Source organism: Manis pentadactyla, chromosome 14, assembly GCF_030020395.1.
Source record: "Manis pentadactyla isolate mManPen7 chromosome 14, mManPen7.hap1, whole genome shotgun sequence".
Lineage (NCBI taxonomy): Eukaryota > Metazoa > Chordata > Mammalia > Pholidota > Manidae > Manis > Manis pentadactyla.
The window spans coordinates 65,052,875-65,124,963 of record NC_080032.1 but is presented as its reverse complement, the minus strand read 5'-3'; the positions used below and the strand labels follow the sequence as shown (position 1 = coordinate 65,124,963).

The 72,089-nt window shown below is 39.4% G+C and overlaps 2 protein-coding genes across 3 annotated transcripts in view; both read left to right on the top strand.

The window, feature by feature from the left end:
- Positions 1-25,905, top strand: part of LOC118924817 (scavenger receptor cysteine-rich type 1 protein M130) — a 26,244-nt gene extending 339 nt beyond the window's left edge. Inside the window, exons 2-17 of one of the 2 annotated variants that reach the window (XM_036909945.2) lie at positions 920-1,006; positions 2,023-2,343; positions 5,515-5,835; positions 7,496-7,816; positions 8,331-8,651; positions 16,505-16,819; positions 16,918-17,232; positions 17,599-17,691; positions 17,772-18,086; positions 19,373-19,693; positions 20,408-20,716; positions 21,066-21,101; positions 21,294-21,401; positions 22,636-22,731; positions 23,677-23,729; positions 25,699-25,905. In XM_036909945.2, the coding sequence (XP_036765840.2) occupies positions 920-1,006; positions 2,023-2,343; positions 5,515-5,835; positions 7,496-7,816; positions 8,331-8,651; positions 16,505-16,819; positions 16,918-17,232; positions 17,599-17,691; positions 17,772-18,086; positions 19,373-19,693; positions 20,408-20,716; positions 21,066-21,101; positions 21,294-21,401; positions 22,636-22,731; positions 23,677-23,699 (3,302 nt within the window). In that variant the 3' untranslated portion in view covers positions 23,700-23,729; positions 25,699-25,905. Of the gene's footprint in view, positions 1-919; positions 1,007-2,022; positions 2,344-3,694; positions 3,782-5,514; positions 5,836-7,495; positions 7,817-8,330; positions 8,652-16,504; positions 16,820-16,917; positions 17,233-17,598; positions 17,692-17,771; positions 18,087-19,372; positions 19,694-20,407; positions 20,717-21,065; positions 21,102-21,293; positions 21,402-22,635; positions 22,732-23,676; positions 23,730-25,698 lie in introns of those variants that run through there. The other variant, XM_036909946.2, reaches the window with a different exon arrangement.
- Positions 25,906-28,958: 3,053 nt separating this feature from the next.
- LOC130680543 (spliceosome-associated protein CWC15 homolog) lies at positions 28,959-60,797 on the top strand. The gene is made up of 5 exons (XM_057491279.1): positions 28,959-28,990; positions 42,622-43,012; positions 44,538-44,651; positions 48,950-49,068; positions 60,083-60,797. Exons 1-5 carry the CDS (start codon positions 28,959-28,961, stop codon positions 60,210-60,212), a joined length of 786 nt encoding a protein of 261 aa, XP_057347262.1. The 3' UTR covers positions 60,213-60,797.
- The last annotated feature ends 11,292 nt before the right edge of the window (positions 60,798-72,089 follow it).

Genomic DNA, 72,089 nt, shown 5'->3' with positions numbered 1-72,089 from the left:
GATTATTTTTGGCATCAATTTTATAAAACTGCTATGGTAAAATTAAGTAAGGAACTGAAATTAACTGAACTGTATTATGAAAATACTGGCTGCTAGAAAAGATAGAACATGTAGGAATGGATGTTGATGAAAATTGATCAAATACAGGAAATCTAGAATAACAGCCCTGAGTATTGAAATCTACTTCATGATTTGTATGGGTGTGTTAAACTCATTTAGCATTTATCCTTTCTTTCCAAGCTTTCATATTGAAGTCTGTAACAAGCCATATGAAAGCATAAGTCCTTAGTCACAGTTCAGTGACTTATCCCTAAGTGAGTGTTCTTGTGTGTCTACCATAGCATTTTTACTTGTAAATCAGTCTTGGGTTGGAGTAAGTGAGGAGAAATGAGAGAGGTAAGTGGAGATAGCATCTAACATCTGGGTTTTTCAAATATAAGTATTGTCACTTTATTCCAACAATGTGTTGTTCACCTACTATTTAGCAAGCACAGCACCAGGGTACCGGTGAAATGGTGAACGTAATAGATGTAATCCATCCCTGCTTGGAACCCACCGTCTAACAATGTGGATCAGGTAGACTTGGAGATAGAAACAGCAGTGGATGACTATTGCTCAGTGCTGGCAGGACAACTGCTTGCTTCCAAGTTTCACTGATGCTTTTTCAATTTCCCAAGTTTAAGGTCTGCTCTGGCAATTCTTTTTTCCATTTCAACTTCCTTCTTACTCCTTACCACTAGGTTATCTATTTTCAAAGCTGTTTCATTGCAACTAAATGGTCCTGGATATGAATTTTTCCAATGAAGGTTTTCTGTCTCTGTTTGACCTTCTTTGCTAATCTCAAACCTCTGAAACCATCTGCTTTTTCCAGTCTCTTTTTGGGAAGACTATTCTTTAGCCCTCTTTCTTTTTTTCACAGATGTTAGAAGATGTTTTGTCCTCTTAAGTCCCTTCACTATTGCTGTGGTCTCCATCCTCAATGCCTGTTTGATTACCAGCTCTGTTGGTAAGTAATTTGTCAAATTTATTCTTCTGACAATAATCATTGAAAAGCAAATAGTTATCCTAAAGTCTAAATACCAACTAAAAACATGCTCCATGGTTTCAAAGGATCAGATATTAAAAGCACAAAATAAGAACCTAACCACATGACACAAAAAAGTGAACAGAATAGTAGCATAGTTTCCAAAAAATAAAATAATGTTTCACAGGAAAAAAATGCATTTTACCAAAAGATTTCAAATAATGTCTAACTAAAAAATAGGGAGCAATACAAAGGAGGAAAAACCTCAGAATTATTGGGATCAAAGGGAATTTTAGGAACACTTAAATAAATTCAAATGCCAAAATTTATCCAAAAATGTATTGAGGGAGGCCAAATATATATTAATGGGACTACAGGTTCTTATGTTAGCTAAAATAATCAAAAAGCAGTGCCTGAGATATTTAAGAGGGGCAGGAGTAGAGATTATTTTATGGTAGAAGGTAATAGGAAAAATTCCCCATCTCAATTTCTGCTTAAGCAGATAAGTTTCAGTCAGACTTCAACTAGTACTTTAAAAATTCATGGTATTTTATGTGTATGTGTGAAATGGGTGTTAAATTCCTTCTAACTGGTCTTTTTGTCCTCACCATCAGCCTTCTTTCCATTCATCTTAGGATTTTGGAGAAACTTACATAGCTCATCCCTGTAAAATTTTGTAGTATCTTATTTAAATGATAGACTACCCATGGAGATTCTATAAATTGACATTTAAAAGAATATCAGCCATAAAAATAGATATCACATAGTACTGTGTTACTTAGCTTTACTGGTTTTATGCCATTGCTTAATTTGAAACCCATGATATTGGTAGTTGTATTTGCATTCCTATGAAACAGCATTCTCTTACTGTACCATGACTAGGTCCAGGGATGTTTCTCAAATCTGGCTTTGAAAAATAAGTAATCCAAAGAATAATAATTCTCTCTCTACATGCTCTTTGGATCTTGACCAATTGCTGCCTTTACCCATTGTTGCAGGAGGAACAGATAAGGAGCTGAGACTAGCAGCTGGTGAAAACAAGTGTGCTGGAAGAGTGGAGGTGAAGGTCCAGGAGGAGTGGGGAACTGTATGCACGAATGGTTGGGACATGGATGAGGTGGCTGTGATCTGCCGGCAGCTAGGATGTCCAACTGCTATCACAGCCACTGGATGGGCTAATTTCAGTGCAGGCACTGGACGCATTTGGATGGATCATGTTGCTTGTTGGGGGAATGAATCAGCTCTCTGGGACTGCAAACATGAAGGATGGGGAAAACATAACTGCACTCACCAACAGGACGCTGGAGTAACCTGCTCAGGTAAGACTTGCATAAGTCAAAGCCTCTGCATGAAATGCTTTGTGGGAAAAAGTATAGAGGTGGGTTAAAAACCAAACAGAGCCAGTTTTCTGTAAGTAATCCAGTCCATATATAAAATTACCCAATCCTTTGTTAAAAGACCAGAAAACATAGACCAAACTCATATTTTTTAAAAACCAAGAGATTATGAACACTATAATCAATGAAGAAGTGACTAGTTTCAATTTTATATTCAGTAATCCTATAACCTTCTACCTACATAAAAATATCACAATATCTTAACTAATTCCTTGTCCCATTTCCCAGTAACATGATGCATTCATGCATTTACCTACAAATCATGACATTTTTGTCCAGTAATTGATAATTGACTTATTGAATCAAGAAATAAATATTTCTAGCACCAATCCTTTGTTGGAGGAAGACCATTTTGAAAAATATTGCTTTTTCCAGTGTATGATGGTATTTATTTCAATAATATGGTAATTTTCATTTATAAAACATTTCATAAGTTTTATCTCAGTTGGCCTTGCAAAAACTCAGAAAGTTGTGTTGTCACACCTTTCTGCTGCCAAATCCCAGGGTCATATTTTGACCCGATTCAGATGCCTGGGCTTCCCATTCTTCCTTGCTTCTTCCACTGACCTTTATGCAACCCTCTCACCTCCAAGCCTTTCTCTTAAAAGACCATCTCCTCCATCACCGATTTTGGAAAGGACTAATCTCTACCCAGGTATCATTGTGAACTAAAAGAAACACAGGCTGGTATCTAGAAAAACATTGGACTGAATTCTAGCTCAGCTGCTCATTAATGTTATTATTTTAAACCAGATGTTCTATCTTTCTAAACTTCAGTTTCCAAGGATTCAATGAAATAAGGCACATATGTAATAGGTCTTAAAAATGGTTAGTTCTCCATTCATCTACTGATGGACTTTTAGGTTGCTTCCATATCTTAGCTATTGTAAATAGTGCAGCGATAAACATAGGGGTGCATCTGTCTTTTTCAAACTGGATAAAGAAGATGTGGTACATATACACAATGGAATATTATTCAGCCATAAGAAAAAAACAGATCCTACCATTTGCAACAACATGGATGGAGCTAGAGGGTATTATGCTCAGTGAAATAAGCCAGGCGGAGAAAGACAAGTACCAAATGATTTCACTCATCTGTGGAGTATAAGAACAAAGGAAAACTGAGGGAACAAAACAGCAGCAGAAACACAGAACCCAAGAATGGACTAACAGTTACTAAAGGGAAAGGGACTGGGGAGGATGGATGGGAAGGGAGGGACAAGGGTGGGGAAAAAGAAAGGGGGCATTACGGTTAGCATGTATAGTGCATGGGGGGCACGGGGAGGGCTGTGCAACACAGAGTAGACAGGTGGTGATTTTACAGCATCTTGCTACGCTGATGGACAGTGACTGTGAAGGGGTATGTGGGGGGGACTTGGTGAAGGGGGGAGCCTAGTAAACATAATGTTCTTCATGTAATTGTAGATTAATGATACCAAAATAAAATTTAAAAAAATTAATCTTAAAAAAAATGGTTAGTTCTCATGGATCACTGTTTCTCACTATCCTGACAACTCAGTTCTCTTTCTCTTTCCTTGTCTTCCTCCTCCTTCTTGTCTTTTGTTGTTAATCTTTATGAGGGAAAAAATAGGGAATAAAAAAGCAACATCTATGTCAAACATCTATAGCCAGATTAAAAATTTTTTAAATCTTTCCAGGCTCTTACTGTAATAATTGCTGTCTACAGAGTTGACTATTTAAGCTCAGACAGCAGTGTAGTACTTTTAACTCTAGGTTTCCACTTTTATACTTAAGGATGGAGTTAATCAAACTTGTTTTGTTTTTTGAAGTTTATACACCTAAAGCTCCAGCTGGTACAGATTAACAGAAAGGAATGCATAGCCTCTCAAAGACTCGTTCGTTCCCTGAAGTTTCAGAGTCTGCTTCTCTGAGATTTACCCTCCTAATCAATGCCCAATCCTCAGAGCCTGTACCTCTTAGGAGATTTTATTATAATCACATTCCCTGGGCCATGTAGCATAATAGTAAAGAGAACAGACTCCGGCACTAGGCTGCCTTTTATTTTTTTTCACATCCTGGCTGTATTATTTTCTGGGTGTATGATCCTGTGGCAACTATTTACCTCAGTTTTCTTACCTGTGATGTAGGGGCAGTGGTAATAGTACACAATGCTTAATGGTGTAGATACTAAAAATATCATATGCGATATGCCTGGAGCAGCAATGCATATTTTGATTATAAGCTATTATTATTATTATTAATTGTCCATAATGAAAAATATTGTTCAGTGGAGGTTTTTTCTGGAGTCTACAGCTTTTCAAATTGAGTTGTATTTTCAAAAAACAACTGCTAAACATTTTGTTCAGCCACAAACCGTTTTTGTTTTTCAAGTGTGACAAAATTTCATCCTGAATCTCCTTTTCTCAGGTATTTTAGTCCTCATAAAAATCTAAGGAATAGTGTATAGAGAGAATTTCTTTATGAAAAAAAGTTCTTTGCTGTAAATGGTGCCAGATGCTTTGGGGAGGAAAAAAGTTTTGATTTAAATAAGAAATGAGTAAGAAATGAATTATTTTAATTTTTTCTCAATTTTTAATAATTTGCTATGCATGGGGTGCTTTTGCAAGCTATTATGCACGCTTATGCATTTTTATTTTTTATTTTTTCCTATTTTCTAATTTCAAATTCAACTTCAGACAGTTATTCATGCTCCAAACTCTTTGTAAAATGATTAAAATAAAGATTTTAAATGGTCAATGAATGACCAGTTTGTCACTGACTACTTTGTTGTATGGACCAATTTTATTTTTTCTAGTTTTTTAAATGAATACTTTGAGTGAAATCTATTTCTACATAAAAGAGTGTTTATTCTGATTTGGTAATGGAAGAAAACAAGCAAAGCAAAGTAAGTTTTAATCTGTAGAACATTTTCCTTGGTAAGTAAATGTAGATGAAAGTTCCTTGTTAGCTGGTTTTAAAAGATAAAAATTCTGCAACATGTGAATAAGGGTAGCATCCAAAATGAGGAAACATTTTTAAGGACAGCATCACATCTCAAGTGTCCAGAGGAACCTCATTTTCTAAAATCGGAATGCATATGACATCTGAACTCTGGTCTTTTCCCTGCTGTAGATGGATCCAATTTGGAGATGAGGCTAATGAATGGAGGAAGCCGGTGTTCAGGAAGAATAGAGGTCAAATTCCAAGGACAGTGGGGAACAGTGTGTGATGACAACTTCAACATAGATCATGCCTCTGTGGTGTGTAAACAACTTGAATGTGGAAGTGCTGTCAGTTTCTCTGGTTCAGCTAATTTTGGGGAAGGTTCTGGACCAATCTGGTTTGATGATCTTGTGTGCAGTGGAAATGAGTCAGCTCTCTGGAACTGCAAACACGAAGGATGGGGAAGGCATAACTGTGATCATGCTGAGGACACTGGAGTGATTTGCTTAGGTAAGGCTTGCTCTGGCTCTGTTCTGTTCTCCACGAGAGGACAAAGGAAGGGGGTCAGAGTCTTAAAAGTCTGAACTCTTACTGTTACCTGATTTCAGATTCCAGTTCTGGTACCTGTGGAGTTTGTAACCTTACCTGAAATTGACATGAAGAGGTTAGGGGGAAAGGATGAACAGTGAAATTGAGATCCCAAGTCATGATGCTGGAAGGAGGTGTTTAGAGTGTAGTCCAATCCCTACACCCACCCCACACAAAAAAAGAGGAAAACAGAAAAAAGGAAGGAATGGCTTAACTAGCAAATTTTGCTTTCTAGATAAATGTTAAAAGTGAATCGTGCCCCTTATCATTTATCTACCTGCATGTCTCTTTTTCAGCCACATTAACCCAGCCCTTCCCAAACTGTTATTTCAAGTTCACAGAATCAGATGTTTAAAAAATATATTTAAGGGTTTCCTATTAAAACCTCATTTTTGCTAGGGCCGTGGTCTGACCAGGCACTGTGTCTGTGTTGGGTCTTCCATGTCCCATACCTGCTCAGGGGACAGGGACAGTGGCTGTGTGTGGGCAGAGGTGCCACTCTCCTTTTTCACTTGCATTCTTAGTTTGAAGAAGACTTAGTTTGAAGAAGTCTTGAACCCCAGGGAATAGTTAGGAAAATGTAAATAGAGTAAAAAGAAATGTCCCTGTAGTCATCAGATTTTTTTTTCTTTTATTTTTTGGAAGAGAAGGAAACTCAATTCAAACTAATTTTAAATAAGAAACTGCTGACTCAGAAAACTGGGAAATCCAGGCTACAGTTGGCTTCATGCATAGCTGGATTCAAGCACTTAAATCATCCGATTCTGGCTCTTCTTCTATTTCTTGAATTGTCTTTTTTCTTGTTGAACAAGGCATTATCTATAGTCTGAACCACAAAAAAAAAAACAGGACTCCTACAGAAAAGATGGGAAGTGAAAGGGGTTTGGGATAGAAACAACACAGTGTATACCTTCCATTTTCCTTACCCCTCAAAATCTTCGGGGTCCTCAACACATTTCTTCTCAGTGTGTTTTATACATGCTGAGGAATCACGATAAACAGCATTGTGTTAACCAAAACTGAAACTGCCAGAGGAGAAAAGCAATTTATTTATTTTGGGATATTACTCAAAATCAAGTTCTGTTCTCTGAGGAATATTGATCGGAAGAACTGAAAGTGATAATGGGGAGGTCCTTTTTCTCTACTTTGCTTTTAAAACTAAAGAAGTGGTCACAAAGGAACCAAGCATATCATACAGACCAGGTAGTAAGATAGGTAGGTAATACAGCCAGAGGCCAAAGGACGCATTGAGGCAAACTGAAGTGTGTGGGTGTCATCTAAACACATGCAAATATATATTTAGCCAGAAAAAAAAATCCAACAAAATCTATGTGATGGTCAAACAGCCCCTGGACCACCTGTTAAGAACTCTTCTTATAGTACATGTGTTTTATACTGAAAAGTCCTGTGCTGCCTGAGCCACTGCCCCTTCCATCTCTAGTAACACTCGGTGGTAGTACATTCCTGTTTACTCTGTCCCTACCTACCTCTTCCCTTTTTCTTCACCTCGTTTCAGGCACAGCTATTTAGAGTCCCCTTTTCTTGTTGTTTATCACTGACTTGTTTTGTGTCCCTCTTACAGATGGAGCAGATCTGAACCTCAGACTGGTAGATGGCGTCACTAAATGTTCAGGAAGATTAGAAGTGAAATTCCAAGGAGAATGGGGGACAGTGTGTGATGATGGCTGGGATAGTAATGATGCTGCTGTGGCATGTAAGCAACTGGAATGTCCAACTGCCGTCACCGCCATTGGCCGAGTTAATGCCAGTGAGGGAACTGGACACATTTGGCTTGACAGTGTTTCTTGCCATGGACATGAATCTACTCTCTGGCAGTGTAAACACCATGAATGGGGAAAGCATTATTGCAATCATAATGAAGATGCTGGTGTGACATGTTCTGGTAAGTTAAAACAAACAAAAGGTAGAATAGAGAAGGGAGGACCTACCTATGTCCTTTAGGAATAAGAATAGGTGTGAGATGTGAGAGAACCATCTAATCATTTCCTTGTTGGGAATTCTTTTACAGCTGTGCGGAATCATTAACTCATTCTTTATTTGACTAGTTTAGAGGGTTGTTTGACTCTGTTTTCTGTAATAATTATTGAAACTGCTGTTGGGGACCACTCTTCAAATTTAAATCTACCTGGAGCCCTGAGAGATAAAATGTTATAGATCTTCTTTTTCTATCTGACCTGCTCATATTTTTTTACCACGTACTATTTTTTATTAACCTTGAAGCTATAATCCCAATTCTAATCAAACTCATGGTCTATACTGCCTGTTCAAAAAGCCAGAAGATGGATAAGCTCTAATTTCCATTGTCTCAGTATCTGGGAAGGAGCAAAATAAAAAGATATCCTGTGGGAGCTAACTTCCCCAGGTGTCTTTGGCCTGCATATATGTTTCTTTTGCAGATGGATCAGATCTGGAGCTGAGACTTACTGGTGGAGGTAGCCGCTGTGCTGGGACAGCAGAGGTGGAAATTCAGAAACTGGTGGGGAAAGTGTGTGACAGAAACTGGGGACTGAAAGGAGCTGATGTGGTCTGCAGGCAGCTAGGATGTGGGTCTGCACTCAAAACATCCTATCAAAGTTACTCCAAAGTTAAGGCAACAAACACATGGCTGTTTATAAGCAACTGTAATGGAAATGAAACTTCTCTTTGGGACTGCAAGAACTGGCAATGGGGTGGACTTTCCTGTGATCACTATGAAGAAGCCAAAGTTACCTGCTCAGGTAAGACTTGCAATCAACATGTTAAGAAGTCAAATTCCAAGAGCATAAATATGCAGTAATATCCTTGAAACTGATTAGAAACTTTGGCTCCTATGACTGAATCTCTGTCAAGAAACAGAAAATATTCCATTCTGAGAGTTTCAGATAAATTTATAATTCATTTTGTACCATGGACAGTGCTGACAGGTTTGTTATTCACTTAGCTTTTAAGTAATTTTTAAATCATGGAAATGTAAAAGATAAAGGAGGATTAATATTTTTGAGGTAGAATTTAAACATGTCTTTCATGGGAATGTCACCAAATGATTTAAAAAAATAACTATGTTGCATAAAGTGGCAACACCTTAGGTTCCCTCTATGTTACTATGAAGAATTTTCTTCTTTCTGGACATTTTTGCACATTTCACTGCAGCCTCTTTTAAAAGCTCAGAAGTGAGCTGTGAGGTGACTAGGCTTGTGGATTCTCTAGTATTTTATGCTAATTATATTTGTGAGATTAAAACTATTTTTGTTTTCGAATTCAATACAAGTTGTTCTTCCTTCTATTAATTCACTTCAGGTTTCATAAGGTTTGGTTTCTTTTTTTCTCGCAACTTCTTCAGTTGGTTGCTAATTAATTTTGATTCTTTCTTACTTACTAATATAAATAGTTGAGTTTCTAGGTTTTCCTCAGAGGGCACCAGTAGCTATATCATATAACTGATGAATTGATGCTCTGTGAATCTGGGCTATGGATCTTCCTGTGACTGCTATGTGGCCATTGTAATTCGTTCTTTTTGGTATTAAAAAAGTCTCCATATTTTTATGGTTGAATGACTTTGTTCTGAATCACACTTGCCTGATATTAATACCATGACTATTGCTTTATTTTCTATTCTCTTATTTTCAACCCTTATGAATCATTTTGTTCTAGGTGCATTACTTGGCCCTCATCATAGAGTTGGGGTTTCTTTTTAACAGAAGCCTGATTGGATTACTTATTTGAGATGAGAGATATATTTGACTTTAACTTAGTCATATTATGTGTTGTTATGTACATATAATATTTATTGTGATTATGTGTTATGCTACAAACTATTAATTATATTTCAATTTAATTATATTTCACTTTAATTATATTATATATTCACACAAAATATATAATAAATATATTATATATTCACATTATATTTCACTTTAATTAATTATATTTCACTTCATTTTGGGGGACTTTGCGTGTGTTTGGGCATGTGTGAGCATACTTGTGTGCCTGATAACTTCCTTCTAAATTCAGAAAGCCTTGTCTATTTTCCTACTAACTGTATGTTATGTTAGTTAGCATTAGTTCAGTAGCAGCTGAAAGAAAACCAAATAAGAGTGGCTGAAGATAAGGTTTACTTTTTTCTCAGGTAAAATAAGCCAACTAGGTAAGCAGTTTAAGACTGATTTGGAGGCTCTGCAGTCGCCAGAAACACCTAGAATTGTTTTCTGCAGTCATCATCAAGTCCTACTGGATGACAATGCTGAGTTGCTCTACACCTGAGTGAGTTCCTGGTAAATCAGTCTGACAGACCAGGTTCTGACCCCTGAGAAGTTGTCTGCTGCCCATGGTCCTTCGTGGGCCCCATGCCGTTCTGGGGGCAGTTCTCCGTGGGTGTCGCTCTCCACAGTTACATCTGAGCTCAGTTTGGGGAGCATACCTGTCTGGGGGCTGCGCACCTTTCACAGTTCACTTTCTGCTGATACTGGCTTTGGGCCGCTTGGTTGCTTTAAGAGATGAGTAATTCATTGGGCAATACTGGCTGTCTTCAAAGTCAGCAAAATCATTCTCTTCAAATTTAGTGGCCTTCTAGTTGATTTGCTTTAATCCAGTGTCATGTGAAAGTAATCCCTGTCAGGAACATATTTGCATACTTTGATCTATGCTGCCTCTTTCTCAACATTTACTGACTGCTGCCCTGAGGTCATTTGAAACCATGGGTTTCGGAGGAAAAGGAAGACCTAAATCCTCTCTTTCTTGTTAGGTTCCTTTGTATGTGGAGCATCTATTTCATTTTCTTCTATGGCTGCAGTTTTATCACCACCTCAATTTGGAGGAGAGGATACTTGGGGTTGTTTTTTTTTTCAATCCTGCAAGTTCCAAATTACAAGATTCTCAATTAGTTACATATAGTAACTGCAGGCAGAGTGTGCCTCCCTTATATGGTAGGTATTTTTCCTTCCATTTCGTCTTTCAGGCCGGCAACTTCTAGTCTGCATTCTCTCTAATAAGTGCTAAAAGTGGCTAGGAAGAATCATACCTTGACAACATTCTGACTTTTTTTCATTTTTCTCTACTTCTCTCAACATGTTCTCCTATTTTTCACTTTCAGTGAGCACATGACTTTCTTTTCAAGGGAATGTTTGTCCACCTATCTTACCATGGGTACAAGATTCATTAACTTTACAGTCAACATATTTCAGTCATTAGTATATGCTGTCCATCAATTCCATTCAACTACATCCAAAATTTAAGTTTTATTACTAGTGCCTCTCACTTATGGTAACACATTGTGAATTACTTAGGATTCTATTCAGCTGCATATAATAGAAATCCCAAATACTGTAAGTTTGCAACCTAAAGGGGGTCCCTTTCTTTACAGAACTCTATTTTTGTTTGCTATTTGCCATGTGTGCACTTTGCATGCTTTTGTAAACTGTTCTGCTATATTTTGCAGTTTTTGGAAGCTTCCACTTATTTGGGAGCCTAGGTCTTAGCTCTCTCCTTGTTTTGCTAGAAATAGAATTTGTAATTTCGTTTCTTGATTTACTTGATGCTTCAGAAGTTTTCCAGGAAAAAAAACCAGAAACAATATAAATTTGGAGGAAAGTTCAAATGACAAATTCCATAATCTGTTTAAATTCTTAGACTTTCAATGACTCTATAACATCTTACTATACTGATAGACAGTGACTGCAGAAGAGGTGGTGAGGACTTGATGATATGGGTGAATGTTGAAACCACAGTGTTGTTTATGTGAAACCATCAGAAGATTGTGTATCAATGATACTTGAATAAAAAATAAATAAATAAAAATAAATTCTTAGACTTTCATAGAGCAGAAGGCTTTCTGGCTGAAAAGGGCCAGAAAAACTCAGTAAATCAGGGAGACTAGAAAGATAAAGCAGCAATTTATCTCTAATGTGCAGTTTCAACAAACCAGTCAGAAAGAGGGCTAAGAAATTTTGGTCACAAAATTACTTTGAATCCAAGACATTTCATTTCTGATGGTTGTGTGTGCTATAAAGGACATCTGAACTTAAGAAACAATTCATCTGAGTTGTACTGTATTTTACTAAGGTTTGAGAAATAATTTTGAGACTAGCATGATCTGTACTTCTTCAGAGTCTGGGAAGAAATGATGAAAATATATTAGTGCTTCTTTAAGTCATTGCATATTTTACCTATAGCTAAACAAAAGGAAATAGTTCTAATGAATTATTTTGTATTTTTCTTCTCCACTTCTTCATTTCTACAGAAAGAAATTAATACAAAGTCAGTTAGGCCAGGGGAAAGCTTAACGTAAAGGAGCTAAATCCAGGTACAAAAATTCAATTATTGCCTTTTATGTTAAAATGCAGTCAGATGTTTAGCAGGGGAAAAAAAATCTCTTAGTGGGATAAATTTCCAATATTCTAACCATGTACACAGAATAAATGATACAGGAAAGTCAGCTCATGGTATAGATTAATGTGTTACCAGCAAATTCATGAAATAAAGGCTGAGGATGGAGTCTCCAACTCATTTTTTTTTTTGAGGAACAGTATGTTTCCTAGGCTCCCCACTTCACCAATTCCCCCCCACAAACCCATTACAGTCACTGTCCATCAGCATGGAAAGAAGCTGTAGAGTCACTACTTGTCTTCTCTGTGTTGCACAGCCCTCCCTGTGCCTCCCCCGACATTGTACATGCCTAATTCTTTTTCCCCCCCTTATCGCTCCCTGCCCACCCATCCTCCTCAGTCCCTTTCCCTTTGGTAACTGTTAGTCCATTCTTGGGTTCTGTGATTCTGCTGCTGTTTTGTTCCTTCAGTTTTTCTTTGTTCTAATACTCCACATATGAGTGAAATCATTTGGTACTTGTCTTTCTCCACCTGGCTTATTTCACTGAGCATAATACCCTCTAGCTCCATCCATGTTGTTGCAAATGGTAGGATTTGTTTTCTTCTTATGGCTGAATAGTATTCCATTGTGTATATGTACCACATCTTCTTTATCCATTCATCTACTGACAGGCACTAAGATTGCTTCCATTTCTTGACTATTGTAAATAGTGCTGCAATAAACATAGGGGTGCATCTGTCTTTTACAAACTGGGCTGCTGCATTCTTAGGGTAAATTCCTAGAAGTGGAATTCCTGGGTCAAATGGTATTTCTATTTTGAGCTTCTTGAGGAACCTCCATACTGCTTTCCACAATGGTTGAACTAATTTACATTCCCACCAGCAGTGTAGGAGGGTTCCCCTTTCTCCACAACTTTGCCAATATTTGTTGTTGTTTGTCTTTTGGATGGTAGCCATCTTTACTGGTGTGAGGTGATATCTCATTGTGGTTTTAATTTGCATTTCTCTGATGACTAGGGATGTGGAGCATCTTTTCATGTGTCTGTTGGCCATCTGAATTTCTTCTTTGGAGAACTGTCTGTTCAGCTCTTCTGCCCATTTTTTAATTGGATTATTTGCTTTTTGTTTATTGAGGTACATGAACTCTTTATATATTTTGGATGTCAACCCTTTATCGGATCTGTCATTTATGAATATATTCTCCCATACTGTAGGATACCTTTTTGTTCTATTGATGGTGTCCTTTGCTGTACAGAAACTTTTCAGCTTGACATAGTCCCACTTGTTCATTTTTACTTTTGTTTCCCTTGCCCAGGGAGATATGTTCATGAAGAAGTTGCTCATGTTTATGTCCAAGAGATTTTTGCTTATGTTTTTTTCTAAGAGTTTTATGGTTTCATGACTTACATTCAGGTGTTTGATCCATTTCAAATTTACTTTTGTGTATGGCGTACACAGTGATCCAGTTTCATTCTCTTACATGTAGCTGTCCAGTTTTTCCAACACCAACTGTTGAAGAGGCTGTCATTTCCCCATTGTATGTCCATGGCTCCTTTATAGAATATTAATTGACCACATATGTTTGGGTTAATGTTTGGAGTCTCTATTCTGTTCCACTGGTCTGTGGGTTTGTTCTTGTGCCAGTACCAGATTGTCTTGATTACTGTGGCTTTGTAATAGAGCTTGTAGTTGGGGAGCAAGATTCCCCCCCCTCCACTTAATTCATCCTTCTCAGGATTGCTTTGGCTGTTCAGGGTCTTTTGTGGTTCCATATGAATTTTAACACTATTTGTTCCAGTTCATTGAAGAATGCTGTTGGTAATTTGATAGGGATCACATTGAATCTGTAGATTGCTTTGGGCAGGATGGCCATTTTGACAGTATTAATTCTTCCTACCCAAGAGCATGGGATGAGTTTCCATTTGTTAGTGTCCTCTGTAATTTCTCTTAAGAGTGTCTTGTAGTTTTCAGGGTATAGGTTTTTCACTTCCTTGGTTAGGTTTATTCCTAGGTATTTTATTCTTTTTGATACAATTGTGAATGGAAGTGTTTTCCTGATTTCTCTTTCTATTAGTTCATTGTTAGTGTATAGGAAAGCCACAGATTTCTGAGTGTTAATTTTGTATCCTGCAACGTTGCTGAACTCAGATATTAGTTCTAGTAGTTTTGGAGTGGAGTCTTTAGGGTTTTTTATGTACAATATCATGTCATCTGCAAACAGTGACAGTTTGACTTCTTCTTTACCAATCTGGATTCCTTGTATTTCTTTGTTTTGTCTAATTGCCATGGCTAGGACCTCCAATACTATGTTGAATAACAGTGGGGAGAGTAGGCATCCCTGTCATGTTCCTGATCTTAGAGGAAAAACTTTCAGCTTCTCGCTGTTCAGTATGATGTTGGGTGTGGGTTTATCATATATGGCCTTTATTATGTTGAGGTACTTGCCCTCTATACCCATTTTTGTTGAGTCCAAATAATTTTTGAGTAGAAGAATTGCTCCTTTACCCTGGACACAAATATTTTAGGACAAAGGAAACAAGAGAATATCTATAGAACACACTTACTTTCACATGCTTGACAAATTTTCACCATGAAAGAGAAAATTGTCTTTGTTTTATTTATTTAATTTTGGTTTGTTTTGTCACTGGTTGTGTTTTACTTTGCTTGAGATGGATCTAGGTGAGAGAGCAAGTGTTTATAAGAAAGTCAGACTTGGCTCAGTCTAAGAAACTGCCTTTATTTATAAGTTTAGGTCTGGTCCCAAATGGAATGGGATCATATGAATACTTGTGAATGATATCTTAGTGAAATTTCATGCTCAAATAATGATTCAACAAGAAGAAAATGAGGACTCAGGAGTTTTCATTACTTGTGTTATGGAGGCAGTATCTGTTGAAAGAATAAACTATTGAATAGATAATAAATACTGAATTATCTCAAAGACAAAGAAATCATATGAAAATATTTGAATATCAATACTGTGTTTGTGGTTATGGCATAGGCTTATTGGAAAGAGAGTTTTGAAACAAAGAGACCACTTAGGAAGTTATTGCAAGTGTCTCACATGACATATGAACATGACATATGATGACAAATTAAAGAAGAGCAATAAATATGGAGAAGAAATATGCTGGATGACTGATAGACATTGCTGATTTTCCACATGTGCAGTGTGTCGTGACAGTCAGGATTCTAGGCTCTGGGATATACTGCCTGGCTTCAAATCCTGGTCCTTCACTAACCACTGTGTGATCCTAACAAATTATTACACTGTCTGTATTTCAGTTTTCTTGTATGTAAAATTGGAAAAATATTAATACTTATCCCCATAGGCAATTGCAAAGGTTAAATGAAATCATATTTGTTAAATACTTAGTAAAATGCCATATATATTAATAGGCACTCACTTAATATTACCACTATCATATTATTACCATTATTTATGGTGAGATAAAGAAGTTCAGTTTCGGGTGATTCTAATTAGGTCTGGATGTCACTACTTGAATAAAGAATATGATGAATAATTGACTCATTATTAATTGAGTAAAGAATTGTCAGTACAATGATTCAGTCAATTTTGAATACCTTAAGTTCCAGATGTCTAAGTATATATGTTTATGAATATAAAGTTAAAGAGAAACCATACAGGTGAGAGCATAGTTAATGGCAGTTAAGGGAAGATGTCTTTTGAGAAGATGAGAAAGTTGAAGAGAAGTCTGGGAACACATGAAAAGTTCTGATAAAGCATTATCAGGCAGTAGGGAGGAGAGACAGGAGAACGGGTGTCTCGTGTATCAAGTGTAACAGGTATCAAAAAGAAGAAGAGGTCTGGTGCTCAGAACAGGAAGTATACTGAAAAACTTTACAAAGAACCTTTCAAAAAGTTTGGGGTCAACGCCAGACTGTAGTGGGTAGAGGATCAAGTATAGGATAAAAGACAGAAAGAATGGATACACATTATCTGTGGTCTCCAATGTTATAAATACTGTGAGCAGAATACCCACACGCAAGGAAAGGGTTATCATGCTTCCAGGAATAGTTGGTCCCAGGAGGCAAAGTTCCAGAATTCTCTCAGATGAATCCGTCCAATGAGAATGGGGAGATCTAGAGTTTGCTAAGCCCAACTCTAAGTAGAAAGCCAAGAGGAACGAGTGTGTAAAATCATTGAACACCTTGGCTTCCCTTTGTCACTTCACTCCCTTCTCCACCCCTATCATGAAAGAAAATCTGGAAGTCATGTTATCTCCCACTGAAATATTATTATTTGTCAGCCCACAGGGAACCCAGACTGGTTGGAGGGGACATTCCCTGCTCTGGTCGTGTTGAAGTGAAGCATGGTGACGCGTGGGGCTCCGTGTGTGATTCTGACTTCTCCCTGGAAGCTGCCAGCGTGCTGTGCAGGGAATTACACTGTGGCACCGTCATCTCTATCCTGGGAGGAGCTCACTTTGGAGAAGGAAATGGACATATCTGGGCTGAAGAATTCCAGTGTGAAGGACACGAGTCCCATCTTTCTCTCTGCCCAGTAGCTCCGCGCCCAGACGGAACTTGTAGCCACAGCAGGGATGTTGGAGTAGTCTGCTCAAGTGAGGCCCAGTGAACATGTTCAGCTTGTCCCCATGCTGCAAAGAGGGTAGGGTTAAGTAGTCACAGACATCTCTTTTAAAGCCCTGTCTCCTTTCAGGATACACAGAAGTCCGCTTGGTGAATGGCAATTCCCCATGTGAGGGGAGAGTGGAGCTTAAGACACTTGGCACCTGGGGTTCCCTATGCAACTCTCACTGGGACATGGAAGATGCCCACGTTTTTTGTCAGCAGCTTAAGTGTGGAGTTGCCCTTTCCACCCCAGGAGGAGCACATTTTGGGAAAGGAAGTGGTCAGGTCTGGAGGCACATGTTTCACTGCACCGGGACTGAGTGGCACATGGGAGATTGTCCTGTGACAGTTCTGGGTGCTTCACTATGCTCAGCAGGGCAAGTGGCCTCTGTAATCTGCTCAGGTAAGAGTACGGAGGGCAGCCAGTGATGAGCCTCCCCCATGGCAATGTTCCTGAAGAGCAGGTGTACCTACAGGAATGAAGAACAAAAGTAAAAGGGAATCATGCATTTTGAGGGAGAATGAGAACTGTGGCAGAGTGTTAACTTCATTTGTCTTTTTAGAGAGGAAGTAAACTTAATTTTCACAGACCTCACACATATCTGGTGCTTACCACATGCCAGCCCTTCTGAGTACCTGGCTGGCCCACCCACCTTCCTCTCTCTAAAGCTGTGTCTGTCCTCAGCTCGCCTATCTAACACCCCATCCAACTTCCCTTCCTCACCCTAACTTTTGTATCTTGTGCAACTGAGTAATTTGGTGTTTGCAGGAAACCAGAGTCACACGTTATCCCTGTGCAATTCATCATCTTCAGACCCAAAAAGCTCCACCATTTCAGAAGAAAGTGCTGCTGGATGCATAGGTGAGAGTCAGTGACCACCTAGGAAAATTATCTTAATCCTTACGAATGAATTTTATTAATATTTTATTTTATTTTTCCAGTCAGTGGTCAACTTCGCCTGGTGAATGGAGGCGGTCGTTGTGCCGGGAGAGTAGAGATCTACCATGAGGGCCTCTGGGGCACTGTCTGTGATGACAGTTGGGACCTGAGGGATGCCCATGTGGTGTGCAGACAGCTGGGCTGCGGACAGGCCATTAATGCCACGGGTTCTGCTTATTTTGGGGAAGGAACGGGGTCCATCTGGCTGGATGAGATGAACTGTAATGGAAAAGAGTCTCGTATTCGGCAGTGCAGTTCACATGGCTGGGGGCGGCACAACTGCAGGCACAAGGAGGATGCAGGAGTCATCTGCTCAGGTAAGTGGTGCACATGACCTCTGGTCAAAATTACATAAGAAAGGACTGAGGCAAAAGGAAGCAAAATTCCCTGAAAAGCATGTTCAGAGGGAATTACTATAGGAGTCCAGATCCCACAAATGTAGATCTGATTAATTAGTGCTACCTAATGGGCAAGACAGTATAATAACCAAAAGAGGAAAATACAGACATGAGCTTGCATGTCATGAAAATGACAACAAAACTAATAACGGGAAGTTCTTTTATAAATATATATGGAGCTAGGTACTGGGCAGGGACTCAGTGCACCATTTGGCAATTGCTGTATTAATAAAGAAACAGATTAAAAGGGACAAGAAGAAATGCCTTTGGTACTACATTCTACAGAGAAAAAGACAGTTGCCGTGCCCAGGTAATTTTTCCTGACAGGCAAATGAGACTCACTAGTCTTAGGCGCAAAAATTCCTGTAAGAGGCCACCGCTCTTGTTTTACATAGTAAGCTTTGGAAACCATCGTAAAATTGCAATGTGTACTCAGCTGTAATGTATTGGAGAAAACGGTAGTATGACTCAGTAACCTATGGAAGTGAAAGATTCTATACATCATGAATGACTGTCGCATTTAATGACATAAATCTGGTAGAGGATGTACACAGCAAACCTGTGAAGTGTCCAGAAGGGACGTATTTCATATTGAGGTAGTATATATAAAAGATTGGTTTTAGTGTCTCAATGACTCACTAAATTTTAACTATCAAGGATAGTTAACCTTATTAGGTTCTTGAAACTAAAATTACAGTAATTTGGAGAGAAAAATCCAAACTATGTAATTGATAAAAGGCTCTAAGCCTTCGATTGAGTTTTAGAAATCAACTTAGAGCAATTGATGGCATTCAAAAGAGGTCCCTAAGTACAAAACCCACAAGACAGGCCACAGAAGTGGAAGTGAGGCATGGAGAATATAGTCATTGGTTCTGTAACATCTTCCTATGTTGACAGGTAGTAAGTGCACTAGTCGGGGAGAGGATTTAATAAGGTGTGTAACTGTTGAATCACTGCATTATATACTTGAAGCTAATATAATATTGTATGTCAACTGTACTTCAATAAAAAAGAAAACCCTACATATATATAGAACAAATACTATGTTTTACTAAATTCTACTAAATCATCCAGAAATTACTAAAGAATTATTAGTAATTGAATTTATTCCAATTTTTAAAGCATTCTCACCTCAGAGTACAGGGAGGGAGTCCTCTGAACCTTCAGGGAAGATGCAAAACTACTTAGTCTCTATTTCACTCCAGAGTTCATGTCTCTGAGGCTGACCAGTGAAACCAGCAGAGAGACCTGTTCGGGGCGCCTGGAAGTCTTTTACAACGGAGCTTGGGGCAGCGTTGGTAAGAGTAGCATGTCCACAACCACTGTGGGGGTGGTCTGCAGGCAACTGGGCTGTGCGGACAAAGGGGACATCAGCCCTGCATCTTTGGACAAGACCACATCCAGGTACATGTGGGTGGACAATGTTCAGTGTCCAAAAGGACCTGACACACTATGGCAGTGTCCATCATCTCCATGGAAGCAGAGACTGGCCAGCCCCTCAGAGGAAACCTGGATCACATGTGCCAGTGAGTAGCCCGTGGCCTGTGCAGAAATTCTGTTCTGTAACACCATTATCCTCTTCTGAGCTCATTAAGTAGGAATGAGTAACCTCTGTATTTACTCTGCTTGGATGGTGTAATTTGTTTTGTTTAATTTGACCTATAGGTATCCATGATTGGTGATCATTTTTCCAAAGAATATTATGCTCTGTATGGTCTGCTTGATAGTTTTATTCTATTGCTTTTTCTGAACAGTTGAGGTGCTGAGAATATGTGATTCAGTATTTGACTATTGAATGGTCTAATTTATCTTCCCCATTTTTCTTTCAAATATTATCTGAGCTACTAATATAAGGAGAGACAGTCATAAAGATTGATCCCGATTTATTTCCCCATTCTCCATCTTCTTAAGCTAGAAGATTTCTATGTGCCTGGCAATCTCCCAAGCTCTCTTCTATTTGAGAGAACTTAACATTATACAGTGTTAACTTTATTCATTTGACATTTCCTGAGTCACACTAATGATGAGAACATGTCCAGGATGAAATACACCCAGCTTGCTGAAAGGACATGTGCTTTCATAAAGGATAACTTTTGTTAAAATATATTTTTAAATGCACTTTAAATAAGGAAAGTTTTCCAACGGAGATTTATAAAGGGTTTCAAGTCTCTCTTTTCCCCTGCGTGACCTCTTACAAGTTTTTACGTTTGTAGAAATGATCTAGATGTCTGGTTTTTCAGACAAAATAAGACTCCAAGAAGGATCCACTAATTGTTCCGGACGTGTGGAGATCTGGCACGGAGGTTCCTGGGGCACAGTGTGCGATGATTCCTGGGACCTTGAAGATGCTCACGTGGTATGTCAGCAGCTGGGCTGCGGCTCAGCGTTGGAGGCACTCAAAGAGGCGGCGTTTGGTCAGGGCACTGGGCCCATATGGCTCAATGAAGTGAAATGCAAAGGGAATGAGTCTTCCTTGTGGGAGTGTCCTGCCAGATCCTGGGGCCACAGTGACTGTGGGCACAAAGAAGATGCTGCTGTGAAGTGCTCAGGTGAGTGCCAGGGGCCGGGTTCAGCGCGGACTTTCTGGCAGCAAAGAGGGGGCGGGCAGCACAATGCACTGTGCAAAGACTGTAGAGTCCTTACAGGGATCCAGCCGCGAGAGAATCACAACGTTTCGATCTGAGGGAATGGTGGAGACATCTCCTGTTAGACATTGGCCTTTGCCATGGAAAAGCGTGTAACATATATGCAGAAGGAGCAAAGACAAGGGGACCCTAGCTTTAGTGGGGAAGGAGTAGTTCACTGGGCTGAGAGGCACTAAAGGCTCGCGTTGGAAAGAGAAATATTTGTTCTATGTAATTACTTCCAGAATTGAGTCTCCTTCTCTTTCTCATACAGAAATTGCGATGAGCAGAAGATCATCCAACGCCACAGGTATACCACGGGATGTGCAAGCATGGGAGCAATTGCCTGCATTATTAAATTCCCTCTTGTTAAGAGATTTTGGATCAGAATTTGAATTTTGCTTCAGCAATCCTGTATCTGACCTAAGAGAGGGATGGAGATGAGGGACCCGAGTCTTCTAGCTAAGACACCATCCTCTCTCATGATGTTTTCTGTGCTTAGGTCTCTCATCTCGTGTTGCCTTCGGGGTCTTTGGGCTCCTTCTGCTGGCCTTTCTCATCGCGCTCCTCTTGTGGATTCAGAAGCGGCGACAGCGACAGCGGCTCACAGGTCTGAGCCAAATTATGGTCTCTCTCCTGTTTCTAGAGTATAAGGAATTTCTTGGGATGAAAGCAAAAACAAAACAATTAGACTCAAGGCTCGGGTGGCCAGGAAGATGGAGGCTGGAAGAGGTTTAAGCAGTTTCTCAAAAAGAAGGGACAAGGTTTCAGAGGAGAAATGGAACTGTGGTTATATTGATGATCCCTGTACTCATTTACATGTTTAATTGGGACATCATAGAATCGATAGCTTAGAATGACCCTGCTTATATGGTCTAGAATGAATCCTTTGTTACCCAAACATTGATGTGCTCCTACTATATAGTTATTAGTACTTTTACTGTTCTGTGAGGAAATGTGCTAGACTTGGAAGATGCAAGTATGGATAATCAAGTGCTTTTGTCTTCATGAAAGTTCAAATCTAGTGGAGAATATATATATATACATTTATATATATATACATAAGCAAATAAACTGAAGCGTAGTATTTAATATTAATATGAACAAGGAACAAAAGCGGCACAGAGAGGAGAGTGATTAACTGAAATGGAGAAAGGCAGTAGCAGAGGCTTCTAGGGGGCTTCTGAGACACATTTTGAAGATAAAGTTCAAAGAACTGGGTAAGATGCATTATAGGGAAAGAGACATGTACAAGTGCTGTGAAGCTTAAAGGATGGCACATCTGTTGCTTTGGGGGGAATTTGAAGTTGAATTCAAAGAGAGAAGCTACTGATAAGAATAGAGAAGAGGGAAGGAACAAACCCTGAAGTTCTGCAACCCATGATGAGAAGATTAATAGTCACTAAAGAGTATCATGTAGGGGAGTGAAATTGTCAAGCAGTCTCAGAAAGGTTTGTTTGTCAGTGGGGTGTAGGCATTGAGGGAGGACATTTACTGACAAGGACAGCATTTTGAAATAGCTGAGATGAAAGATGAAGAGGACTCTACAGTGAGAACGGAGGGGAGAGGAGAGATTTTCAATAAAGCGCCAATGAATTAGAGAAGACTGCTGCCTGCCTTTGGGGCAGACAGTGGGCTCATATGCAATGGCGCTGGGGGAGGTGTAGCCTCATCCTTTGAGTCTGTGGCATTAAAAGGGAAAATCTTAGTGGTAGAATGGGATGGAAACAAGACAGGGGCATGGATAAAGAGTAAGTATGCTGACATGCTGGGGAATTGCATGTATAGGAAGGGAAGGTTGTATTATGGTCTGCTGACCCCTAACCCAGGGCCTCTGTTTGTAGTTTCCTTGAGAGGAGAGAATTCTGTCCACCAAATTCAATACCGGGAGATGAATTCTTCCCTGAAGGCAGATGATCTGGACCTGCTCAATTCCTCAGGTCTGTGGGTTCCTTGAGGGTCTGTAGTTCTGGGGTTAAGACCAGTACCTGCGATTGAAGCTGAGGCATTCAACTTTGCACAGCAGCGCAAATAAATCTCAGACATGTCATAGGAAGCTTATGATTCATGTAAGGAAGAAAGGCAGGAAGGAGCTAAAATTTCTTACAGACTGTAAAAGTTACAGTCATGGGGAGACCTCTGGCTAAGAGGTTTAGGATTATTTCTGATAGAGAACAAAGAACCATGTAGTAGAATATTATGACTCGGATCTCATTTGATTTAAACATAAACATATAGAAATCAATCTCCTAGAAGATATTTAACTCTTCCTCTCTCTTTCCCAGTTTCTTCCATTCCCACTTCCTGCTACTTCCCTTCACTAACTTGATATTTATTATATTTTTTCCTAAAAGTCTAAAAACTTAAACTTTCTGTATCTTTATCTCATCAGAAGACATCACTAGTCACAGGACTAGCCTTATTCCCCTCATATAATGCTTCTTTGTTGTCCTCGGACTCCTGTCAAACTGCAGTGCACTAATTCTGTCTCTGGGCAACATAACTCTGCCGGGTTGGAAGAAATATCCCCAAACTCACTTACTCCATGAAGACTCAACACCTTCTCAATATTTCTTACCTTCTGAGAGGGGGCCTGCCTCACTTCTTCAATCCAGGGAATTTGGTGTTTGCTACAACTATGCCAGGAAAACACATTTAAGGCATAGGAAAGACATTCTATGTCCCTCAAACCACATGTGTTTGCCTTCCTAATGATGGACAGTATATTTAAATGTTCAAAGAGCTTCTAAGGTACTTGAGGGAGGTGTGATTTATTTCCCAGTAATTACTTTCTTCCTTTCAGAAAATCCCAATAAGTCAGATAGTTTTAATAATGCTGAACTAATTTCTGTGTCTATATCTCTTCCTATTTCTGGATACAAAAGGGGACCATTCTGAAGTACACTGAGAAGGAAAATGGGAATTATAACTCAGTGAGGTAAGTGAGGAGAATTTACTCATCACAAATAAATGTGAATCAATCTTTTAAAGGTATTTAGGGATCCTTTCAGGGAAGAGATAAGATTTATGTCTACTGTTGTATTACGCACACTATGGTAGATAGAGTATAAGGTAGGATAGCGATATAGGAGGTTTGCTTAAGAAAGTTTGAGGAGATTGCACAGATGTGATGTTCAATTAAACATCAGAAGGCCAGAAGATGGACCATTCTAGGGAAAGGACACAGCATGTACAAAATGTGGAGGCATAAAAGAGAACCACACCTTTGGAGAACTGTAAGATGCATTTCAGTGCTCTGAGCACTGAAAATACAGAGATAAAAGATACTGCTGACAAAGACATGATTGTTTAATGAAAGACCTCATAGTCTCTAGGTGGGAGTATGGAGGGGCTTTGGGGAGAGGGGAAGCAATGCGAATCTCAGCCGAAAAGGCTACGTGGAGCCCTGTGGTGAGCAGTCTTATCGGCTATAGTACATGTTTGTATTTTATTTTCACGACTATGGGGGAGGTGGTAAGCTTTAGAAGGTTAAGCTGGGGCAAGGCATGATCAGGTTTGCATTTTATAATTTGCTTTCATGAGGAAAGGGTAACAAAAGAAAAATGGACAAGGCAAGAAATTTGTTAAGTTATACATCAAAAAGAAAAGATGGTGAAATGAGTTAGTAGACACATTTTCTGTTTTTTTTAAAAAAACAATTTTAGGAGGGCTATACATTTAGAAATGATACATAGAAAAAGGATGCTTTTTGTAGAGGTATTATATATGACATAAGAGAAATACTGATTGAGACGAAGGATAAAAGATGGAACTCTTATAAGTTTATAAATGTAAAGTTAATATTATATACATACACATTACATATAGAGCTCTTATAAGTTGTATATAGCATTAGAGAGGTAAATATATGTATACAGATTTTATGCACATATATATCTTAACAATTGTTAAGACAAAGACATCATTTAATGGATAACTGGGCAAAGCTATAAAAAGACAACTCACATGAAAGGAATTTCGACTAACAAACAGATATTTAAAAATGTTCGAATTCACCAGTATATCTGGGAAGAATTCAAGTTACAATTAACAGTGAGATATCGCTCCATATAAATCAGATCAACAAAAACAAAAATAGCACCAGTATTTATTGCTGGTGGGAATAAAGAGAAAATGTAATTTCAAACATTACTATTGTAAAATGAAAGTAACTTCTGAAGAAAGCAATCTGGAATTTTCTATTAACTTTTAAAAATGCTTACAGACCCTTGACCTAACAATTCTACCCCTGAGAATTTCCTCCATACAGATAAAGCCACTAGGATGTTAGAACATATATGTTCGGATTCCTTCAGTAGTGTTCTCAGTATGAATGTTAACCAGTGAGATAGTGGCTGGAAAATTATGGTGCAGCCAACTAAGGAAAGGAAAAGAATCACCCACAAAACTGCAATAATATTATTCCATTTATGTGCTCATGTTATTGAATATAATAAAATATAATGTTTATATCTGTAGAAGTATATATATGTATATGTATATAGAAACATTAAAAGTTCTAACAACATTGTACATTGAGCAAGACTCTGAAGACTTGATTTATAATCTCAATCACGATTATTATTCTGATGTAATAAATAATAACTAACCTACTTTTTCCTTAAAGAGTAGTCACTGCTGAAACACTGCTTCAGAATTACATGGAGGGGCTTTTAAGAATTGCATTTCTGGGGACCTCTGTAGTTCTATGGAATGGAAATGATTCTTTTGCATACTGAAGTTTGAAAATCTTTGCACTTAAGTGATCTATTAGGAATAGATATATGTTTTTTAATATATGTTAGTGTGTGTGTTATAGTATAATGTAATACAACATATTACATTATAATTCTTCTACATACCTGAGTATGAAGAGGAAAATAACATTCTTCCATTTATGGCTTTAGTTCAGCTTTTAAGACACCTTGATGAAGACCTGGACTGTGTAGCAAGAATCCACCTTGTTCACTGAAGACTACAGTACCATCCTATTTCTCTTACTGTTCCAAAGACTGCTGCTGATTTTATAAAAAATAAATTGGTGAATGTGACTACTAAAAACTGTGTGTAAGACTTTCAAGGGAATTTTAAAAAAGGAATATCGCTCATTTGAATTTGTTGTAATTTCTTGTTCTTGATTTTATGAATTTGAGTGGACTTCCTGACTTTTTTAGGGTTTCATAAATATAACATGAGGTCTTTTCATTTAACAGTTTTCATTTGCATATAATATATATTTTTAGTTCGGTTTTGACATTTTTCTTCATATTACCAAATCAAAACGAATTAATTTTTTCTTTAGTTTCTTTGAGAAAAGAGAAGTTAATGATTATTGAATGGTTTGTCAATAATATATGGTTATTTCTACAAGGCACGACTCTTTGTTTTTGTCACTGTAATTCTGGTCACTGAGAACAAAACGTAAGGATGCAAAGACTCAATGGCTCATTTCCTCATTCCTTAGGATAGTATAACTAAAACTGAAAGGAGAGATAAATTATGTCCTTTCTCTATCAATTGAACTATTATAATGCAAGTTCGTGTTTTACAAGTCACTTCTCTGTTAATATTAATATAAAGAGATAACATTTAAAGAAAGATTTGTAGTAATTCAACACTAAACTTAGAGTCTATTAACTTGTTAAATATCCCAGCATTAGATACAAATTGAGTTTTAACCCTTCCCCTTTTCTAGCATTTAGGGCTTAAAAGCCCTTGTAGGAACATGGTGTTGGCTCACTTCCCAATTCTTTTGCCCCTCTTGTCAATTTTAAATACATATTTGACATGAATTAACTAATTAAATTATTTAATCATTTACTCTGTTATTCAGCAAAATTTATTTGGCCAAATTTATTTGGACAGTTAAACATCCTGCATGTATATACAACCAGGTAGGTGTGATGGAAGGTTACCATGTCCAGAGCACCTACTTTTTGGCAGGTATTGTGCATTAAATACCCAATTAAATGCCATGTACAATGAGTCCAATGAATTATATTCTTTCAAGAATATATAATTCTTTCAATAAGTTTGACTATATGAGAGAGCAGAGAGATAAAATGGTAGCTGGAGAGGGGACTTTATAACAAGAGGAAACGAAATTTTTAAAAATGTGCATGTGAAAACTATCAAGCTAGTGGACTTGGCAATGGTTGAAGATCCTCTGGATAGAAGCCAGGTCACTAAAAACTAATTATCTCCTAACTGGCTTTTCCCATAATAGTAAGTGTTAGGGTTCGGGACTCCGGGGCTTCTCCAGAGAACAAACCACACAGGCACGGAGATGTAAATCCAAGCAAAGTCTTTATTCAGCCAGCTAGCTGGGGCCGACAGCACCTCCCCTGACACGCAGGTCGAGTCCGAGCTGTCGACCCCCAAGCAACTTTAGGTATAGATTATATAGGATTTTCACAGCCGTTGCACCAAAGCCCACACATTACCACAACCAATGAATTTAAAACACATCCCATACTTTAACCAATAAAGTTGAAACGGGGACCCACCGCTTGCCTGACCTTTGCACAAGCATTCCTTAACGTCTTATCACGAGTTTCGTCCCCCTTAGGGTTGCCCACTCCTAGTTATCTAGCTTAGGGCAGGGGTCAGGGATGTTAGCCTCGAGTATTTTCTATGGAAGCTGGGTGGCTCTCGCTCTAGGGTGTTTCCTGCATTCCTTTACAGTAAGTGACCTGAAATCCAGTACTAAAACCCTGAGATTCCACCCCCCCTTGATCTACATGAAGTTTGGTGAGCAGAGATAAGGTAGAGATTTAGATATCCAAGAACATTAGCTATTGTTGGATTCTCCCAGAGGAGGACGCCGCCCCAAATCACTCACAGAAGGCGTCTCTTGATGCAACAAGCAAGAGGAATTTATTCAGAGGCCAGCTAGCTGGGGTCCATGCGTTAGCCCGACGCAGCGGGTCTCAACAAGGACCCCGAACACACAAAGCCAGAAGTTTTTATAGCATTTTCAAAGGGGCAGTATTTTCTACAGTCACAATACAGTGTTTTTCCATAGACACATAAATTTTCGGCTGACACCACATCCTGGGGGTCTGGTTAGGTAAAATCACTTTCGGTATGTTTAGGGTGGTTCTAGCAAGATAAGCTTAACTGATTGAGGTTAGCTAACTAAAGGTCACTACAATTAACACTGGCTGACTAACTTGTTTTTCAAAGTTCTAGTAATTTTTCTCCTTCTAGGTTAGAAAATGGTGTTTGAGCCTTTAAGATGGCTGTGCTTATGCTAACTTTTGATTCTTCAGGTTCTACACTATTAATTATTAAGAAGATATTAACAAAGTAATGAGAGATGAGAATGAGTTTATCTAGGAAAATGGTAAGACCATTTAAAAATATTGAGGGTTTAACATAAGTTTAACAATAATTTTCTAATGATACCAGTTATAATTATCTGCAATGAAACTCAACATTTCAGAAACTGATTCAAAGAAGGTGGACAGTTAAGCTTATCCTGCATGTATATACAACCAGGTAGGTGTGATGGAAGGTTACAATGTCCAGAGTCTTTCTTTTGGTCAGGAGAATGTAGTTATGGTCATAGCAAGTATTTAACAAGAAGGCAAGTGAAGGCAGAAAGATAATAATTCGAGGGAGCTGAAAAATCAGGGGTCTATGGATCTGACAAGTCAAACAAATGTTATATTTGGAGAAATTATGGAAGTGAGAGGGGCAGGATAGAGGGTTTGGATCAGATGATAGGACTGGAATTTGAAAAATGATGTCAGTATATTTAACCTTTAAACATCCAACAGTAAAAAATGAATACCTGGTCTGGGCCAGGTTACTATCACCCCTTGATCATAACCAAGACAAGCCACAAGCACGTGTAATGGCTTATTCTCTCTAGAGGTTACCTTCTACTTCATGGAACATTGGAGTGTCCTTCCTCACCATGCCCAGACTCATCAATCAAGTTTATTATACCAGCACTCACCCACAACCTTTCAGAATGAGTAACAGCCACATTTGTGCGTTTCTAGGTGAGATAAGGGTCAGTGAAGGATCGGAATTTTATCAGACACACAGAGAAAACATAATACCCATTCTCCTTAAAGTTTTCCAAGAGTCAGTGAAGGAGACACCAGGTGCTCTGGGAGAGTGGAGATCTGGTATGACAGATCCTGGGGCACAGTGTGCGATGATTTCTAGGACCTGGCAGAGGCTGAAGTGGTGCGTCATTTGTGGCTCTTCTCTGGCTGCTGTAGGCTAGGCAGCATTTGGCCAGGGGACTAGGCCCATGTGGCTGGATGAAATACAGTGCAAGGGAAATCAGTCTTTTCTATGGGACTGTCATGCCCAGGCCCTAGGGACAAAATGACTGTAGACACAAGGAAGATGCTGGTGTGAAAGGCTGAATTTAAACTGGGAGGCCTGTTAAAGGCATGGAGAAACAGCCTCATATAGTTGAGCTAGAGGACACTAGGATTTCTTATCAATAAATGAAAAGCTGTATAACATTATCTTTTCCCTAACTAAAAAGGTACATCTTATGGCACTTGCTTTATTGCACTTTGTAGCTATTGTGTTTTTTATAAATAGAAGGTTTGTGGCAACCCTGCATTGAGCAAGTCTATCAGCAACATTTTTCTAATAGCATTTGCTCACTTCATGTCTCTGTGTCACATTTTGGTCATTCTCATGATATGTGTGATCAGTGATATTTCATGGTACTATTGTAATTGTTTTGGGACCCCACAAACTATGCCCATAGAAGATGACAAACAATCAATAAACATTGTGTATGTTCTGACTGTTCCCCTGACCAGCCATCCCTCGCAACCCCTCCTTGGGACTCACCATTCCCTAAACATAGTAATATGGACATTAGGCCAGTTAATAAGCCTACAGTGGCCTCTAAATGGTCCAGTGAAAGAAGAGTCACATGTCTCCCACTTTAAATAAAAAGCTAGAAATGATTAAGCATAGTGAGAACTCATGCCAGAAAGCCAAGGTGGGCCAAAAGCTAGGCCTCTTATACCAAACAGCCAAGTTGTGAAGGGAAAGGAAAAGTTCTTGAAGGAAATCAAAAGTGTTACTCCACCAAACACATGAATTATAAGAAAGCAAAACAGCCTTATTGTTGCTATTGAGAAAGTTTTAATGGTTTGTGTAGATCAAACCAACCCCCACATTCCCTTAACCAAAGCCTAATCCAGAGCAAGGCCCTAACTTTATCCAATTCTGCGAAGGCTGAGGTTGGTGAGGAAGCTGCAGAAGAAAAATTTGAAGGTTGGTTGATGAGGTTTAAGGAAAGAAGCCATCCCCATAACATAAAAGTGTGGCTGAAGCAGCCAGCACTGATGTAGAAGCTGCAGCAAGTTACCCAGAAGATCTAGCTAAGATAATTCATGAAGGTGACCACATTAAACAATGAATTCAAGGCAAACTAAACAGCCTCCTGTTTGAAGAAGATGTCTTCTAGGACTTTCATAACTAGAGAGAAGTCAAAGTTTGGCTTCAGGGCTTCAAAGGACAACCTGACTTTCTTGTTAGGGGTTAATGCAGCTGGTGACTTTAAGTAGAAGTCAATGTTCATTTACCATTGTGAAAATCATAGGGCCCGTAAGAATTACGGTAAATATACTCAGCTTGCACTCTATAAATGGAACAGAAAAGCCTGGATGACAGTGTGGGGGAAGAAATTCAGTTCAGAGACTCAGGGAAGTCGGAGAGAAAAATAAGGAAGGAATTCATTGAAGCGAGAGTAGCAGGGAACAGCAGCTGTCTTGCAGGCAGCAGAGAGCAAGGAAGAACAGAGGGAGGAAAGGGAAGCTCATTGAACTCCTGCTCGGCGTCGGGCAGATCCCTTGCCAACTCCTAAGGCCAGGGTCATCTGCCATCCAGTTTCTGCTTGAATCTGCACAGTGAGAGCTAAGTGCCTAGGATTTGAGGGAGCCACAGAACACTGGATGGAGTGAGATTATGTTCTCAGAACTTCCCAAAGCAGAGAAAGGAGATTTTTCAGGCAGGCTCCTGAAGAGCGTGATCATGCAGCTGCAGTCCTGTCTGGGTCACCCAGGCGATGGGAACTTTCAAGCCCAAATCAGAGCTTTCGGCAGCCCCTCCCTGTTTACCTGGAGTAGAACAGAGTGACAGACTTGAAGAAAGGCGAGTGTGGTCACCTCAGAGAGGAGGCAGGCATGCTTAAGGGCTTAGGGTCTAGGGTTTCATAGTGTTTTTTGGGTAGGGGTCAGCATAAGGTATGATGTATACAGGTGATTCATAATTCCTTTGACATTTTGTCTGAAGAGTAGGGTTTTTTAGGTGACTGTGTTGGTTCAGATGTTAGCATTCTTTATCCACATACATTTATTTACACTTTGAAGGTCTATCTCCTATTCTGGTTACAAAGTTACTTGATTAAGAGGCTGGAGGAAGAGGAAAAATTGCATATAGGTTAAGTTAAAAAATAATCCAGGCCTTTTTGCAGGCTGAGTAGATTTCGCAGTGGCATGATCTGATTGGTACAGTGAAGACATAGGCTGTGCTCTGATACTTCTCTTTATCTGGGGAACAGCCAGACATTCCGAGTTGCTCCTGGACTTCAGAAATTCAACTAATTAACTGATTAACTCTGTGAGTCCTTTGTGGCTTTCTGGTTTTACCTGGTTAACTCCTTGAGTCCCTTTCAGTGGGCTTTACTGGCTTTATTTTCTCCCCACCTGCTCACATCTGTTTTCTGCCTAACAGAAAGAAGGTGCAGACTCTGGATCACAGAAATAATGAATAACCAGTGGGAAATGAGGAGCCATGGTAGAGGATTAAAAGCAAGGATATCCTGGATTTGAACCCCACTTACATCATTTACTAGCTATGGGGTCTTTGAGTAGAAAATTTACCTTTCCAAGCTCCAGTTTCCTAATCTGTGAAGTGAAGAAAATAACACTGCTACCTTATTTGGTTCTTGTGAGTTAACTGAATCAGCCATCTATATGAATGGTGGCCAGCACATAGTAAGTGCTATATAAAGGAACTGGTAATAAAAGTGGAGGAATTTCAAGAGCTCATCAAAAGGAGAATGAGTATTAAAAATATCAAGAATTCACCAGCAGAGGATGCTGGAAGGATCATTGGATTTTAGGTCAGAGGGCTTACATATTAAATTTTACAGTTGTGTGTCCTAGAGTAAGGGCTAAGCCATTAAATTTTGAATCCTATCTATGATGTACCATTCTCAGTTTCATCCAGAAGAAGGGATTCTCTAGAAGAGGATCTATTTCATGAGATGAATACCTGCCACAACAGACAGGACCCACATCAGATGAGGTCTTCTGGTCCATCTCCAAGGGCCTCATTCCTAGAGAGGATGGAAATCTGAAGAAATACCACTGAAATTTAGAAATCCCTACTTGATGGAGATGCACCTCAGTCTCTTATACAAAATACTTCCTGTGAAAGGAAGGCAAAACAGGGGAGCAGATGAAATGAAATAGGATTCAAAATTAAGAAACTCATCCCCTCACTCATTTCATCATCAGTATTGTTGGGAAGGAAGAATTTTCCTCTACCTGTGAAGGTTCTTCTAGCTGGTCTAAGAATCAAATTGACATGAGACAGATGAACAGGAGAAAAAAATCAGTGTTATTATGTATGTACAGAGGCCCAGCAATGAAACTGAGTCCAAATATTAGGCAGAAAGGTAGATGTGAGCAGGTGGAAGGAGAATAAGGCCAGTGGATCCCACTAAAAGGGACACAAAGAGTTAACCAGATAAACCTAGAAAGCCAGAAAGGACTCACAGAGTTAATTAGTTGAAGTTTCAAGGACCAAGAGTGACTTGGAATGTCCAGACACTCCCCAGATGAAAACAACTACCCAGATGAGAAGCTTCCAAGCAGAGACATTCCCCAGATTAAAAAAAAAAAAAAACACCAGAAGACGGGCACAGAAACCATCAGAGCATGGCCCATGTCCCCATTTAACCAATTAGACCAGGTCCCCTAAGGCCAGAGATTGTCAATCAAGGACTTCTCTGCCCTGCCAAAAACCCCATAAAAGAAGCCCCACAGTAAGCAGTCTGCCCGTGTCTGCCTTGACTCTGGCCCATTCCTCCCTAGGAGTGTATTCAAATAAAACTTTCATTCTGCTTCTCTCCTATGTCTCTGCCTTTCAGGTCTTTGTTGTGGTGGGGACGGGAACCAAGGAAAATTGAACTCAACCTGTAACACAAAGAAGTGACCAATGCAGGCAGCCTTTATACATTTTAGACAAAGAAACATAAACCTGAGAGGAACTGACAGAACAAAGAAAACAGGTTTGGGAGCTTCAGTTAGTAAGGAATTCTAAAAGCATTTGGGCTGGGTGGTAAATTAGTAAATAGTAGCAAGGTTTGTTTACAGGTTCTTTGGCCTTGAATTCCATCTCTCATGATAAGGCTGTCTCTCTATCTCGAAGAGCATGGAGGACAGGCACCTTTCCCACTGGAGATCTATTTTCTGGTTTCAAGACAAGGGCAACAAAGACAGATCAGAGAATCCCTCCAGCTTCTGCTGTTTTTCCAGTTGTTTCAATCCAAAGAAATAAATATGCCACTGTGGCATCTCTTGGGGCAACCTGCCCTTGGCCCCTATGGTATCATATTTTCTCCATGGCAGAGACACTACATAGAGAGGACTAAAGTGCAAAGTATTCAGTTTCTTCAGATGTAAGCAAATGGCATGTCTTCAGTTTCATTTCACAAAGTCAATAAACAGTAAACAATTGTTTTCCAGTTTTATTGTATTCCTAATTTCTTTTAATGTGATGGCTAACTTCCTTGGATATATGTTTATTTGTACACTGATGATTATTTAAAATTATTTTTATCATGACATAAGGCAGTACAAAACAGTGCATAAAACTTTTAATAATTTCTTTGAAGAAATCACTATAAGTGGAATTGCTGTGACAATGCTACAAACACAGTCCAGCAAGTGAAATTTGAATAGTTGTAACAAATTCTATTTATTTGTAAATTATGAGTGAAAATGTCTATTTTGCTGCATTTTCTCTAGCACCGAATATTTTTACAACTTTTGTAATTTTGCTCAATCAGTATTTGAAAAATAGTATCTCACTGTTATTTTATTTAATTCTATTGACTACCAATGAGATAATCAATATATTGATTTTTTACATATTTGTTTGCCAATTTTAGAGCATTAAAAGCCCTAAGAATTGCCAGTCTTTCCTGTGATGTTGACAGGTGTCTTAATTTGCAACTGTTTTTCAATATCAGGATTATTGATCCTTACTCTGTGTTATCTGTTGCAAACAATTTCTTAGCTTGTCATTCATTTGACTTTACATTTTTTTTTAAAGGGCATATCTTATATTTATTGATCAAATGGTTGTTAACAACAATAAAATTCTGTATAGGGGACTCAATGCACAATCATTAATCAACCCCAAGCCTAATTCTCAACAGTCTCCAATCTTCTGAAGTATAACAAACAAGTTCTTACATGGTGAACAAATTCTTACACAGTGAATAAGTTCTTACATGGTGAACAGTGCAAGGGCAGTCATCACAGAAACTTTCAGTTTTGATCACGCATTATGAACTATAAACAATCAGGTCAAATATGAATATTTGTTTGATTTTTATACTTGATTTATATGTGGATCCCACATTTCTCCCTTTATTATTATTATTATTTATTTATTTTTTTAATAAAATGCTGAAGTGTTACGTAGATGCAAGATAAAGGTAGAAAACTTAGTTTAGTGTTGTAAGAGAGCAAATGTAGATGATCAGGTGTGTGCCTGTAGACTATGTGTTAATCCAAGCTAGACAAGGGCAACAAAACATCCACGGATGCAGAAGATTTCTCTCCAAACAGGGTGGGTGAGGTTCTAAGTCACACCACTGTTGATCCCCAATTTCTCACCTGATGGCCCCCCTGCGACCGTGCCTGTCTTAGGTTGTTCCTCCCTTGAGGAATCTTACCCGTCTCTGGCTAACCAGTCATCTTCCAGGGCCATACAGGGAAATGTTAAGTTGGTAAGTGAGAGAGAGAAGCCTTATTGTTTGAAAAGGTTAGCTTTTTACTTCTTTGCATATTTATGCCCTGTGGCTTCTATGCCCAGCATTTGTCTTGAGGTATCTTTACCACTTGGAGGAATTATGATACTCGGTAAATTCGACATGAGGCACGAATTCTATTTAAGGGTTGTAATTAGGAAGGAAGAAGAAAAGCTATCAAGGTAGACAGAAGAAAACATGGGAAGATTGATTATTTCTTTGATATATCTTCTTGTAGAGTAATTTAAGCATGTATAGGTTTTAAACTACTAATTAAATTGTGCACACACATTAACATAATCGTAATACAGTTACATAACCAAAGCTGATCTATAATTACCAGCCATCTCCAGTGAGGCCAAGAAAACCAGTTAAGCACCCTAGGCATTTGTGAAAATTTGTCTATGCTATGATGACTATTGTCCAACTGTACTTGAACAGTCTGAGAGAAATCAGACAAATTAAAACAGCCCATTCCTGGAAACTGTTCACATCCCATATGTTCTTTTAACAGTAGATAGTCTGTAGTTGTAAGATTTTGGAGTGCTACAACTTGCACTTCTCCTAATTCTTGGTTGAGTTCCAACAGTATAGATCCAGTCAAATTTGTTGTTTTACTGTATGCACAGGCCAGCTTAGATATCTCCTTCTTCATTCCAACGGCAAGTCCAGGAACTGGTGGGATGAATGCAGCTACAACTGCAGCATTGCCTGGATCTTTGTCGAGGTTTTTTGATGATCATCTTCTGGTATGACTCTTCCAGAGAGTGCTGATGTTGGAAGTTCTTCATCATATCGTATCTTAGTTCATTTTCTGGGTAGCCAAATTAGGCTTTGATACTCTGTATAAACACAAACAGACCCTTTACCCACACTTTGATCTGCCCTTTATACCATTGTGTAGAACTCATTGGAGGTCACCACACAGGAACTGCTTTTTTTTTTTTTTTAAGAGAAAGGAATATTATCAGAAAAGTGTACCTCCATAGCCGATCATCTGACACACTTTAAGTGATCAAAATTAAGGATATTTAAAGCATGCATTAGTCATTGATTTACAGTTAGTTTTATCCTCTCATGGAGTAATCCCCCTTTTTTTCTTTCTCTTTTTTTGTTTGTTATCTTTAATCTACACTTACATGAAGAATATTATGTTTACTAGGCTCTCCCCTATACCAGGTCCCCGCTATAAACCCCTTTACAGTCACTGTCCACCAGCATAGCTAAATGTTGTAGAATCACTACTTGTCTTCTCTGTGTTGTACAGCCCTCCCCTTTCTCCCACCCCCCCATGCATGCTGATCTTAATATCCCCCTTCTTTCTCCCCCCCCATCCCTCCCTACCCACCCATCCTCCCCAGTCCGTTTCCCTTTGGTACCTGTTAGTCCATTCTTGGGTTCTGTGATTCCGCTGCTGTTCTGTTCCTTCAGTTTTTCCCTTGTTCTTATACTCCACAGATGAGTGAAATCATTTGGTATTTCTCTTTCTCTGCTTGGCTTATTTCACTGAGCATAATACCTTCCAGCTCCATCCATGTTGCTGCAAATGGTAGGATTTGCCCTCTTCTTATGGCTGAGTAGTATTCCATTGTGTATATGTACCACATCTTCCTTTATCCATTCATCTTCCGATGGACATTTAGGTTGTTTCCAATTCTTGGCTATTGTATGTAGTGCTGCGATAAACATACGGGTGCACTGGTCTTTCTCAAACTTGATTGCTGCATTCTTAGGGTAAATTCCTAGGAGTGCAATTCCTGGGTCAACTGGTAAGTCTCTTTTGAGCATTTTGATGAACCTCCATACTGCTTTCCACAATGGTTGCACTAGTTTACATTCCCACCAGCAGTGTTGGAGGGTTGCCCTTTCTCCACAACCTCACCAACATTTGTTGTTGTTTGTCTTTTGGATGGCAGCCATCCTTACTGGTGTGAGGTGATACCTCATTGTAGTTTTAATTTGCATTTCTCTGATAATTAGTGATGTGGAGCATCTTTTCATGTGTCTGTTGGCCATCTGTATTTCTTTTTTGGAGAACTGTCTGTTCAGTTCCTCTGCCCGTTTTTTAATTGGATTATTTGATTTTTGTTTGTTGAGGCATGTGTGCTCTTTATATATTGTGGACGTCAAGCCTTTATCGGATCTGTCATTTACAAATATATTCTCCCATACTGTAGGGTTCCTTTTTGTTCTATTGATGGTGTCTTTTGCTGTACAGAAGCTTTTCAGATTGATATAGTCCCACTTGTACATTTTTGCTGTTGTTCTCCTTGCCCGGGGAGATATGGTCAAGAAGAGGTCGCTCATGTCTATGTCTAAGAGGTTTTTGCCTATGTTTTTTTCCACGAGTTTAATGGTTTCATGGCTTACATTCAGGTCTTTGATCCATTTTGAATTTATTTTTGTATATGGGGTTAGACAATGGTCCAGTTTCATTCTCCTATGTGTAGCTGTCTAGTTTTGCCAGCACCATCTGTTGAAGAGACTATCATTTCGCCATTTTATGTCCATGGCCCCTTTATCAAATATTAATTGACCATATTTGTTTACGTTAATGTCTGGAGTCTCTAGTCTGTTCCACTGGTCTGTGGCTCTGTTATTGTGCCAGTACCAAATTATCTTGATTACTATGGCTTTGTAGTAGAGCTTGAAATTGGGGAGTGAGATCCCCCCTACTTTGTTCTTCTTTCTCAGGATTCCTTTGGCTATTCAGGGTCTTTGGTGTTTCCATATGAATTTTTGAATTATTTGTTTCAGTTCATTGAAGAATGTTGCTGGTAATTTGATAGGGATTGCATCAAATCTGTATATTGCTTTGGGCAGGATGGCTATTTTGATGATATTAATTCTTCCTAGCCAAGAGCATGGGATGAGTTTCCATTTGTTAGTGTCCCCTTTAATTTCTCTTAAGAGTGACTTGTAGTTTTCAGAGTATAGGTCATTCACTTCTTTGGTTAGATTTATTCCTAGGTATTTTATTCTTTTTGATGCAATTATAAATGGAATTGTTTTCCTGATTTCTCTTTCTATTGGGTCAATGTTAGTGCATTGGAAAGCTACAGATTTCTGTGTGTTAATTTTGTATCCTGCAACTTTGCTGTATTCCTATATCATTTCTAGCAGTTTTGGGGTGGAGTCTTTAGGGTTTTTTATGTACAATATCATGTCATCTGCAAATAGTGACAGTTTAACTTCTTCTTTACCAATCTGGATTCCTTGTATTTCTTTGTTTTGTCTGATTGCCGTAGCTAGGACCTCCAGTACTATGTTAAAAAGCAGTGGGGAGAGTGGTCATCCCTGTCTAGTTCCCGATCTCAGAGGACAAGCTTTCAGCTTCTCGCTGTTCAGTATAATGTTGGCTGGGGTTTATGATATATGGCCTTTATTATGTTGAAGTACTTGCCCTCTATTCCCATTTTGCTGAGAGTTTTTATCATGAATGGATGTTGAACTTTGTCAAATGCTTTTTCAGCATCTATGGAGATGATCATGTGGTTTTTGTCTTTCTTTTTGTTGATGTGGTGGATGATGTTGATGGATTTTCGAATGTTGTACCATCCTTGCATCCCTGGGATGAATCCCACTTGGTCATGGTGTATGATCCTTTTGGTACACTTTTGTATTCGGTTTGCTAATATTTTATTAAGTATTTTTGCATCTACATTCATCAGGGATATTGGTCTGTAATTTTCTTTTTTGGTGGGGTCTTTGTCTGCTATTGGTATTAGGGAGATGTTGGCTTCATAGAATGAGTTTGGGAGTATTCCCTCCTCTTCTATTTTTTGGAAAACTTTAAGAAGAATGGGTATTATGTCTTCTCTGTGTGTCTGATAAATTTCCAAGGTGAATCCGTCAGGCCTGGGTGCTTTGTTCTTGGGTAGTTTTTTGATTACCTTTTCAATTTCTTTGCTCATAATTGGTTTGTTTAACTTTTGTGCTTCTTCCTTGGTTAGTCTTGGAAGGTTGTATTTTTCTAGGAAGTTGTCCATTTCTTCTAGGTTTTCCAGCTTGTTGGCATATAGGTTTTCATAGTAGTCTTTAATAATTCTTTGTATTTCTGTGGAGTCTCTCATGATTTTTCCATTCTCATTTCTGATTCTGTTGATTTGTGTTGATTCTCTTTTTCTCTTAATAAGTTTGGCTAGAGGCTTATCTATTTTGTTTATTTTCTCAAAGAACCAGCTCTTGGTTTCATTGAGTTTTGCTATTGTTTTATTCTTCTCAATTTTGTTTATTTCTTCTCTGTTCTTTATTATGTCCCTCCTTCTGCTGACTTTAGGCCTCATTTGTTCTTCTTTTTCCAATTTCGATAATTGTGATGTTAGACTATTCATTTGGGATTGTTCTTGCTTCTTCAAGTGTGCCTGGATCGCTATATACTTTCCTCTTAAGACTGTTTTCACTGCGTCCCACAGAAGTTGGGGCTTTGTGTTATTGTTGTCATTTGTTTCTATATATTCTTTGATCTCTATTTTAATTTGTTCGTTGATCCATTGATTATTTAGGAGCATGTTGTTAAGCCTTCATGTGTTTGTGAGCCTTTTTGTTTTCTTTGTACAATTTATTTCTAGTTTTATAACTTTGTGGTCTGAAAAGTTGGTTGGTAGAATTTCAATATTTTGGATTTTGCTGAGGCTCTCTTTGTGGGCTAGTATGTGGTCTATTCTGGAGAATGTTCCATGTGCACTTGAGAAGAATGTATATCCTGTTGCTTTTGGATGTAGACTTCTATAGATGTCTATTAGGTCCATCTGCTCTACTGTGTTGTTCAGTGCTTCCTTGTCCTTACTTATTTTCTGCCTGGTGGATCTGTCCTTTGGGGTGAGTGGTGTGTTGAAGTCTCCTAGAATGAATGCATTGCAGTCTATTTCCCCCTTTAGTTCTGTTAGTATTTGTTTCACATATGCTGGTGCTCCTGTGTTGGGTGTGTATATATTTAGAATGGTTATATCCTCTTGTTAGATGGAGCCCTTTATCATTATGTAGTGTCCTTCTTTATCTCTTGTTACTTTATTTGTTTTGAAGTCTGTTTTGTCTGATATTAGTACTGCAACCCCTGCTTTCTTCTCGCTGTTGTTTGCTTGAAATATGTTTTTCCATCCCTTGACTTTTAGTCTGTACATGTCTTTGGGTTTGAGGTGAGTTTCTTGTCAGCAGCATATAGATGGGTCTTGCTTTTTCATCCATTCTATTACTCTGTGTCTTTTGATTGGCGCATTCAGTCTATTTACATTTAGGGTGACTATTTAAAGATATGTACTTATTGCCATTGCAGGCTTTAAATTCATGGTTACCAAAGGTTCAAGGTTAGCCTCTTTAGTATCTTACTGCCTAACTTAGTTCGCTTATTGAGATGTTATATACACTGTCTGGAGATTCTTTTCTTCTCTCCCTTCTTATTCCTCCTCCTCCATTCTTCATATGTTGGGTGTTTTGTTCTGTGCTCTTCCTAGGAGTGCTCCCATCTAGAGCAGTCCCAGTAGGATGTCCTGTAGAGGTGGTTTGTGGGAAGTAAATTCCCTCATCTTTTGCTTGTCTGGGAATTGTTTAATACCTCCGTCATATTTAAATGATAGTCGTGCTGGATACAGTATCCTTGGTTCAAGGCCCTTCTGTTTCATTGCATTAAATATATCATGCCATTCTCTTCTGGCCTGTAGGGTTTCTGTCGAGAAGTCTGATGTTAGCCTGATGGGTTTTCCTTTATAGGTGTCCTTTTTCTCTCTAGCTGCCTTTAACACTCTTTCCTTGTCCTTGATCTTTGCCATTTTAATTATTATGTGTCTTGGTGTTGTCCTCCTTGGATCCTTTCTGTTGGGGGTTCTGTGTATTTCCGTTGTCTGTTCGATTATTTCCTCCCCCAGTTTGGGGAAGTTTTCTGCAATTATTTCTTCTAAGATACTTTCCATCCCTTTTCCTCTCTCTTCTTCTTCTGGCACCCCTATAATATGGATATTGTTCATTTTGGACTGGTCACACAGTTCTCTTAATATTGTTTCATTCCTGGAAATCCTTTTATCTCTCTCTATGTCAGCTTCTATGCGTTCCTGTTCTCTGGTTTCAATTCCATCAATGGCCTCTTGCATCTTATCCATTCTGCTTATAAATCTTTCCAGAGTTTGTTTCATTTCTGTAATCTCCTTTCTGTCATCTGTGATCTCCCTCCGGACTTCATCCCATTTCTCTTGCGTATTTCTCTGCATCTCTGTCAGCATGTTTATGATTCTTATTTTGAATTCTTTGTCAGGAAGACTGGTTAGGTCTGTCTCCTTCTCTGGTGTTGTGTCTGTGATCTTTGTCTGCCTGTAGCTTTGCCTTTTCATGGTGATAGGAATAGTCTGCAGAACTGGGACAAGTGACAGCTGGAAGAACTTCCCTTCTTGTTGGTTTGTGTCCCTCCTCTCCTGGGAGAACAGCGACCTCTAGTGGCTTGTGCTGCGCAGCTGCGCGCAGACAGGGTTTCTGCTTCCTGCCAGGCTGCTATGGAGTTTATCTCCGCTGTTGCTGTGGGCATGGCCTGGCTCGGGCAGCTGCTCCAAAGTGGTGGAGTCGCGTTGGAGGGGGAGCGGCCGGGAGGCTATTCATCTCCGTAAGGGGCCTCTGTGCTCCCTGCAGCCCAAGGGATTAGGGTGCCCAGAGATCCCCGGATTCCCTACCTCTGGACTAAGTGTCCCGCCCTGCCCCTTTAAGACTTCCAAAAAGCACCCGCCAAAAAAAAAACGACTACACACACAAAAAAATTAAATTAAAAAATTAAAATAAAAATAAAAAATAAATAAATAAATAATGGCCGCTCGTTTTTCTTTATTCTCTGACACCAGCCTCAGGCACCTGCTCACTGGTTTTGCTGCCGTGTTTCCCTAGTATTGGGGTCCCTATCCCTTTAAGACTTCCAAAAAGCACTCGCCAAAACAAAACAACAACAACAACAACAACAAAAATGGCCACTCACTTTTCTTTTGTTCTCCGGTGCCAGCCTCTGATACCTGCTTGCCGGTCTTGCTTTCCTGTTTCCCTAGTATTGGGTTCCCTGTCCCTTTAAGACTTCCAAAAAGCACTCACCTCAACAAAACAAGAACAACAACAACAACAAAAAAATGGCCGCTCGCTTTTCTTATGTCCGCTGGCGCCAAGCCTCCGGTACCCTCTCACCTTTCTTTCTGCCCTGTTTCCCTAGAGTCCAGGGCCCCACGCATGCACTGTCTCTGCGCTCTGGTCCGGATGGCTGGGGCTGGGTGTTCAGCAGTCCTGGGCTCCCTCTCCCTCCCGCTCTGCCTGCTCTTCTCCTGCCGGGAGCTGGGGGGAGGGGCACTCGGGTCCCGCCAGGCCAGAGCTTGTATCTTACCCCCTTCGTGAGGTGCTGGGTTCTTGCAGGTGTGGATGTGGTCTGGATGTTGTCCTGTGTCCTCTGGTCTTTATTCTAGGAAGAGTTGTCTTTGTTATATTTTCATAGATATATGTGGTTTTGGGAGGAGATTTCCGCTGCTCTACTCACGCTGCCATCTTGGCTCCAAGAATTGTGACTTTACATTTTTTAAATGAATTTGTATTGTATTGGAGGAAATGTAGGACTGTTATGTACAAAAAATAACTAGACAGTGATCTCAATCATCTTTCAATGGTACCTTGGATTTTACCTGACTGAAAATGTGGACCCCACTTATCTCATTAATGGCAGTGGAGGTTATTATAATGTGTTAGTTCACAGGCCTGCCATAAGAAAGCTGTCTTGTCAATGGGTTACAGCCCTGGACAAGTTCACTATGGATTCAGTGAGACTAAAAAAATGACTGGCAAGTTCTTGGGTTAAAAGGGTTTATACTCAACTTTATTCCCACAGTGGCAGGCCAAACGCTAAAATCCAACTCAGAGCAAGTCTGCTTGCAGCAAGCTGGTCCCTGCCTCTGGGCCTCTCTGCCCCCACAGCCGTCTCAGTCTCTGTCCTGGGCGCTGCCACCACTCCACCCTCTGCTCTCCTGCAGCTGTGTAGCCCAGAGCACAGTGCTTGTAATCTAAGCTCTTGGTGCCCACAAGTCCCTAAATGTTACAAGAAATGCAGTATTTGTTTCAGTAAGCTGAATAATGTTTGTGTTTTCCCAGAGTGTACAACCTCCTCTTCAGTGTCCAAGAAGCCTCGGTTAGACCAGATCCTGGCCACCAACCTCCATGTGGATGACCCTCTAACAGATGTGTGTTTCGCTTCCTCCATTCATCTTCTTTTTTTTTTTTTTTTACCATTTTTATTTTATTTATCATGCTTTCTGAAATACTTTTATTCTTTTGGCTTTAAGAAGTGACATGTGTGTATTTTTACTTACTGCTGTTCACATGTGGCCCTGTCTTCAATGATAAACTTTACAGCTGATTTTAAAACAAAAAGTATTATTGTGTGGTTGATGCAACTTCAGTAACAAGTTTGATCTCTGGAGAGCCAAATAGGGAAGTAAGCTCTTCAAGGGTATGTATGCTTTCCTAAAAAGTAATTCCCCATGTTAAGCCCTGGAGATTGACTACTATGTTATATGCCTCCAAGGGGCATTCTTCATACCGGGCTTTCTATCAACAGCATCCCTTAGAGTTGAATCCAGGCGTCTTTGCACATTAGATACCAAAGCTGTCCCTTCCAGATGTGCAGGTTACTTAATGGCTTCCTCTGTGCTTAGGGAAGGAAGTGATCTGTGTGAAAGGGTTTTTAGGATTAGTGTTTCAATTAACATTAAAATTTCAATGGGACTCTATAATTAATTTGCAGTTTTCCACATACAGTGGAAAAATCTGAGTGGCCTTTCATGGGTAACATCCAACTAAGTACATATATCAAAATTAATTCTAAGATTGACAGATTGAATTAAATATTTAACAGTGTAATTAAATAAAGGGAACCCAATTTTAAGTGAAATTTAGATTGTTCATTTGAAATTATTCTGAGATTTTAGCACCCTTTTTTGTAATTTCATTACCCTTACTTCCTACTTAAAGTAATTTTGAGCTACATAAAATGATTTAATCCTCAGGGTGATACATTGTGTACATGTGTACTGTGTATCAGTGTGAAGTTATCCTTTTCTGATTCTAGAAATACAGTTGACCCTTAACCGGCACAGGTCTGAACTGCATGGGTCCACTTCAATGGAGTTTTATGTTTTTTATGTGGATTTTTTCAGTAAATGTGTTGGACAGTTTTTTGGACATTTGTGACAATTTGAAAAAACATTTTCTTTCCTCTAACTTTGTTGTAAGGATATAGTATATAGTACATATAACGTACAAAGTATGTGTTAATCAACTGTTTGTTACTGGTAAGGTTTCTCGTCAACAGTAAGTTATTAGTTTTTGGGGAATGAAAAGTTACACAGACTTTTTACTATGTGAGGGGTTGGCACCTCTAATGCCCATGTTGTTCGAAGGTCAACTGTGTTTTCATATTTAAGAGCCCTTTTGACCATGTGAATTTGAAAGAAACTTTGTTATGTTATTTGCTGTTACAATCCCTCAAACACATCAGTGGTGACATTTTAGTAAGTAGTCATAGGCATGTTTGTGGGATTTTCTTTTTTTGTTGGTTGGTGATTTTAGTCATATTTAGGTACATTTATCTTCCCCAGTGGGAAAATTAATCCTGCTGAAAGATTTGGCAAATGCAATTTTTATGGAAAAAAGTGATAGTGTTCATTTTCACTCCAGTCTCCTGGTGCATTCATTGTTCTTTTTTAGGAGGAAGATGAAGATGAAGATTTTGAAGAGGAGAGTGATGATGATGGTGCTGCAGCTCTACTTGCAGAACTGGAAAAAATTAAAAAAGAAAGAGCTGAAGAGCAGGCCAGGAAGGTAAAATCACAGTTAAATATTTACATCTTTCTCCATCTTCTACTAAACAAAAAATGCATTTTATTTCAATATCTTACATTAAAAATCATCCTTGCCATGTCTAGATACTATAGCACTTACATATCTATAAATCTGATTTTTTTTTGTGACATCCTTTAAGTTTCCTGGTTTTGTTAGAAATTCCTTGCAAATACTTCAGCCATGCCTAATAATACTCATCAATTGATCTTCATTCACTTACTTGTTTATTTGTTCAGCAGATATTTAGCCAGTGTCTGTTAAGTGTCAAAAGAATCAAAGATGATTCAGGTGTAGTCATGGCCTACAAAGAACCCACTGATACAGTGAGGCCATCTTTATCTCTCCTCGTCTCTTGCTTCCAGACTCCTTTCTAGGTGCTGGTTGATACAGTCTGTCAATCATTTTATGTAACCTAGGGCAGTTTACCTAAGTTCTGTGAGTCCCCATAGACTAAGACTTCCCTGAGTCTCCATTTATACAGCGGAAGAAAAGGATGTCTAACTCAATGATAGTTATAAGGATTAAATAGGGTGCATAGTATATACCTTTAAACTTTGAATTTTACCCATAATAGTAACAATACAGTGAAACTGGGGAGGCAAGAACAGGTCAGAGCATTAGTACAGGTTCATAAACCAGGGCTGCAGGAATTTGAACTCTTTTCTAAAGGATATGTGGAGCTAGTTGATTTCAGCAGGAGATGGGTAAGATTGGATGTGCATTTTAGAAAGATTACTCTGGCAGACATATGGGGGTTGGATTGGAAAGAACTTACTGTGGAGGCCGTTATATTAATCCTCACACAAAATTGTGAGAATCTTCATAATAGTAGTTGGAGTTGAGAGAAGTGAACAGATGCTAATAAAGCTATCAAGGAGGTAGAATTGACCAGATAAAGTGACTGATTAGATGTGGCAGCAAAGATGGGCATGTTTAGGTGGAGAGGAGAGAGATGATGAGTTCTGTTTGGAACATGTTGAATCTGACACATGAGACATTCCGGTGGGGGTGTCCGCCTCCACTTTCAGAGGGAACAGCTCAGCCTTTTTTACGGGCTTCTGTGTAAGATTTCATTTGAGCCAAGAACTGCACTGTTAAAAAAGAGGGAAAAAGACGTGGGGAAAGGACTGATGTAGGTTAATGCTGGTATTCTAGGAAAGTAGAGGACTGCTAGAATTCAAACTGAAAGAAGAAGAAAAATATTTTAATTCTAATTCTCATCAGAGTTTGGCATAAGACAGCTTAATTCCTGTACTGCTTATAATTTTTATATGTAATTTTTAAAAATCAACAAAGATTGTTCCTGATACTGCTTTCACACCACTAGAGGGCAGCTGTTCTTTCCGTATCATTTTTGCTTGCCTAACAGCTCTGGATACATATGAGAAGTGATTTAAATGTATTTGGGCAACCTTAAGAAGGATAAACACTTTAGACAGGTTTTGCAATTTTGTGAGTTTTATCTAATCTCTTTGTAAACAATGTGTTGGTGTTTCTTGGGGTTGAATGAGTCTTAGTTTTTTGTCCCTGTTCTGGTTTTCTAGTGGCTGATTTTTGAGTTATAATCAAAATAACATTTCAAACCAGTCAGTCAATGTCAGGGGCCAAGACACTTTCTTTAAAAAGCCAGATGGTAAATATTTTTTGCAGGTTTGCAGGCCACACAGTGTCTCTCAGCTGTTCAGTTCTGCTTGTTGCACAGAAGCAGCAGCAGGCAATGCCTGAATGAATGGGTGTGACTATGTTCCAGGAAAATTTTATTTACAAAAATAGGTGGTTAAAAAACCTGCAGGCCATCTGGCCATTAGTCTATATGTTCATGAAGCCTAGTGATCCTGGTACTTGAATATGGAAAGGGTTGGCTCCTTTTTCTCCAGTGCTGTATCAGGAACTCTAAAGGAAATAATACTCCAAATAGAAAATGTCTAGAACCTTATTACAGCACACACATTATTTTTTTTTTTGAGAGGGCATCTCTCATATTTATTGATCAAATAGTTAACAATAATAAAATTCTGTATAGGGGACTCACTGCACAATCATTAATCAACCCCAAGCCTAATTCTCAACAGTCTCCAATCTTCTGAAGCATAACGAACAAGTTCTTACATGGTGAACAAATTCTTACACAGTGAATAAGTTCTTACATGGTGAACAGTGCAAGGGCAGTCATCACAGAAACTTTCGGTTTTGATCACGCATTATGAACTATAAACAAGCAGGTCAAATATGAATATTCGTTTGATTTTTATACTTGATTTATATGTGAATCCCACCTTTCTCCCTTATTATTATTATCATTATTTTTAATAAAATGCTGAAGTAGTAGGTAGATGCAAGATAAAGGTAGAAAACATAATTTAGTGCTGTAAGAGGGCAAATGTAGATGACCAGGTGTGTGCCTGTAGACTATGTGTTAATCCAAGCTAGACAAGGGCAACAAAACATCCACGGATGCAGAAGATTTCTCTCCAAACAGGGGGGGTGAGGTTCTAAGCCTCACCTCTGTTGATCCCCAATTTCTCACCTGATGGCCCCCCCCTGCGACTGTGCCTGTCTTAGGTTGTTCCTCCCTTGAGGAATCTTACCCATCTCTGGCTAACCAGTCATCTTCTGGGGCCATACAGGGAAATGTAAAGTTGGTAAGTGAGAGAGAAGCAATTATTGTTTGAAAAGGTTAGCTTTTTACTTCTTTGCAGATTTATGCCTTGTGGCTTCAATGCCCAGCATTTGTCTTGAGGTATCTTTACCACTTGGAAGAATTATGATACTCGGTAATTTTGATATGAGGCACGAATTCTACTTAAGGGTTGTAATTAGGAAGGAAGAAGAAAAGCTATAGAAGTAGCAGATGGAAGAAAACATGGGAAGATTGATTATTTCTTTGACATATCTTCTTGTAGTGTAACATAAGCGTGTATAGGTTTTAAACTACTAATTAAATTGCGCACACATTAACATAATAGGAATACAGCTACATAACCAAAGCAGACCTACAATTACCAGCCATCTCCAGTGAAACCAAAAAAACCAGTTAGGCACCCTAGGCATTTGAGCACACACATTATTTTATAAGTTTGGATATATTGTGTACTTGCGTGCCTGTTTTTCAGGCATCTCAGAAAAACGTCTTCACTTTCATCATCAATATAACTTGTTAAAAATAAATACATGGTTTTTATAAAGCTGTCTATTCTTAATCTATGATGATTGTTCCAGACTTCGTTATTGAAGGTTTGAGCAGTGACCTAAAGGAATTTTACTATTTATTTCCCTGAAAATTGTATCTTCTCATCTCCCAGTTATTTGGCCTCACAAAAATGAAATCCATTGTTTACATTTAGATGTGATAATCTTATATCATTAATCTATATGGAAAATTAGGTTATTTTTCCAAGTGTTCTATTATATTAAATTCATTTTAAATCCAGAGTCTCTTTTTCTTCCTTGATCTACTAATTCATCAATTTCTGTCATCCCCAAAACACAGCAAAGTGGGATTTATCTTTGGTTTAAAATAGCATGGAATCAGGTAGGTCTAGAAGTTATGGCTAAGGATTTTAGACATTTTGTTTTCCTAATCCTAAAAATGAAACTGAGGATAATTTGAGTTTAAAAAGGTAATGCTAAAATTAAAGTGAAGAAAGACAAGCTTGTGGCTGGTGATGGATGAAAGGTACAAAAATAGTAATAATCATAAGAACAAAATGGATAAATGTCAGCTAACTTAGTAGAAATGTATGTTACCTGAATATGATCTTTTACATGGTAGTTGTCTTACTTTAGGAGCTAGTTCTTGGTCAATAATAACTTGTCACAAATCCTGGAGATGAAAGTTTACATTGTTAGTAGTTCAAAATGAAATAATTTTTAATCACAGTTATATATAACTCTTCTTTAAAAAATTGAGGAGCTTTACTAAATGTGTGTTTAATGGTCAGTATGTTCTTAAATTATTAGAATACATTTAGTGGTGTACTCTTAAAATAGGCAATTTTGTATGTACCTCTGGAAGGAAAATGATTTAAATATGCATCAAAGAATTTCAGAGTCAGAAGAGCCTAAGGAATGTATGACGACAAGCATGAAATATTTATAATAAAAATGCCAATTTATTTTGATGAACCAAACTTTTCTGATATGTGTGAAAAGCAAATAAACCTACCCTGAAGCTTATCCCTTCTTCATAAAATCCTGTCTTTTTAAATATTAACTCTGGAAAAAGATTGACCCCAGAGTTAATAGAATAAATAGGCATCTTCCCCTGTCATTGACAGGAACAAGAACAGAAAGCTGAAGAAGAAAGAATTTATATGGAAAACATTCTGAGTGGAAACCCTCTCCTTAACCTTACAGGCCCATCCCAGCCTCAGGCCAATTTCAAAGTTAAAAGAAGGTACTCTACACTAATGGATGGGTTGGAGATATATATATATAAAGATTAGGAGTTTTATTGCAAACTATGTTCTGTAAATCCCACCTTCCACTGATAACTCTTCTCTATCAGACTTGCAATAATGGAAGAAGGAAAATGAAAGAAAATAAACTTATTTTCGAAGGGGCGGAAGATGGCGGCGTGAGAAGAGCAGCGGAAATCTCCTCCCAAAACAACATATACCTATGAAAATATAACAAAGACAACCCTTCCTAGAATAAAGACCAGAGGACACAGGACAATATCCAGACCACATCCGCACCTGAGAGAACCCAGCGCCTCGCGAAGGGGGTAAGATACAAGCCCCGGCCCCGCGGGACCCGAGTGCCCCTCCCCCCAGCTCCCGGCGGGAGAAGAGCAGGCAGAGCGGGAGGGAGACGGAGCCCAGGACTGCCGAACACCCAGCCCCAGCCATCCGGGACAGAGTGCAGGGCGCTTGATACTAGGAAAACAGGGCAGCAAGAACAGTGAGCGGGTACTGGAGGCTGGGCGACAGAGGACATAAGAAAAGCGCACGACCATTTTTTTTTTTGCTTTTTTGCTGTTTTGTTTTGGCGAGCGCTTTTTGGAAGTCTTAAAGGGATAGGGACCCCAATACTAGGGAAACAGGGCAGCAAGAACAGTGAGCAGGCACTGGAGGCTGGGCGACAGAGGACATAAGAAAAGCGCGCGACCATTTTTTTTTTGCTTTTTTGCTGTTTTGTTTTGGCAAGCGCTTTTTGGAAGTCTTAAAGGGACAGGGACCCCAATACTAGGGAAACAGGGCAGCAAGAACAGTGAGCAGGCACTGGAGGCTGGGCGACAGAGGACATAAGAAAAGCGCGCAACCATTTTTTTTTTTTTTTTGCTTTTTTGCTGTTTTGTTTTGGCGAGCGCTTTTTGGAAGTCTTAAAGGGATAGGGACCCCAATACTAGGGAAACAGGGCAGAAAGACCGGTGAGCAGAGGCCTGAGGCTGGCACCGGAGAATAAAGAAAAATGAACGACCACCCCTTTTTTTTTTTTTTTTTATTAAAAACTTTTTTTTTTTTTTAATTAAAAAATTTTTTTTTCTTATTTTTTTTTTGGTGGTCGTTGTTTTGTTTTGGCGGGTGCTTTTTGGAAGTCTTAAAGGGGCAGGGGGGGGTCACTTAATCCAGTGGTAGGGAATCCGGGATCTCTGGGCACCCTAACCCCTGGGCTGCAGGGAGCAGGCAGGCCCCTTACGGAGATAAATAGCCTCCCAGCAGCTCCTGCTCCAACGCGACTCCACCACTTTGGAGTAGCTGCCCGAGCCAGGCCACGCCCACAGCAACAGCGGAGATTAACTCCATAGCAGCCGGGCAGGAAGCAGAAACCCTGTCTGCACGCAGCTGCGCAGCACAAGCCACTAGAGGTCGCTGTTCTCCCAGGAGAGGAGGGCCACAAACCAACAAGAAAGGAAGTCCTTCCAGCCGTCACTCGTCCCAGTTCTGCAGACTATTCCTATCACCATGAAAAGGCAAAGCTACAGGCAGACAAAGATCACAGAGACAACACCAGAGAAGGAGACAGACCTAACCAGTCTTCCTGAAAAAGAATTCAAAATAAGAATCATAAACATGCTGACAGAGATGCAGACAAATACGCAAGAGAAATGGGATGAAGTCCGGAAGGAGATCACAGATGCCAGAAAGGAGATCGCAGAAATGAAACAAACTCTGGAAGGGTTTATAAGCAGAATGGATAGAATGCAAGAGGCCATTGATGGAATTGAAATCAGAGAACAGGAACGCATAGAAGCTGACATAGAGAGAGACAAAAGGATCTCCAGGAATGAAACAATATTAAGAGAACTGTGTGACCAATCTAAAAGGAACAATGTCCGTATTATAGGGGTCCCAGAAGAAGAAGAGAGAGGAAAAGAGATGGAAAGTATCTTAGAAGAAATAATTGCTGAAAACTTCCCCACACTGGGGGAGGAAATAATCGAACAGACCACGGAAATACACAGAACCCCCAACAGAAAGGATCCAAGAAGGACAACACCAAGACACATAATAATTAAAATGGCAAAGATCAAGGACAAGGAAAGAGTTTTAAAGGAAGCTAGAGAGAAAAAGGTCACCTATAAAGGGAAACCCATCAGGCTAACATCAGATTTCTCAACAGAAACTTTACAGGCCAGAAGAGAATGGCATGATATATTTAATACAATAAAACAGAAGGGCCTTGAACCAAGGATACTGTATCCAGCACGACTATCATTCAAATATGACGGTGGGATTAAACAATTCCCAGACAAACAAAAGCTGAGGGAATTTGCTTCCCACAAACCACCTCTACAGAACATCTTACAGGGACTGCTCTAGATGGGAGCACTCCTAGAAAGAGCACAGCACAAAACACCCAACATATGAAGAATCAAGGAGGAGGAACAAGAAGGGAGAGAAGAAAAGAATCTCCAGACAGTGTATATAACAGCTCAATAAGTGAGCTAAGTTAGGCAGTAAGACACTAAAGAGGCTAACCTTGAACCTTTGGTAACCACGAATTTAAAGCCTGCAATGGCAATAAGTACATATCTTTCAATAGTCATCCTAAATGTTAATGGGTTGAATGCACCAATCAAAAGACACAGAGTAACAGAATGGATAAAAAAGCAAGATCCATCTATATGCTGCTTACAAGAAACTCACCTCAAACCCAAAGACATGTACAGACTAAAAGTCAAGGGATGGAAAAACATATTTCAAGCAAACAACAGTGAGAAGAAAGCAGGGGTTGCAGTACTAATATCAGACAAAATAGACTTCAAAACAAAGAAAGTAACAAGAGATAAAGAAGGACACTACATAATGATAAAGGGCTCAGTCAAACAAGAGGATATAACCATTCTAAATATATATGCACCCAACACAGGAGCACCAGCATATGTGAAACAAATACTAACAGAACTAAAGGGGGATATAGACTGCAATGCATTCATTCTAGGAGACTTCAACACACCACTCACCCCAAAGGATAGATCCACTGGGCAGAAAATAAGTAAGGACACGGAAGCACTGAACAACACAGTAGAGCAGATGAACCTAATAGACATCTATAGAACTCTACATCCAAAAGCAGCGGGATATACATTCTTCTCAAGTGCACATGGAACATTCTCCAGAATAGACCACATACAAGGCCACAAAAAGAGCCTCAGAAAACTCCAAAAGATTGAAATCCTACCAACCAACTTTTCAGACCACAAAGGCAGAAAACTAGAAATAAACTGTACAAAGAAAGCAAAGAGGCTCACAAACACATGGAGGCTTAACAACACGCTCCTAAATAATCAATGGATCAATGACCAAATCAAAAGGGAGATCCAGCAGTATATGGAAACAAATGACAACAACAACACTAAGCCCCAACTTCTGTGGGACACAGCAAAAGCAGTCTTAAGAGGAAAGTATATAGCAATCCAAGCATATTTAAAAAAGGAAGAGCAATCTCAAATGAATGGTCTAATGTCACAATTATCGAAATTGGAAAAAGAAGAACAGATGAGGCCTAAGGTCAGCAGAAGGAGGGACATAATAAAGATCAGAGAAGAAATAAATAAAATTGAGAAGAATAAAACAATAGCAAAAATCAATGAAACCAAGAGCTGGTTCTTCGAGAAAATAAACAAAATAGATAAGCCTCTAGCCAGACTTATTAAGAAGAAAAGAGAGTCAACACAAATCAACAGTATCAGAAACGAGAAAGGAAAAATCACGACGGACCCCACGGAAATGCAAAGAATTATTGGAGAATACTATGAAAACCTATATGCTAACAAGCTGGGAAACCTAGGAGAAATGGACAACTTCCTAGAAAAATATAACCTTCCAAGATTGACCCAGGAAGAAACAGAAAATCTAAACAGACCAATTACCAGCAACGAAATTGAAGAGGTAATCAAAAAACTACCAAAGAACAAAACCCCCGGGCCAGATGGATTTACCTCGGAATTTTATCAGACATACAGGGAAGACATAATACCCATTCTCTTTAAAGTTTTCCAAAAAATAGAGGAGGAGGGGATACTCCCAAACTCATTCTATGAAGCTAACATCACCCTAATACCAAAACCAGGCAAAGACCCCACCAAAAAAGAAAACTACAGACCAATATCCCTGATGAACGTAGATGCAAAAATACTCAACAAAATATTAGCAAACCGAATTCAAAAATACATCAAAAGGATCATACACCATGACCAAGTGGGATTCATCCCAGGGATGCAAGGATGGTACAACATTCGAAAGTCCATCAAAATCATCCACCACATCAACAAAAAGAAAGACAAAAACCACATGATCATCTCCATAGATGCTGAAAAAGCATTTGACAAAGTTCAACATCCATTCATGATAAAAACTCTCAGCAAAATGGGAATAGAGGGCAAGTACCTCAACATAATAAAGGCCATCTATGATAAACCCACAGCCAACATTATATTGAACAGCGAGAAGCTGAAAGCATTTCCTCTGAGATGGGAACTAGACAGGGATGCCCACTCTCTCCACTGTTATTTAACATAGTACTGGAGGTCCTAGCCACGGCAATCAGACAAAATAAAGAAATACAAGGAATCCAGATTGGTAAAGAAGAAGTTAAACTGTCACTATTTGCAGATGACATGATACTGTACATAAAAAACCCTAAAGACTCCACCCCAAAACTACTAGAACTGATATCGGAATACAGCAAAGTTGCAGGATACAAAATCAACACACAGAAATCTGTGGCTTTCCTGTATACTAACAATGAACCAACAGAAAGAGAAATCAGGAAAACAACTCCATTCACAATGGCATCAAAAAAAATAAAATACCTAGGAATAAACCTAACCAAAGAAGTGAAAGACTTATACTCTGAAAACTACAAGTCACTCTTAAGAGAAATTAAAGGGGACACTAACAGATGGAAACTCATCCCATGCTCGTGGCTAGGAAGAATTAATATCGTCAAAATGGCCATCCTGCCCAAAGCAATATACAGATTTGATGCAATCCCTATGAAACTACCAGCAACATTCTTCAATGAACTGGAACAAATAATTCAAAAATTCATATGGAAACACAAAAGACCCCGAATAGCCAAAGCAATCCTGAGAAAGAAGAATAAAGTAGGGGGGATCTCACTCCCCAACTTCAAGCTCTACTATAAAGCCATAGTAATCAAGACAATTTGGTACTGGCACAAGAGCAGAGCCACAGACCAATGGAACAGACTAGAGAATCCAGACATTAACCCAGACATATATGGTCCATTAATATTTGATAAAGGAGCCATGGACATACAATGGCGAAATGACAGTCTCTTCAACAGGTGGTGCTGGCAAAACTGGACAGCTACATGTAGGAGAATGAAACTGGACCATTGTCTAACCCCATATACAAAAGTAAACTCAAAATGGATCAAAGACCTGAATGTAAGCCATGAATCCATTAAACTCTTGGAAGAAAACATAGGCAAAAACCTCTTAGACATAAACATGAGTGACCTCTTCTTGAACATATCTCCCCGGGCAAGGAAAACAACAGCAAAAATGAGTAAGTGGGACTATATTAAGCTGAAAAGCTTCTGTACAGCAAAAGACACCATCAATAGAACAAGAAGGATCCCTACAGTATGGGAGAATATATTTGAAAATGACACATCCGATAAAGGCTTGACGTCCAGAATATATAAGGAGCTCACACACCTCAACAAACAAAAAACAAATAACCCAATTAAAAAATGGGCAGAGGAACTGAACAGACAGTTCTCCAAAAAAGAAATACAGATGGCCAACAGACACATGAAAAGATGCTCCACATCGCTAATTATCAGAGAAATGCAAATTAAAACTACAATGAGGTATCACCTCACACCAGTAAGGATGGCTGCCATCCAAAAGACAAACAACAACAAATGTTGGCGAGGCTGTGGAGAAAGGGGAACCCTCCTACACTGCTGGTGGGAATGTAAGTTAGTTCAACCATTGTGGAAAGCAGTATGGAGGTACATCAAAATGCTCAAAACAGACTTACCATTTGACCCAGGAATTCCACTCCTAGGAATTTACCCTAAGAATGCAGCAATCAAGTTTGAGAAAGACAGATGCACCCCTATGTTTATTGCAGCACTATTTACAATAGCCAAGAATTGGAAGCAACCTAAATGTCCATCAATAGATGAATGGATAAAGAAGATGTGGTACATATACACAATGGAATACTACTCAGCCATAAGAAAAGGGCAAATCCAATCATTTGCAGCAACATGGATGGAGCTGGAGGGTATTATGCTCAGTGAAACAAGCCAAGCGGAGAAAGAGAAATACCAAATGATTTCACTTATCTGTGGAATATAAGAACAAAGGAAAAACTGAAGGAACAAAACAGCAGCAGAATCACAGAACTCAAGAATGGACTAACAGGTACCAAAGGGAAATTGACTGGGGAGGATGGGTGGGTAGGGAGGGATAAGGGGGGGAGAAGTAGGGGGGTATTAAGATTAACATGCAAGGGGGGGTAGGAGAAAAGGGAGGGCTGTACAACACAGAGAAGGCAAGTAGTGATTCTACAACATTTTGCTATGCTGATGGACAATGACTGTAAAGGGGTTTATAGGGGAGATCTGGTATAGGGGAGAGCCTAGTAAGCATAATATTCGTCATGTAAGTGTAGATTAGTGATACCAAAAACAAAGAAAAAAAAAAAAAAGGGCAGTTCCTGTGTGGTAACCTCCAACGAGTTCTACACAAGGGTGTAAAGGGCATATAAAAGTGTAGGCAAAGGGTCTGTTTGTGTTTATACAGAGGATCAAAGCCTAATTGGGCTACCCCAAAAATGAACTAAGATACGATATGAAAAAGACCTTCCAACATCAGCACTCTCTGGAAGACTCATGCCAGAAGATGATCATCAAAAAACCCCAACAAAGATCCACGCACTGCTACAGCTGTAGATGCACTCATCCCACCCGTTCCTGGCTTGCCATGGGAATGAGGAAGGAGATATCTAAGCTGGCCTGTGCATACAGTAAAACAACAAATTTGACTGGATCTATACTGTTGGAACTCAACCAAGAATTTGGAGAAGTGCAAATTGTAGCGCTCCAAAGTCTTACAACTACAGACTATTTACTGTTAAAAGAACATATGGCATGTGAACAGTCCCCAGGAATGGGTTGTTTTAATTTGTCTGATTTCTCTCAGACTGTTCAAGTTCAGTTGGACAATATCCACCATATCATAGATAAGTTTTCACAAATGCCTAAGGTGCCTAACTGGTTTTCTTGGTTTCACTGGAGATGGCTGGTAATTACAGATATGCTTTGGTTATGTAACTATACTCCTATTATGTTAATGTGTGTGCGCAATTTAAGTAGTAGCTTAAAACCTATACATGCTGAAGTTACTCTACAAGAAGATATGCCAAAGAAATAATCAATCTTCCCATGTTTTCTTCCACCTGCTACTTCTACAGCTTTTCTTCTTCCTTCCTAATTACAACCCTTAAATAGAATTCGTGCCTCGTATCAAATTTACCGAGTATCATAATTCTTCCAAGTGGTAAAGATACCTCAACACAAATGCTGGGCATAGAAGCCACAGGGCATAAATATGCAAAGATGTAAAAAGCTAACCTTTTCAAACAATAAGGCTTCTCTCTCACTTACCAACTTCACATTTCCCTGTATGGCCCCAGAAGATGACTGGTTAGCCAGAGACGGGTAAGATTCCTCAAGGGAGGAACAACCTAAGACAGGCACAGTCGCAGGGGGGCCATCAGGTGAGAAATTGGGGATCAACAGAGGTGAGGCTTAGAACCTCACCCCCCCTGTTCTGAGAGAAATCTTCTGCATACGTGGATGTTTTATTGCCCTGGTCTAGCTTGGATTAACACATAGTCTACAGGCACACACCTGATCATCTACATTTGCTCTCTTACAACACTAAACTATGTTTTCTACCTTTATCTTGTATCTACCTACCACTTCAGTATTTTATTAAAAATAATAATAATAAGAGAGAAATGTAATATCCACACATAAATCAAGTATAAAAACCAAATGAGTATTCATATTTGAACTGACTGTTTATAGTTCATAATGCATGAGCAAAACTGAAAGTTTCTGTGATGACTGCCCTTGTACTGTTCACTATGTAACTTATTCATTATGTAAGAATTTGTTCTCCATGTAAGAACTTGTTTGTTATGCCTCAGAAGATTGGAGACTGACGAAAATTAGGCTTGGGGTGGATTAATGATTGTGCATTGAGCATTGACTCCCCTATACAGAATTTTATTGTCGTTAACAATCATTTGATCAATAAATATGAGAGATGCCCTCACAAAAAAAAAAAAAAAAAAAAGGACAGACTTCCAATGGTAAAATAAATAAGTAACCGGGATGTAATGTATAGCATAAGGAATATAGTCAAGATAATGTAACAGCTTGGTAGGGTGATAGCTGGAACCTCGAATTATGTATATAAATGTTCTACCACTGTGTTGTACACTTGAAACTAATGTAATGTAATACTGTGCGTCAACTACCCTTCAATAAAAAATAATTATTAAAAAAATAAATAAATAAAATAAACTTATTTTCAATAGAGATTTACAATAACCAGCTGTGTACCACGTATTTTTTAGAACACTAAGGACAGACCAAGGCACTGAGCTCTTGACCTTACAAAGCTTACATTTTAGGTGTATATGTCAGGGATCCCTAAGATTACCCTTCAAATTCAGAGACTCACATTAGGCCTCAGGCTCAGCATATGGTTGTACTCATGGCTAATGTAAAAATACACAGTTATATCACAAGGGGAAAAGATACCAGAAGAATCCATGTGTGTGCTTCCTTCCTTATGTTCTGTCCCTTTTGTGAAGTGTCACACAAATTCTTGACCCCAGCAGTGCAAGTACAGTGCAGTGTTTTCTGCCCAGAGAGTGTACATTAGAGACTCAGTGCCTGAGGTTTTCATTAGGGCTAGTCTGGTAGGCAAACTCTGCACAGCACATACCAAAATCCAGACTCCCAGAAGGGAAGCAGGTATTCTGCATAGTCCATATTTGTACAGATAGTCTAGGCACAATGACAGAAGATTCCTGAAATCCAGGTTCACAAATGCCAGCCATGGAGCAACCTCGTGAGCAGCCTGTCTTAGGCCTGATCTGTGAACTCTTTTCTATACTATGTGTGTTTGGAAGAGTGAAGTAGAAAGCTGAAGAGGGAGAATATAAAACAATAAATATTTTATGTAGTACTTCAAAAAGTAATACTAGAAAAATATAGCAGAAAAGCTTACAGGAGATGCTGAATAGGAGGCAAGTTGGTTATTTTATATGTGATCAAGGAACCCCGTAGGCTCACCTTTGAAACCATACCTATTTCTCACCACCTCCACTGCTACCCTCTCCCTCTGGGGTGATGCAGTACCTCTCAGTCGTCTGCTTGCACCCCCACTACCTTCTCCCTCCCTACCCACAGATTTTTTAGCAGCAGCGTTGTCATCCATTTAAAATGAAAGGTCACAACCTTGTTCTGAACTATCCAGTGGCTTCCTAACTCATTGGTAGTAAACTTTGAGTCCTTAACACCGGCCCATAAAACTATAAAAATTTACAGCCTCCATGCAGAGGCAACAGAATAGTCAAGGAAGGATTTGCTGGGAAGGTGACATTTTATCAGAGACCAGACTTCAAGTTATTTACCTAAGCAATTGAAAGGACTGAGATGGGGAAGAAAGTAAACTACTGTTGGAGGCAGGGGAGGTGACAGATTTAAGATATGGTAAGTTTAGGATGTTCTGTATGTTTTTGTGGAAATGTTGAGTAGTCCAAGTTGGAGATGATGGATTTGGGAGTTGTCAATTTATAGAAGTTTTTCAAAGCCATGAAATTCGATGAGATCACTAGGGAATAGCTTTAGGTAGAGAAGTCAGAGGACAGCCTGGGCTAATATTTAGAGATTGGGTAAATGACTAGCAATCATGCCTGGAACTGTGCCTGGTAGGTATGAGGTGTTTAGTAAGTGCTGATTGATTGGATTTTGATGAAAGAAACTAGAAAGAGGAGGAGCAGTTAGTGAGGAGGAGGAGAACCAGAAGAGACTGACATGTTGGAAGCCAATGAAACAAAACACTGGAAGAGGCCTGGAGTGATGATCTAGGTCAAATACTGATGACAGGGCTGGTAAAATGAGTACCGTGAACTGGCCACTCTACTTAGCCACATGGAAGAGCAGTTTTGGTGTTGAGAAGGAGAAGCTAAAAGTTTATTGGGAGTGGGTTGAGAGAGTGGTTAGAGAAAAATCTACTCAGATTATGTTTATATTAATATTAAACTATGTAGTTTTTCTGCCTTTTTTGGATGTAAATAGAATCATTCGGAGGTCAAAATATGTCTTAATATGCAGATCACATTTGACCTAGTTGTGCTCAGCTTTTCATATTTCTGGGTACTATACCAATGATGACTTTACTAACAATATTTCCAAATTGGTAAGTTTAGGATGTTCTGTATGTTTTTGTGGAAATGTTGAGTAGTCCAAGTTGGAGATGATGGATTTGGGAGTTGTCAATTTATAGAAGTTTTTCAAAGCCATGAAATTCGATGAGATCACTAGGGAATAGCTTTAGGTAGAGAAGTCAGAGGACAGCCTGGGCTACTATTTAGAGATTGGGTAAATGACTAGCATAATTTACCCATTTTGCTATAATTGTTTATAGGTGCCCCTATCCTTTGTTTATTTTCCATGTGCAGTTTCTTCTGGCATGCATACACGCATGTACAAAGAATGTGTGTTCTAAATAGATACTGCCTTCTTACTATTACAAAGCATGATCTGTTGGGTGTAATCAGCACATCAAATGATGTACATGTTGAGTATCTTTCTGTGTAATGACTAAGTTTTGCAGTTCGCATGCTGTTCTTGTCTCCTGAAACAAATATTATAAAAGCATTCTATTTCCTTTTTTCCCTCAGTTGGGATGACGATGTTGTTTTCAAGAACTGTGCAAAAGGTGTAGATGATCAGAAGAAAGACAAAAGATTTGTAAATGATACACTGCAATCAGAATTTCACAAAAAGTTCATGGAGAAATATATTAAGTAGTACAGTTTTATGTGATTTACAGTTTTATGATACTGTAGAATGTACACGGTCATTCGGACTTTATTTTGGTGGTGGGTTTTTTTTTTCTCTTTTCCCCCATCTAAGTTTTGTATAGGCTTTCCTAATTTTAAGGTCCAAAATATCTTTTCCTTTATTAATACCTTATTTGATAATGACTTGGGAATTGGTTTAACCCAGTTTCTGGTCTCTGAATTTTTCCATTTATGTTTTCTTTTTAATATAGGCAAGGGAATCTGCCTGGAATAAATACTTTTAATAGTCTAAATAACCGTATCTGTACCCAGCTTTTTTGTTGAAATGTATGCTGCTTATGACACATTGCGTATTTTCTTTGTGTATTATATTTCCTTGTGCATTACCTTCTCTCCCCATTTCTCTGACATTGGCTTAAGGTTAGTTAATTTGTGATATCTTCTCCAGGTTTTCTAAGACTATGATGGACGATGGAAGGGATCCCATTTTGAATCACATGTTGGTATGGAAGTGTCATCAACCACCAAGCTGCTTCAGTGGGTGCCCAAGGATGGGATGGGGTACCTCACCTCACTTGTGCAGGCATTTCTTTCTTTTCTGTTGGTGCAAGACAGGTGCTCCTTAAGCGTGCCTACGAAACATGTGATACTTGTGTTCTGAATACTCAGCTGCTTGTTTCTCTTGAATGAAGTAGAATTTACACACTGATAAACTTTAGCTACAAAGCCTAGAAAAAGTAACATCCAATGATGTTATTTAGATTATTAAAAATATTTATTCCAGGCAAATTCCCTTTCCTGTATTAAAAAGAAAACATGAATGGAAAAATTCAGAGACCAGAAACTGGGTTAAACCAACTCCCAAGTCCTTATCAAATAAGGTATCAATAAAGGAAAACATGCCTGTATACCTGGGAAATGAAGTTTTCCTAAACCTGGGCTGTGATCTTTGATAGAAAACTTGGGACCAAATAGTGAGCCTTGTACAGATAGAGACCCATTCGTAGGATTCCTCAGCTGTGAATTGATGTGGAGCTTAAGGTTAAAGGTAAAACTTTTAAAGCAAAAACAGTATGGCATTTATCACTGGCTATTTATTTAAACCATTTTCTATGAGACCTCACGCACTACTCCACGTTTCCCCAGGGGACACTGGGACGTAGGTCGTATGTAGCCTGAGTGGGGAGAGCTGGAGATGGAGCCCGGGTCTTGACTTCACATTCATACTCGTCATTTTTTCCAACTGAGGTATTTACACAAAACTTTGAATACAGCTTGTGTATTTTAAAAGCTTTTAACAATATTAAAACCTTGTTTTTGAAATATGTCCAACTTTACAATTTTTAAGTGCCTTTGCATTCATTTCAACTTCATAGCATCACTTATGTAAGAGGGAAATACTGGGTTATTCAAAGTTAAGGAAAATGAAACTCCAGCTGAGTTACTGGATCAAGGTTACTATGGGATGGGACATGTATAATTGCCTTAAAACTACATGACAATATGCTTAGAAATGTGAGAGGCATGATGAGATTTCCAAAACTAGTTGTCGGGTTTATGAGTAAAGCCTGAGGAAAAGGACTGGCAGCACTTAATTGCCTCTGAAAGGCATGTTACTCCCATCCAGGGGGTCCGATTTAGGTGCACTTTTACTCCAAGATCCGCTTATTCCAGATTCCCTGTTTGAACCTGATAGGTTCAGGTTCAGAAGAATCAAGAGTAACGCAAATTTCAATGATTCTGTTCCTTTCCTTCTGATTTTTTTTGTTGTTATCATTAATCTACAATTACATGAAGAACATTATGTTTACTAGGGTCCCCCCTTCACCAAGTCCCCCCCACAAACCCCATTACAGTCACTCTCCATCAGCGTAGTAAGATGTTATAGAATCACTACTTGTCTTCTCTGTGTTGCACAGCCCTCCCCATTCCCCCCCACAACATTATACATGCTAATCGTAATACCCCTTCCTTCTTCCCCGCCCTTATCCCACTCTTCCCTCCCATCCTCCCCAGTCCCTTCCCCTTTGGTAACTGTTAGTCCATTCTTGGGTTCTGTGATTCTGCTGCTGTTTTGTTCCTTCAGTTTTTCTTTGTTCTTATACTCCACATATGAATGAAATCATTTGGTATTTGTCTTTCTCCACTTGGCTTATTTCACTGAGCATAATATCCTCTAGCCCCATCCATGTTGTTGCAAATGGTAGGATTTGCTTTCTTCTTATAGCTGAGTAATATTCTGTTGTGTATATGTACCACATCTTCTTTATCCATTCATTTACTGATGGACACTTAGGTTGCTTCCATTTCTTGGCTATTGTAAATAGTGCAGCAATAAACATAGGGGTGCATCTGTCTTTTTCAAACTGGGCTGCTGCATTCTTAGGGTAAATTCCTAGAAGTGGAATTCCTGGGTCAAATGGTATGTCTATTTTGAGCATTTTGAGGAACCTCCATACTGCTTTCCACAATGGTTGAACTAATTTACATTCCCACCAGCAGTGTAGGAGGGTTCCCCTTTCTCCACAACCTCAACAACTTTTGTTGTTGTTTGTCTTTTGGATGTTGGTGATCCTTACTGGTGTGAGGTGATATCTCATTGTGGTTTTAATTTGCATATCTCTGATGACTAGCGATGTGGAGCATCTTTTCATGTGTCTGTTGGCCATCTGAATTTCTTCTTTAGAGAACTGTCTATTCAGCTCCTCTGCCCATTTTTTAATTGGATTATTTGTTTTTTGTTTGTTGAGGTGCGTGAGCTCTTTATATATTTTGGATGTCAACCCTTTATCGGATCTGTGATTTATGAATATATTCTCCCATACTGTAGGATACCTTTTCGTTCTATTGATGGTGTCCTTTGCTGTACAGAAGCTTTTCAGCTTGATGTAGTCCCACTTGTTCATTTTTGCTTTTGTTTTCCTTGCCCAGGGAGATATATTCATGAAGAAGTTGCTAATGTTCACATCTAAGAGATTTTTGCCTATGTTTTTATCTAAGAGTCTTATGGTTTCATGACTTACATTCAGGTCTTTGATCCATTTTGAATTTACTTTTGTGTATGGGGTTAGACAGTGATCCAGTTTCATTCTCTTAGATGTAGCTGTCCAGTTTTGCCAACACCAACTGTTAAAGAGGCTGTCATTTCCCCATTGTATGTCCATGGCTCCTTTATCTTATATTAATTGACCATATATGTTTGGGTTAATGTCTGGAGTCTCTATTCTGCTCCACTGGTCTGTGGCTCTGTTCTTGTGCCAGTACCAAATTGTCTTGATTACTGTGGCTTTGCAGTAGAGCTTGAAGTTGGGGAGTGAGATCCCCCCCACTTTATTCTTCCTTCTCAGTATTGCTTTGACTATTCGGGGTCTTTGGTGTTTCCATATGAATTTTTGAACTATTTGTTCCAGTTCGTTGAAGAATGATGTTGGTGATTTGATAGGGATTGCATCAAATCTGTATATTGCTTTGGGCAGGATGGCCATTTTGATGAAATTAATTCTTCCTAGCCAAGAGCATGGGATGAGTTTCCATTTGTTAGTGTCTTTAATTTCTCTTAAGAGTGTCTTACAGTTTTCAGGGTATGGGTCTTTCACTTCCTTGGTTAGGTTTATGCCTAGGTATTTTATTCTTTCTGATGCAATTGTGAATGGAGTTGTTTTCCTCATTTCTCTTTCTATTGGTTCATTGTTAGTGTATAGGAAAGCCACAGACTTCTGTGTATTAATTTTGTATCCTACAACTTTGCTGTATTCCGGTATCAGTTCTAGTAGTTTTGGAGTGAAGTCTTTAGGGTTTTTTATGTACAATATCATGTAATCTCTGCAAATAGTGACAGTTTAACTTCTTCTTTACCAATATGGATTCCTTGTATTTCTTTGTTTTGTCTGATTGCCATAGCTAGGACCTCCAGTACTATGTTAAATAACAGTGGGGAGAGTGGGCATCCCTGTCTTGTTCCTGATCTCAGAGGAAAAGCTTTCAGCTTCTTGCTGTTCAGTATGATGTTGGCTGTGGGTTTATCATAGATGGCCTTTATTACGTTGAGGTACTTGCCCTCTATTCCCATTTTGCTGAGAGGTTTTATCATGAATGGATGTTGAATTTTGTTGAATGCTTTTTCAGCATCTATGGAGATGATCATGTGGCTTTTGTCCTTCTTTTTCTTTATGTGATGGATGATGTTGATGGATTTTCGAATGTTGTGCCATCCTTGCATCCCTGGGATGAATCCCACTTGGTCATGGTGTATGATCCTTTTGATATATTTTTGAATTCAGTTTGCTAATATTTTATTGAGTATTTTTTCATATATGTTCATCACGGACATTGGTCTGTAGTTTTCTTTTTTGGTGGGGTCTTTGCCTGGTTTTGGTATTAGGGTGATGTTGGTTTCATAGAATGAGTTTGGGAGTATTCCCTCCTCTTCTATTTTTTGGAAAACTTTAAGGAGAATGGGTATTATGTCTTCTCTGTATGTCTGATAAAATTCCGAGGTAAATCCATCTGGCCCAGGGTTTTTTTTCTTGGGTAGTTTTTTGATTACCGCTTCAATTTCTTTGCTCGTAATTGGTTTGTTTAAATTTTGTGTTTCTTCCTTGGTCAGTCTAGGAAGGTTGTATTTTTCTAGGAAGTTGTCCATTTCTTCTAGGTTTTCCAGCTTGTTAGCATATAGGTTTTTATAGTAGTCTCTAATAGTTCCTTGTATTTCTGTGGAGTCTGTCGTGATTTTTCCTTTCTCGTTTCTGATTCTGTTGAAGTGTGTTGATTCTCTTTTTCTCTTAATAAGTCTGTCTAGAGGCTTATCTATTTTGTTTATTTTCTCATTTAAGCAGCTCTTGGTTTCATTGATTTTTTCTATAGTTTTATCCTTCTCAATTTTATTTATTTCTTTTCTGATCTTTATTATGTCCCTCCTGCTCGCTTTAGGCCTCATTTGTTCTTTTTCCAATTTCGATAATTGTGACATTAGACTATTCATTTGGGATTGTTCTTCCTTCTTTAAGTGTGCCTGGATCGCTATATACTTTCCTCTTAAGACTGCTTTCGCTGTGTTCCGCAGAAGTTGGGGCTTTGTGTTGTTGTTGTCATTTGTTTCCATATATTCTTTGATCTCTATTTTAATTTGTTTGTTGATCCATTGATTTTTTTTTTATGCAAAAGCAAGAGTGTTTATTGGGTAGCCAGCATGCTGGGGTCTCGCACTCGCAGGTGGAGACCCCAAAGTACAAGTTCATTCTTCTTTCATACACAGGAATGGGATCGTGTGCAGAGCAGGCCATGTGCAGAGGGGCAGTGCCCAGAGTGGACGTAGATATGACCTGACCTTTACTGCAATTGGTCTCAACTTGTTTTGGATTGGTTCCTTCTAGGTGGAGGGCATCTGGCCAGCTTTTGTAACTGTGTTGGTTAAATTTTTGTAACTCTTTTAACTTCTTCTTTATGTGACCTGTCTCTTACAAAATGAAGTCACTTTATGAAATGGTGTAGCTTATGTCAAGACTCTTTATTCAGGACTCCTCATTCCCCCCTTGAGTTTTGTTCTATTTCAAATCTTTGAAGTAACCTAATAGGGTCTTCCTTAATCGAGGGCCTGTACTGAGATCTAAAGACCATAAGTTGGACGGTGGAGATCCGTTTCTGTAGAAATTTGAGGAGGGCATTGATAAGGCAGGGGCCATATATAAGAGCTACTAACAGAAGTAAGAGGGGACCTGCTACTGCTGATAATAAAGTTGTTAGCCATGGGGACCAACTGAAAAGGCTTTCATACCAGTTTTGGGTGGCTGCTCTATTTCTCTGCTGGTTTCGAATCCTAGCTTTTAGTTCAGCCAAAGAATTTTGAATTACACCTGAGTGGTTGGTATAGAGACAACACTGTTCTCCTAAGGCCACACATAATTCTCCTTGTTGCAAGAGCAGTAAGTCAAGTCCTCTTCTATTTTGTAGTACAACTTCAGCTAGGGAGGACAAAGACTCTTCTAGCCAGGCTAGAGTAAGTTCTACTGTTTGGAAATCATGGTCAATAGTATCACTGAGGGCTTTGTAATTTTTATCTTGGAGGACTAGAGATGGTATGCCTGTACTAGCACCAGGCAGCCTGGCCCCCAAAATGGCAGAGACTACTCTGGTGGAAATAATTTCTCATTTTTGCCTGCTTAGACTCTTTTGACTTTGGGAATACCTATCAATTATTTAATCTTCATGATCCATTGATTATTTAGGAGCATGTTGTTAAGCCTCCATGTGTTTGTGAGCCTTTTTATTTTCTTTGTACAATCTATTTCTAGTTTTATACCTTTGTGGTCTGAAAAGTTGGTTGGTGGAATTTCAATCTTTTGGAATTTACTGAGGCTCTTTTTGTGGCCTAGTATGTGGTCTGTTCTGGAGAATGTTCCATGTGCACTTGAGAAGAATGTGTATCCTGTTGCTTTTGGATGTAGAGTTCTATAGATGTCTATTAGGTCCATCTGCTCTACTGTGTTGTTCAGTGCTTCCGTGTCCTTACTTATTTTCTGCCCAGTGGATCTATCCTTTGGGGTGAGTGGTGTGTTGAAGTCTCCTAAAATGAATGCATTGCAGTCTATATCCCCCTTTAGTTCTGTTAGTATTTGTTTCACATATATTGGTGCTCCTGTGTTGGGTGCATATGTATTTATAATGGTTATATCCTCTTGTTGGACTGAGCCCTTTATCATTATGTAATGTCCTTCTTTATCTCTTGTTACTTTCTTTGTTTTGAAGTCTATTTTGTCTGATACTAGTACTACAACACCTGCTTTTTTCTCCCTGTTGTTTGCATGAATATTATTTTTCCATCCTTTGACTTTTAGTCTGTGCATGTCTTTGGGTTTGAGGTGAGTTTCTTGTAAGCAGCATATAGATGGGTCTTGCTTTTTTATCCATTCTATGACTCTGTGTCTTTTGATTGGTGCATTCAGTCCATTTACATTTAGGGTGATTATCAATAGATATGTACTTATTGCCATTGCAGGCTTTAGATTCTTGGTTACCAAAGGTTCAAGGTTAGCTTCTCTGGTATCTTACTGTCTAGCTTATCTCGCTTATTGAGCTGTTATAAACACTGTCTGGTGATTCTTTATTTCTCTCTCTTCTTATTCCTCCTCCTCCATTCTTTATATGTCAGTTGTTTTATTCTGTGCTCTTTTGTGTTTCCTTTAACTGCTTTTGTGGGTAGTTTATTTTATTTTTTGCCTTTAATTAGTATTCGGTTGGTCTGCTTTCTTTGGTGTGATTTTATTTTCTCTGGTGACATCTATTTAGTCTTAGGAGTGCTCCCATCTAGAGCAGTTCCTCTAAAATACCCTGTAGAGATGGTTTGTGGGAGGCAAACTCCCTCAACTTTTGTTTCTCTGTGAATTGTTTAATCCCTCCTTCATATTTAAATGATAATCGTGCTGGATACAGTATTCTTGGTTCAAGGCCTTTCTGTTTTGTTGCATTAAATATATCATGCCATTCTTTTCTGGCCTGTAAGGTTTCTGTTGAGAAGTCTGATGGTAGCCTGATGGGTTTTCCTTTGTAGGTGACCTTTTTCCTCTCTCTAGCTGCCTTTAAAACTCTGTCCTTGTTCTTGATCCTTGCCATTTTAATTATTATGTATCTTGGTGTTGTCCTCCTTGGGTCCCTTCTGTTGGGAGTTCTGTGTACTTCCATGGTCTGATCGATTATTTCCTCCCCCAGTTTGGGGAAGTTTCCAGCCATTATTTCTTCAAAGACACTTTCTAACCCTTTTTATTTCTCTTCTTCTTCTGGTACCCCTATAATATATATATATATATTGTTCCTTTTGGATTGGTCACACAGTTCTCTTCATATTGATTCATTCCTTGAGATTCTTTTATATCTCTCTCTGCGTCAGCTTCTATACATTCTTGTTCTCTGGTTTCTATTCCATCAATGGCCTCTTGCATCTTATCCATTCTGCTTATAAATCCTTCCAGAGATTGTTTCATTTCTGTAATCTCCCTCTGGACGTCATCCCTTAGCTCTTGTATATTTCTTTGCAGCTCCGTCAGCATGGTTATGACCTTTATTTTGAATTCTTTTTCAGGGAGATTGGTTAGGGCTATCTCCCCAGATTCCTTCTCAGGGGAGACTGTCTGGGTTAATCTGGTCTGTATCAAATTTTTCTGCCTTTTCATGGCGATAGAGGTAGTTGTGGGAAGATGGCGCATGTGTCGGCTAGGAGAACATCCCTTCTTGCTAGTCTGTGGACTTCCTCTCCTGGGAGAACAGCAACCTCTAGCAGCTTGTGCTGGGCAGCTGCACACAGACCGGGCCTCTGATTCTTGCCTGGCTGCTGTGGAATTAAGCTCTACTCTTGCTGTGGGTGTGGCTGGCCTCAGTCTGCTGCTCCAACATGGCGGAGCCGTGTTGGAGGGGAAATGGCTGGAAGGTTGTTATCTCTGTGAGGGGCCTCCAAGCTTCCCTGACGCCCAGGGGGTTAGGGCACCCAGAGTTCCCCAGATTCCCAGCTGCTGGGCTAGGTGTCCCAGGATGCTTCCATCCACCTGTGGGGTCCCTGTCCATTTAAGACTTTCAAAAAGCACTCGCTTTTCTTTGTCCCAGGGGTGCCGGCTGCGGGGACCTGCTCACAGGTCTTACTGTCCTGTTTCCCTAGTATCCAGCATACCACGCACTGTGTGTCTGCGCTCTGGTACAGATGGCTAGGGCTGGCTACTTAGCAGTCCTGGGCTCCCTCTCCCTCCTGGCTCCAACTCCTCTCCTGCTGGGAGCTGGGGTGAGGGGTGCTCAGGTCCTGCCGGGCCGCGGCTTGTATCTTACCCCCTATGTGAGGCACTGGGTTCTTGCAGGTGTGGATGTAGTCTGGCTGTTGTTCTGTGTATTCTGGTCTCTCTTTTAGGAATAGTTGTACTTGTTGTATTTTGAAAAATACATATGGTAGGGGCAGAAGATGGCGGCATGAGTAGAGCAGGGGAAATCTCCTCTCAAAACCACATATATCTATGAAAATATAACAAAGACAACCCTTCCTAGAATAAAGACCAGAGGACACAGGACAATATCCAGACCACATCTGCACCTGAGAGAACCCAGCGCCTCGCGAAGGGGGTAAGATACAAGCCCCGGCCCAGCAGGAGCCGAGTGCCCCTCCCCCCAGCTCCCGGCGGGAGAAGAATAGGCAGAGCGGGAGGGAGACAGAGCACAGGACTGCCGAACACCCAGCCCCAGCCATCCGGGCCAGAGTGCAGACACAGTACATGCCCAGGGGGCCCTGGATGCTAGGGAAACAGGGCAGCAAAAACGGTGAGCAGGTACCAGAGGCCGGGTGCCAGAAGACATAAGAAAAGCACACGACAATTTTTTTTTTCTGTTTTGTTTTGGCGAGCGCTTTTTGGAAGTCTTAAAGGGATAGGACCCCCAATACTAGGTAAACAGGGCAGCAAGAACAGTGAGCGGGCACCAGTGGCCTGGCGCCGGAGGACACCAGAAAAATGCGTGACCATTTTTTTTTTTTTGCTGTTTTGTTCTGGCGAGTGCTTTTTGGAAGTCTTAAAGGGATAGGGCCCCCAATACTAGGGAAACAGGGCAGCAAGACCGGTGAGCAGAGGCCTGAGGCTGGCGCTGGAGAATAAAGAAAAATGAGCGGGCACTTTTTTTTTTTAATTTAATTTTTTTGTGTGTGTGGCCATTGTTTTGTTTTGGTGGGTGCTTTTTGGAAGTCTTAAAGGGGCAGGGTGGGACACTTAATCCAGAGGTAGGGAATCCGGGGATCTCTGGGCACCCTAACCCCTGGGCTGCAGGGAGCAGGGAGGCCCCTTACGGAGATAAACAGCCTCCAGGCCGCTCCTCCTCCAACGTGACTCCACCACTTGGAGCAGCTGCCAGAGCCAGGCCACGCCCACAGCAACAGCGGAGATTAACTCCATAGCAGCCGGGCAGGAAGCAGAAACCCTGACTGCACGCAGCTGCCCAGCACAAGCCACTAGAGGCCGCTGTTCTCCCAGGAGAGGAGGGCCACAAACCAACAAGAAGGGAAGTTCTTCCAGCCGTCACTTGTCCCAGCTCTGCAAACTATTCCTATCACCATGAAAAGGCAAAGCTACAGGCAGACAAAGATCACAGAGACAACAGCAGAGAAGGAGACAGACCTAACCAGTCATCCTGACAAAGAATTCAAAATAAGAATCATAAACGTGCTGACAGAGATGCAGAGAAATACGCAAGAGAAATGGGATGAAGTCCGGAGGGAGATCACAAATACCAGAAAGGAGATCGCAGAAATGAAACAAACTCTGGAAGGGTTTATAAGCAGAATGGATAGGATGCAAGAGGCCATTGATGGAATTGAAACCAGAGAACAGGAACACATAGAAGCTGACAGAGAGAGAGATAAAAGGATCTCCAGGAATGAAACAATGTTAAGAGAACTGTGTGACCAATCCAAAAGGAACAATATCCGTATTATAGGGGATCCAGAAGAAGAAGAGAGAGGAAAAGAGATGGAAAGTATCTTAGAAGAAATAATTGCTGAAAACTTCCCCAAACTGGGGGAGGAAATAATCGAACAGACCACGGAAATACACAGAACCCCCAACAGAAAGGATCCAAGGAGGACAACACCAAGACACATAATAATTAAAATGGCAAAGATCAAGGACAAAGAAAGAGTTTTAAAGGCAGCTAGAGAGAAAAAGGTCACCTATAAAGGAAAACCCATCAGGCTAACGTCAGACTTCTCGACAGAAACCCTACAGGCCAGAAGAGAATAGCATGATATATTTAATACAATGAAACAGAAGGGCCTTGAACCAAGGATACTGTATCCAGCACGACTATCATTCAAATATGACGGTGGGTTTAAACAATTCCCAGACAAACAAAAGCTGAGGGAATTTGCTTTCCGCAAACCACCGCTACAGAACATCTTACAGGGACTGCTCTAGATGGGAGCACTCCTAGAAAGAGCACAGCACAAAACACCCAACATATGAAGAATCAAGGAGGAGGAATAAGAAGGGAGAGAAGAACAGAATCTCCAGACAGTGTATATGACAGCTCAATAAGCAAGCTAAGTTAGGCAGTAAAATACTAAAGAGGCTAACCTTGAAACTTTGGTAACCACAAATTTAAAGCCTGCAATGGCAATAAGTACATATCTTTCAATAGTCACCCTAAATGGTAATGGGCTGAATGCACCAATCAAAAGACACAGAGTAATAGAATGGATAAAAAAGCAAGATCCATCTATATGCTGCTTACAAGAAACTCACCTCAAACCCAAAGACATGTACAGACTAAAAGTCAAGGGATGGAAAAACATATTTCAAGCAAACAACAGCGAGAAGAAAGCAGGGGTTGCAGTACTAATATCAGACAAAATAGACTTCAAAACAAAGAAAGTAACAAGAGATAAAGAAGGATACTACATAATGATAAAGGGCTCAGTCAAACAAGAGGATATAACCATTCTAAATATATATGCACCCAACACAGGAGCACCAGCATATGTGAAACAAATACGAACAGAACTAAAGGGGGAAATAGACTGCAATGCATTCATTCTAGGAGACTTCAACACACCACTCACCGCAAAGGATAGATCCACTGGGCAGAAAATAAGTAAGGACACGGAAGCACTGAACAACACAGTAGAGTAGATGGACCTAATAGACATCTATAGAACTCTACATCCAAAAGCAGCGGGATATACATTCTTCTCAAGTGCACATGGAACATTCTCCAGAATAGACCGCATAGTAGGCCACAAAAAGAGCCTCAGAAAATTCCAAAAGATTGAAATCCTACCAACCAACTTTTCAGACCACAAAGGCATAAAACTAGAAATAAACTGTACAAAGAAAGCAAGGAGGCTCACAAACACATGGAGGCTTAACAA

What these genes read in the sequence shown, in the direction of transcription:
- LOC130680543 (XM_057491279.1), top strand. Translation starts at nt 28,959, where the DNA reads ATGATTTCTAGGACCTGGCAGAGGCTGAAGTG. An exon ending in CTGAAGAGCAGGCCAGGAAG is followed by an intron (nt 44,652 to 48,949) that starts GTAAAATCACAG and finishes TGTCATTGACAG; the next exon opens with GAACAAGAACAGAAAGCTGA. An exon ending in AATTTCAAAGTTAAAAGAAG is followed by an intron (nt 49,069 to 60,082) that starts GTACTCTACACT and finishes TTTTTCCCTCAG; the next exon opens with TTGGGATGACGATGTTGTTT.